The 72,089-nt window shown below is 34.5% G+C and overlaps 3 protein-coding genes and 1 non-coding gene across 20 annotated transcripts; 3 read left to right on the top strand and 1 right to left on the bottom strand.

Annotated features, from left to right (window-relative positions):
• The first annotated feature begins 19,269 nt into the window (after nt 1-19,269).
• On the top strand, nt 19,270-28,497 carry LOC136204124 (thioredoxin domain-containing protein PLP3B-like). The gene is made up of 10 exons (XM_065995329.1): nt 19,270-19,432; nt 19,700-19,793; nt 25,401-25,475; nt 25,568-25,615; nt 25,708-25,850; nt 25,974-26,046; nt 26,168-26,229; nt 26,515-26,612; nt 26,679-26,801; nt 28,098-28,497. The coding sequence occupies exons 2-9, from the start codon at nt 19,710-19,712 to the stop codon at nt 26,783-26,785; spliced, it is 690 nt and encodes a 229-aa protein (XP_065851401.1). The 5' UTR covers nt 19,270-19,432; nt 19,700-19,709; the 3' UTR covers nt 26,786-26,801; nt 28,098-28,497.
• Nucleotides 28,498-37,806: 9,309 nt separating this feature from the next.
• Nucleotides 37,807-41,320, bottom strand: LOC136204066 (uncharacterized). Of its 15 annotated transcripts, none has more exons than XR_010675036.1 (9): nt 41,198-41,320; nt 40,952-41,121; nt 40,148-40,260; nt 39,682-39,741; nt 39,421-39,468; nt 39,098-39,345; nt 38,801-38,887; nt 38,337-38,380; nt 37,807-38,137 (listed from the first exon to the last, which is right to left on the bottom strand). XR_010675036.1 is itself a non-coding variant. In XM_065995253.1 (9 exons), the coding sequence occupies exons 6-9, from the start codon at nt 39,243-39,245 to the stop codon at nt 38,104-38,106; spliced, it is 309 nt and encodes a 102-aa protein (XP_065851325.1). In that variant the 5' UTR covers nt 39,246-39,345; nt 39,421-39,468; nt 39,682-39,741; nt 40,148-40,260; nt 40,952-41,121; nt 41,198-41,320; the 3' UTR covers nt 37,807-38,103. The 15 variants fall into 15 exon arrangements, 5 of the variants coding, with proteins under 5 accessions (XP_065851325.1, XP_065851332.1, XP_065851347.1 ...); XR_010675034.1 differs by lacking the exon at nt 38,337-38,380 and having other exon boundaries at nt 39,098-39,132; nt 39,223-39,345; XM_065995253.1 differs by having other exon boundaries at nt 39,102-39,345.
• Nucleotides 41,321-58,489: 17,169 nt separating this feature from the next.
• On the top strand, nt 58,490-63,511 carry LOC136204045 (phosphatidylinositol/phosphatidylcholine transfer protein SFH12-like). Of its 3 annotated transcripts, XM_065995240.1 has the most exons (15): nt 58,490-58,720; nt 58,799-58,938; nt 59,210-59,462; nt 59,598-59,697; nt 59,849-60,115; nt 60,332-60,409; nt 60,532-60,633; nt 60,715-60,764; nt 60,954-61,053; nt 61,143-61,217; nt 61,332-61,391; nt 62,014-62,107; nt 62,716-63,089; nt 63,186-63,263; nt 63,359-63,511. In XM_065995240.1, the coding sequence occupies exons 2-15, from the start codon at nt 58,902-58,904 to the stop codon at nt 63,368-63,370; spliced, it is 1,680 nt and encodes a 559-aa protein (XP_065851312.1). In that variant the 5' UTR covers nt 58,490-58,720; nt 58,799-58,901; the 3' UTR covers nt 63,371-63,511. The 3 variants fall into 3 exon arrangements, with proteins under 3 accessions (XP_065851312.1, XP_065851310.1, XP_065851315.1); XM_065995238.1 differs by having other exon boundaries at nt 63,186-63,511; XM_065995243.1 differs by lacking the exon at nt 58,490-58,720 and having other exon boundaries at nt 58,803-58,938; nt 59,202-59,462; nt 63,186-63,511.
• Nucleotides 63,512-68,507: 4,996 nt separating this feature from the next.
• Nucleotides 68,508-68,579, top strand: TRNAH-GUG (transfer RNA histidin (anticodon GUG)). The gene has a single exon. It is a non-coding gene; the product is annotated as a tRNA-His (tRNA).
• Nucleotides 68,580-72,089: the final 3,510 nt, after the last annotated feature.

Below are 72,089 nucleotides of genomic sequence, written 5' to 3'. Positions count from 1 at the left end.
TTTATGAATGAATGATGTTATATGTTGTTGTGTTTGATAAAGCTTTCACTCTATTGCTAAATGCATGTATCTTAGTGTTAGATGAATGATAGGACACTGCTTTCATCTTCACCAAACTCTCTATCAAACGTCCAAGACCCGAAATAGGAATATTAGGGGATTGTATCAAGGGTTTTCTAAACAGAAATGCTGTTTCGCTCGTAATGCAAGAAAGAACCAACATTAAGGGCCCTTAATGTTGTAGTACATCTTAGAATCTTAAGAACACACGAGAGTTGACTTAAGTGAGCTTTAAAACAGAGACCTTGACTTCACTTTATGTCATTCATGAGTAAATAGGATGTTTAGAGGCTGAAAGTAACCTGTTCCGCTGAGGCCTAGCCTGTTCTCTCTTTTTATCATAACCAAAACACATTTTCTGAGACTGAATCTTTATCATTAGTATTTCTATTCACCATATCAAATCATTTCTCAACTAAAGAAAATCACACACCACGAACACCCTGTTCTGCAAGGTTTTTCTAGTAAAATTTGGTCATCAATCCCTGAGGAGACGATACTCTACTTATCATTTTATTACTTGTATCTAGTGCACTTGCTAGAGTCTCATTTGAGGACAACAATGTGTTAGAGGAAGAGAAGTTTTGCTAGAGTTGAACAAAAAATCAACACTTATAAGGATGAAATCGAGGAATTTCGTGCTCGTGAGGTTGAATTGCAATTTGAATTGAAAAGGTTAGCATAACAGAATAAGGTGTTAGAGGACCTGAATGTGTGGAAAAGTGAAGAAACTGCATAGCTTGAAGGTATTATGGAGAATTATAAGAAGTTAAAATCCCTTACATCAAAAGCATGTGTAGGAGGAGTTGTACTTATGTCTTTGATAACTTTTTGTTGTTTAGGTTCCTTATTGATATGGATAATGAGCTTGATATAAAACTTAGTTTGCTGCCTTGAATGATGTAGTTTAGGTGCTTGTTTTAATGCCCAAATGAGAAAGATGTTTTGTGCAATTGGATAAAGAAACTACTAATGCATGAATATTGCATATTAAGTGTTTGTGAAAAGGTTTGAATGAAAAAATATTGTTTGAATGAAAGACTGTTGGTTCAAGTAAACTTGCTTTGTGTATACTTTGTGCATAATTGTTGGTTCAATTGGTGTTTGTGCATAATTGAACTTGAATTGTGCATAATTGTTCTTGCTTTGTGTATATCATTAGCTTAAATTGGTGTTTATGCATAATTGTTGTTTCTTTGTGTATAATTGTTGGTTCAATTTGTATGTGTGCATAATTGATCTTTAAATGTGCATAATTGATCTTGGATTATGCATAAATGATCTTGAATTGCACATAAACATAATCTGCTAAATTTGTTGATATTGATGTTTCGTAAAAAGCTATACCAAATAACACAATTTCATTCAAGACCAAACCAATTTACATAACATAAAAACAACCAATTTACATGACACAACAATAACTATATTGTTGTTTAGTGAAAACCTAAAGTTATAACTTGTCTAAAAAGTGGAATACCAAATCTAGATATTGCATCCCAAATTAAGGCCTACATATTCAGTCACAAAAAAATGGCTTACAAGTCTGTACACACCTTTTGCAAACACTTGTCCACTCCCATGACCAAATCTTTTTGCAAGTCCTTCAAGATAGGATATCCTTTTTTGGCGCACAATCCTATTAGGCTCTAACATTTCTCTTGCAACTCTTTTATGGCTTGATGATGCAAAGTGGCCTAAATTATTATGGAGGCATAACTGGATTAACAGTTTGTGGAGGCATAGTTGGACTCCTACCTCTACCTCTACCTCTAACTCTTTCTCCACTCTCAGCCTATGTAAGAATAATCAAAGGTGGTTCAATATGTCAATTAACTCAAATGACTAATACAAGTCTCAAACAACACATACCATTGGTTAACTTTGTACCATTCTTAATCCATATTTTGTATTGGCATTTTAAGTTGGTGTAGGTTGTGAAGTACTCATAAATGGAGGGGCTTGCTGCAAAATGTCCCTATTGCATAAGTATCAATAAATAACCAAATACTCAAATGGTATATAACACACTATGTACTTGGTTACTAGTCCTGGAAGCTCGAGTAGCATTCTTTCTTGGTCTTCCATCCATTTTTAGAATCAACTACACAAATATCACTTAACAAGTTAGTTGACAGTTACAAGTGACTTAAGATGTAAATGATCAAGACAATTGAGTACCTGGGCATTATGACCAATCCTTCTAGCTACAGCTCTGCACATTCTTCTTTGCCATGGGCTTTCTCATGTTATCCCCGCCTTACATACTATAGCTCTGCACATTCTTCCTTTCCATGGGCTTTCTCATGTTATCCTCGTCTTACATACTCTAGCATTATGTCCCATTTCCTTGCATTTTCCACATTTTACATTCACCCTTGCTCTAGAAACCTTATAAGGGTTTCTAGGCTCACCTGGTTGTCTAATCCTTCACTTTTTAGGCATGTTAGATGGCTTTTGCACAATCCATGGGTAAATATCAAGGTAATTAATCATGTCCCCTTCCTCATTAAAGGGCACTGTCTTGAATGGATGACAATATATAAATATGTATAGGGACTTGAGGAAGTACTTGTCCACATACTTCTCTAGTTGCTCCATGTTCATGTAAATGGAAGAAATTTCATGCCTACAAGGTATGCCTAACAAATCCCATATTCCACATGTACATGTAGTAACATTCAAATCTACATCTGTTATTCTACTAAAACATGTGACCTCGTACAATTTATCACCACCAGCACTACAAAAGCAATTCCTACTAGCAACTTTAAGTTTTTTTAACATATCTTTATACTTAGGACATACATCCCCTCTATACTTCTTCATACAAGTCAACTTGATATAATGCCTACTAATGCAAGCCTTCCTAAAAGTCTCTAAACAAGAAACAATAGGCAAACATCTAGCACCTTTGATAAAAGCATTAAAGAACTCACACATGTTGTTCTGAAGTACATATGATTTTGTTCTTGGGTTTAAATGGCACTTAGCCCAAGTCTTGAGATTGTGTCCATCACCCAGTCACAAACATCTTTGTCAAAGGTTTTTAATTTCTCCATATAGTACTCCCAAAGCTTGACTTTGCCAACACTAGGAGCTTCCCACAGTAGTTTCTTGTACTCAAGGCCTTTGAACCTCAACTTCATGTTATCATGCATGTGCTTTATGCAATACTGATGCTCCACCTCAAGCATTAACTCTTTAAATGACTCAATAAGTCCTTACATACAAAAGGTACAAATTATTAATAATAGTACAAACAATTCACATATAGAAAATTACAAAACATAAAACAATATTTAATCTGACCTTTTGTTGATTAGACATAAAGACCCATCTGGTTTCATTAACACTTCCAAAAGCATCATACATCAGTTGTATAAACTAAGACCATGAATCATTGCATTCTGAATCAACAATAGCAATATCAAGAGGGAACATGTTCCCATTCCCATCCTTTGCTATGACATATAAGATATGGCCTCCTATAAAGCTCTTTAAATGGCATCCATCCAAGCATATCAGAGGTCTAAGCCTAACGAAGTATCCAAGTTTCTATGCAGTTAATCTGTAATAAATATACTTGAAAACTACTATTATCCTAGGCTGACTGCTTATATCATTTTCATCATCCACATTCTCACCTCTTCTCTTTTTATATTCATATACTAGAGTCAGCTCAGTCCTTAGGGTCACTCTACTGTTAGGGTTAGTCACTTTGATAGTCTATGCATAATCATATAGTTTGCAATAGTGTTCTTTAACCTCACCCTCTATGATTTCCCTGGCTACATTTTTTTCTTTAAAACACTTGAAAATGGAAACATTAAAACATATCTCTCTCTTGATTTTCCTTTATACTGCACACACTTTCCAGTCCTAATCATCTCTGAATTCTCAAGGTATTTCTCAACAATGAATTGGGTGGTGATTAAGTGATTATCATACTCTCTAGGACATGTGTGACATGGTATGAATGACTTTATCAGAAAAGTAAGGTTGTCTCTCACGTTAGATGATGTAATCTTAAATTCACAGCCCTCAAATTTACAACCAACATCTATCACATCTTCATAGTTTTTCTTATACGCATGAAAATAACCTCTATTTACAGCCTAATATTTTAATGCTTTCCTAAATTGAGTAGTTTAAGTAAATCTCATCCCTAGTGACAACTCATTGGGGTAGCTCTATACTCAACATTTGGCTTAAGCCTCTCATTGTCAGATCCTTATAAGCTACCCAACTTATCATCTAAATTTGGAGCGGGCTCATTAAATTGTATCAAATCCACTTTATTTAGCTTATGTGATTCATTTCTAGCTTCATTTACAGATTCATTTCCTGGTTCAGGTTATGGTTAATTGACGGGCTCATATGGTGGTTGATTTGGTGGTGAAAAAGTGTGTGGTGCAGGCTATGGTTTAATTTGTGGTTGAGTTGGTTGTTCATTTTGTGCTTTATTTGTACTTCATTTTCAAATATATCATCATTAGTTTCATCAAACATGGATAAGTCATCACAATCAAATTCAGCATCCACTGCAATTTCTACTTCATCCCTTTCATCACCTACATAATCTTCACCATCCTTTTCCTAACAATCCTCTTAAATTCCTAAAATATATTCTATATATTCACCCCTTTTGCCACCTACTTCACTATCTAGACATACCTCATCACTTACATTGTCATCTCCATCACTTAGATTGTCATCTCCATCAATTACATGTTCATCTCCATCACCACGTGATCATCATGGCCTAAATTTTCATTCATATGTTCATCTATCTGCATTTTCATGTTGATCTATATTTACATTATGACCTACAATTGTAATGTCATTAGAACTACTACTTTATGCAACTACTTGCTTAACCCACCCACTCTTGTCTACTATCACATGAGGTTTGAGAGCCTCAAAGTAAATCTCTCACTCATCATAATCTTTGTTACGTTCCATCATAAAGCCTATGTTCCTGTCATTCTATATCTCTTTATAAGACACCTCCCTTGTCAATCCCTTCAAATGATACCACATATGATAGCCATCTCGATACCCTAGGTCTCTGTAATAACCTAACGATTGAAAATAAGATAACCAATCTTTATAAACATGCATTGTGGCTACATCCCCCCCCTCCCCAAACATTTCATTAAATCATCATGGGAAGACCACTTTGCCCCAAAATGGAGCACTAAAGTCATGCATTCAGTCATACTCACTGATGTACACCATCCAACATGAAAAACGGAAACTAGTAAGTATACATGTACCAAACCAATTTCAACACAGATATAATATGTTTATGTAGAACAATAACCATATATCTCAAAATCTCAAAAAATTTAATAAATTTAACAAAGAACACCAATAAATATGACAGAGACAACATGATACACTAACATGCAACATCACATGCAATGATAAGATATTGACAAATAATCCTAAATTTGTACTGTCAAATGTACAAAAACTCAGCGAAAACATGCAAGAATAGTAACGAAATAAAATCTCTAACCCTAAATCAAACAATAGAAATGAAAACGATAAACTTTTACAAAGATGATTTTCGTACCTTGAATGACACGCAAACCTAAGCTGATACCCTAAAAATTTGTCAACTTTCTCTCTTTACCAAGCAAAATCGAAGTAGCTTCTACGATTTCAAACTCACAATTCCAGGTTACCAGGTTTATGATGGAACACTTTTGTTCGTTGGTTGTAGTATTAACACGATCAAGGTACAAATTAGGTGTTTGTTAGGGGAATAAATTGTTCAAGGTTGAGTTTTTTGGAGGAAGAAGAAGATCAAGAGACAAAGAGAAGAATAACGTTTTATGGAGATATTTGGGCTTTTATATAATCAATTGTTTTAAAGACTAAATTACCCATGGCGACATAGGCAGATATAACAGAGTTGGCCCATTTTCGCTAACTCATGTGTGGCTCGTGTGTGACTCTTCTTTGGTTGTTTACTTACTCCAATCGATGTCGGCTGATGTTCCATAGATAGTCAAGCAAGATTGGTTACACGTTCTCCAGCTCATTTCTACTATGCAATTTCGGGTTTCACACATCTTTAGGGAGGTTAATCGGGTTGTCAATTTGCTTGCAAAATTTAGCCTTGAGACTGATAACCTTTATTGGTGGCATTCATTCCCTTCTTTTGTGATTCTTTTATTAGTGATGATTGTAATAAGGTTGAGCATTTTCCTTTCCATTAATCGCCTCATACGGAGACGATTTACTTTCATTCTTTTTTTTGTATTTTTTTCATTTATCTTAACAATATTTGGGCCTAGGTCTTAAGTTTTCTTTGAGAGTGCTAACCTGGTTGGGATGCAGGGCCGACCCTGAGTCTTGAATCAAGGGGCACATGCCCATGGCCCCTGATCTTAGGGGGCCCAAAAAATTAATTAGTTTAGTTAGTAAAACCCAGGTCTCACACTGTCATCTCCTTCTTCTCTCTTGCTGCGATTTATCTCCTTTTTTGTTGCATTTCTTTTCTTTCTTTGCTTGCATTCAATCCTTTTCAGCCAGTCTACTGTTTGTATTGGTAATATTAAGTACTTAATTAAATTCTCAAAAGCATCTGCCAAAGATTTTTTTTTCTTACCTTCGGAATAATTGTGCATATTCCCTCAGTTCATAATTTTTTATAGCTCACAAATTTAATTTTGTTACTAAAAAAACAAGAACAGATAAGAGATAGATAGACACGAACTAGCAAATTGGAATACCTTTGATGTAACTATATATATTTTTATTAAATTAAACTAGTATTTTACAAATAAAATGGAAAATAATATTTTGGACCTTATATTTACCTAATTAAAAATCTCTAAAATTTCATAAATGTGACAATTATTGAATTTTTAAATTTTAACTAAAATTAAGGATTGCACACAACTTGCAATTTCAGAGTTGTTAGCCCTTTAATTTGTTGTTTTTAGGCCAAAAAAAAATATAACTAAGCCATTAAACTTTACTTGTTTTAAGGATCAAGCTTATGATCAATTATTTTTCCACATTAAGCCCTTGATCATTTATTCTGTTATGGATTTGACCCTTATTGAATTTTTCCGTCGAGTTTGGCGGCACGCATTGTTAGGACGATTCGGCCTATTGACGTGGATAAATAAAAATAAGAGTTTATTAACTAGGATATATATAGAGTAAAAAGTAAAAAGAAATTACATAAATCAATTTCCAGTATGTGCTTCCAAGCTCGATCTTCTCCTCTCCCACTTCGCGATTTTCATCATTATTAGAATCGTTAAATCGATCTTCTCCTTTCCCAAACTCGATGAAAAAATTAAATAAGGGTAAAATCCATAACAAAATCAATGATTAAGGGTTTAATATGAAAAAAATATTTGATCAGAGGCTTGATTTTTAAACAAGTAAAGTTCAGGAGCCTATGCCTTTTGCCTTGTTTTTATTCAGCCTAATACATCATCAGCTTCCTAAACTTGTCCAAAATAGTAGATTGGCTCCCTGAACTTTGCAAGTATCTCACCAGCTCCCTAAACTTGCTTATTTTGTATCACCAACTCCCTAAACTTGTCCATAAAAATAGATTAGCTCCCTGAACTTTGCAAGTGTCTCACCAACTCCCCAAACTTGCTTATTTTGTAACAACTAAATACAAAAACTTATTAAACCTAAATTCTAAAAATACGTCTTCATCAATTCAAGAGGTAATTTTTTCGCTTCTCTGACCTGTCAACCTATTATAAGAGTTAGTGTTGCAGGTTTGAGAAATTGAATTGATGAGGATCGAGAGTTAGTATTATGATTTTTGTATTTAGTCGTTACAGAATAAGCAAGTTTGGGGAGTTGGTGAGACACTTGCAAAGTTTAGGGAGCTAATCTACTTTTATTGACAAGTTTAGGGAGCTGGTGATACAAAATAAGCAAGTTTAGGGAGCTGGTAAGACACTTATAAAGTTTAGGGAGCCAATCTACTATTTTGGACAAGTTCAGGGAGCTTGTGATGTATTAAGCCTTTTTATTCTTTGTCTTTTAATAAAATTTGGGCTTATGTGTTTTGAGCGGTCATTTAGGGGATCCCAATCTAGTTAGGATGTCCACCTACCTCTTTTTATCTAGCCTTCAATTTATATAAGAAAAAAATAGAATATATATATATATGTGTGAAGGCCCAATTTTATCATCTCGTCCCGGGCCTTTAAAAGGCCAAGAACGGCCCTGTTGGGATGCTTAATATCTCTTTTGCGCTAGTATCCAACCTTTACTCAAAATAATTTGGAGTTTGTGTAGCTTTAATTCTGATGTTGAAAGTATTTGAGAGTGTTTCGCTTAGTACACATTTATACAGTGTTATATTTTAGGAAATAATATTTTATAAATATTGGTTTTGATTTTATGGTTTTTTCTAAATAATCCGCGTGTTTGACATTTTGAGAATAAAAATAATGTTTTCTAGTGTTCAGGTAAATTCTTTTAAGTTTTTCATACTCCAAACAATTAAAAGTTGATTTTGGTATTATGTGAACTTAAAATTACTTCATCTTAAAAACATTAAAGATAAAATTTTAAGATTTTTTATATTAAGATATTTGCACTTCTATGAAAACGTGAGAGGCAATTTGGATGTTATCCCATTGTTTTTATTGAAATGGCAAGGTATTAAATCATAAAATTTAAAAGATTACTAATTTTAAAGAAGTCTGGATAGAGTGCTGGCTTGTCGACCTAACTCAAATCAGAATCAGATATGACGGTGAAACATTACCACCGACGTCTACGAGTTGGAAGCAACATCTCACGATTATATTTTTAAGTAATTTCCAATTTTTTTTGAACTTCAGAAAACATTTTAAAACTTATTTTTATATTTCAACAACTAGTTTTCCATAGAGAAAAATTACTTACAATTACAAATCTATTTTTTTCCTTTGTTTAAAACATAGAAAATATGCCCAAACTCACAAATTAATACCATAATTCAACATTTCAATCCAAAATTTTACATAAGATAACTTTATTAAGTTTTAAGCTTAGCAACTCAAGTGCCTAAATATTCAGTAAACACAAAAATATGCATATATCTATATGTAGAAAATGATATGCAATACTCTAAAAGACGACTTGGACAATCGTGGCTGTATCCAATCCCCACTCTAGTGTCAGATACCTCCCTCAATGCCACGTACTTCCTTGCCTAAAAACATTTGAAAATATGAGACATAAATCTTTGTAAGCAACTATCAACTATAAAAACTAATTTTTACTTAAAATAGATGTATATGTATACATTTATAAAAAATCATTTAATCAAAAGAATACATTAAAATTAATAACTTGAAAATAATATTTTTGTTCCATTAACAAACATACCATATTCATATTCAATATTTTCAAATCAAACTAAATCAAAACATAATGATCTTTATATAAATACTTTACTAAAAATTAAAGTTCAAATTAAATTCAGTATTATATCCATCACCAAGTATCCTCTTGTATATCAATCTATAACACGTAAACATATTCGAGACGTCTCTTTAACGTTGCCTAATCTTGTATGGTCTTATCCAACACTTCACTGTTATACCCGATATGTTTTTAGACTGTGTACACATGTCATGTTTCTCACTGAAAATGGTCTTCAAATACCAAACCACTCGTCCGGACTACTCCTGATGGACACGAAACATTTTTCTATTAAAATACAAACTAGATCAAAATTCACCAAATCCAACCAAATTTCAATTTGTATAAACTTTTCCATCAAAATAACAATTTAACCAAAATTTACTAAAATTCATTAAGAATCAAAATCCAATATCAATTTAATCAAAATAATGTTCAAACCAAAATTTCATTATGAATTTATCAAGAATCCAAATCAAAATATGAACATCAAAATAAAAAAAATTCATTAAAATAACAATTTAACTAAAATTTATTAAATTCGTCAAGAATTCAATTCCAACATCAATTTAACCAAAATAACAATCAAATCAAAATTTCATTATCCATTTATCAAGAATCCAAATCAAAGTATGAACATCAAAATAATAATAAAAAAACTGCCCATAATATACTTATTTCCTTCAGACTTTGAACACAAACTCAAAATCAACAACTAGTTATAGAAAAGTCTCATTTAACTCAAGTCATTTGTAAGAAATCCTTAAGAAGTAAATTTCTGGAATTTTAGAGTTATATATATATATATATATATATATATATATTTATATATATATATATATATATATACACAAGCCACGAGGATAATTGATAGTTACTTACCTTAGCTTAAAATTGAGAAAAAAAACACCACAAAACCTCAAATTTACCTTACAACCTGTCTATACCATATTCTCTATATGCAACTTCAAATAAAAATCCCTTTGGTTAGACATTAGTTCTATGTGTCTAAAATTTCCAGTAAAAATGTGGAGTGATTTGGACGATTAGATCTACGACAACACTAAAACGGTGGAGCTGTCCTGTTTTGGTGGTGGAAGGATGAGGGAGAAAAGAAGAGAGAAGGGGGAAGAAGAATGTAGATGGAGGTGAGGAATGAATCTAAGACATTCTTTGGATGAAGTGTAATTAAAGTAAGATAATGTAAAATGAAGTGAAGTGTATGAAATAACTTATTGTGTTTGGATAGAAGATAAATAATGGTTTAATAATGTAATTGTATATAAAATTATATTTATATCCTTTCATTTTATAAATAAAATAAAAGACATTGTAATTTTAGAAGAAATAAATCTGTACCATGATCCCCTCCAAATTGGGTGTAAGAAAAATTACCAAAAATTCACCATCACCTACCATCGTTTGCTATTCTTTTTAATTAGACTTCAAAACAAACAAGTTATCCCATTACACTTTCACTTACTTTAAAATACATCATCCATACAAATGTCTTATATAGGCCAATTAATAATTTAAAGAATATCCATTTTGGTCCCTTAAAATCTTTTTTTTAAGACTTATCCTAAACTTATAATTATTCTTAAAAAAAATGCAATTCCCTTTTAAACTATATTCGTAACATCCAATTAATCCAATGATTCTAAAACGACTATAATATAACTTAAGGTTTGAAAATAATAATTAAAACTTAAAACACGGACGTGAAAAAAAATTCAAATTTATGTTTCCAACCTTGAAATCTATCTATAAGCACTTGCTCCCTAATTTAGTTAATTTGGTCAAAACTACGTCGTCTAAGTGCCATTAGAAGTAAAACTTATGGTCTTTTGTCGCCCGTCTCTCTCCCCGATTGAGGTTTGTTCATAGTACAATACTTGATATACTCAAAGGAAAAGAGGGCTCACCAGCCGTTTGTCCACTCCAGACTAGATCACCTTATATGAGATTCAGTTAAGTTCATATTCACTTTATAAGGCGCTTCGTGCAACCTACTCACCGTCTATAGTCACTGTTTGTTGGATCGCCAACTCCCGAATTGCATATTCCTGCTTAGCCCTGACAGAGATGGACACAGCCCGACGCCTGGGGCGGCTCCAGCCACCCCGGCGCCGGAGCTGCGTGGGGGTAATTTCTGATTTCCAGAAATTAGCCACGCCTGCTTGTTCATCTCCTTCTTTGTGGAGAAGGAGATAGGTTAATTAAGTCCAGGCCAGCCCATTTGGCTGGGCTGGGCTTTTTTTAATTTGCCCAGATTCAAAACGACGTCGTTTTGGTCAGGGGCAAATCTATATATAATATAAAACAGTAACGATGGAGCTGAGGTGTCACTTCATTATTTTTTACTGATAAAAATATAATCTATATATAATATAATATAAAACAGTAACGATGGAGCTGAGGTGTCACTTCATTTTTTTTTACTAATAAAAAATATAATATATTAATTTTAATTATATTATTATATTTGTCTATAAAAAGATTATTTAAATTAATATATAATATAAAACAGTAACGATGGAGTTGAGGTGTCACTTCCTCATTTTTTACTGATAAAAAATATAATTATAATATAATATATAATATATAATATATTAATTTTAATTATATTATTATATTTATATATAAAAAGATTATTTAAATTAAATATGAAAATAAAATAATAATATTTAATTTATATAGCACCTTTATATCATTAATTGTAATTATTAAATTATATTTTTATTAATATTTATATATTAAGATGACCGTGATTCGCACGGATAAAAAACTAGTTAAAAAATGGTATTGCTATATACCGCAACTTTTTTTTCACCCACCGCACCCTTTTGACATTTATGCCCTTCTCATTATTTTTTTTCAAAAACAAAATTTTTTTTCCTCTCTTTCTCTCCCAAGCCTAAAAACCCGAATTGGACGAAAATGGACCCGAGCATTCCCAAAGACCATGATTTCGAACATGAGGTAATCCTACGATATAATTTTAAATTAAAATTTCGTTTTTTAAATTTTGATTTTTTTAACGGATTTGGCCTAAACGGGCGGCGCATGCCGCTCGTCCGCAGGCCAAACGGATGAACTACCCATTCGGCCTGCGGAACGGGTGGCACGCTGCCCTCGTTCCGCCGCGGGACGGGTAGCGTGACCTGCCCGTCCCAACCTACGGTGGAACGGGCAGACTGCCCGTTTAGGCCTAATGTGGCCTGTTTTTTGCTTTTTAACCAGGCAGCCTGTCCGTTTAGCCTATACGAGGCCCGAACAAGCTCGGAAGTGTAATTTTTAACGTGCAGGCTGCCCGAATAAGCCCTAAATTTATATTTTTTTATTTTTTACGCGTATTCTTACTACCTATTATGCACCCGAATGCCATTTTTTAACATTTTTGCGCGTATTGTTAATACATATTATGCATTTTTTATATATTCAGGAACCGTTAGAAGATTGGCAACCCGACGGCATTGATTACAGTTCCCGTTTTATAACGGACACCGTTTTCCCTTCGTGTGAAGATGCTGTTACTTGGGCAAAACAGGTAGCTATTCGAATTGGGTTTGAGATTATAATATCTTCGCATAAACATGGTGGAAAGCAAAAGCAATTGAGATGTTCACGGGGTGAACGCTACAGAGGGAAAACAGATGACGCATGGTTAATACGAAAAACTAAAACTAAAGCGTGCATGTGTAAATTTGAGATTAAAGCCTATCAACGGTCAGACCTTACTGGTTGGGGAATAAAGGCTAAGGCTGGATTAACTAGTCAGCACAATCATTCGTTACGTATGTATCCAGAGGGAAGTCGGCAGATGAGCGGACTCAGTACCGCATCTAAATTAATCGTTCGTGATATGAGTTCGGCTCAAGCAAAGCCTTGTGCTATTTTAGCAGCCGTTAAAGAAAAGCATCCTGAAGACAACCCAACAATTAAACACGTCTACAACTATAGAGATAAGATGAGGAAGGATGTGTTCGAAGGTAGAGACTTGGCTAGTCAGTTCTATCATATTGCTCTCGAGAACAAGTATGCTCATTATACGCAAACTGAGGGTGATTCTAGCGTGATTACACATGTGTTTATGGCACATCCAGAATCAGTAGATTTATTCAGGACTTATTACTGATACATCGGCATTGATTCAACGTACAAAACCAACAGGTACAAAATGCCATTTGTTGAAATTGTTGGGATGACGCCTTGCAATAACAATTTCAAGATCGCATATGCCATTATTAAAGATGAGATTGAAGGAAGCTACCGTTGGGTCCTGCAGCGGCTGAGGGTTTTGATTGGGTTTGATCTCAACCCGACTGTTATCGTTAGTGATAGGGAGTTGGAGTTGTTGAAACCGATTCTGGAGGTTTTCCCACATACAGCACACTTGCTATGCACCTGGCATATAAACAAGGATGTAGAAGATCGGGCGTACAGAATTATAGGAGACAAATCAATTGCCGGTAAATTCAAGAATGGAAAATGGAGAACATTAATTCAATCTTTATCCATTGCGGAGTACGAGGAAAATCTGGGCAAGATGAAGGATTCGATGAGCAGGTACCAAACTCTTATCTCGTACGTTGAGGAGACGTGGTTAGTGCATAAGGAGAAGTTTGTTGTTGCTTGGACGAAAAATTTCATACATTTTGGCAACACAACCACTTGTCGTATGGAGAGCGAACATGCGAGTCTAAAGCAATGGCTCAATACAGGCACAAGATCGCTGGATACGGTATGGCTGAAGGTTCACAAGCAGATAGAAGCCCATGCAACTAATATCAGGTATTTTCAATATGTTCTACTGGAAGATGTTTGTATTCTTATCATGTATTTGTAATCTCAGTCAACTGATAGTATGTTTATCTTCTTATTAGGTACATGCTTGAGCAGTCCAGGCTTCGTAAAGGAGTCTTTTACTCCAGATTCCCCTTTAACTACCTGGTATTTCAAAGTCTCCCACTACTTCATGCAACTGATCAATGTTGAGTTAGATCGCATCAGAAGTTTGAGCCATGAAGTGAATTGTTAAGCCCAAAATATACCTAAAATATCATTAATATTTACATCAGTTTTACTATGAATTCGTGTTGTTTATATCTATTTAGCGTACTTTTACGTCCAAATATGTTTCTTTCATGCAAGGTACCTAAATATTTGGTAAAATCTAAATAGGAACAAAAACAGGTCAAAAACGAAGGAAAAACCCTACAAAAAGAGTCAAAGACGACGAAAATCAAACGCACCGAAACGAGGACAAGGACGAAGTCAGAAATGGAGAAAAACATCCCGTGTCGCGACCGAGAATCCTCCATTCTCGGTCGCGACACGCGTCACCCAGACACTTCACCCTTTCGTTCGAAGGCTGAAAAACTGTTTCTCTATTCTCGGTCGAGAATTTACATTCTCGGTAAGTTCAGATTTTCAGGCAGCACAACATTCACTTGTTCGTTTTCAAAGATACGCGTCCGTTCGATTGGATAAGAACATCTCTTCACAGCAGACATGTTCCTTAGACTCGACTCTTCAACATCTATAAATAAAGAGTTGATTTCAGAGTTGATATACGATTTTTTTAGAGTTAAGATTTAATACAGAATTAATGCAGAAATCCTGAGTTAAACGATTTAGAGTTAGAAGTTCGATTTTGTAAAAAGCAATCTGATGTACACACATTGTTTATCAAATACTTACAAACACAGTAGCATTTAGATTTAGATTTAGATCAGTTTATATTAGTTTACATTCTGGTAGTAGACGACCCATCTCTATTCTGAAGATTCAGCGAGAAGATTAAGTAGAGGATTCGACCCTGAGCCTGACAAACTCTATCGAGGTTCGAGGAAAAGATTGACGACCCGGAACTTGAAAGTTGACGAAAGCTTCCATGCTTCTTGTTCTCTGTAAACTTATATCAAATTCATACTTCATCTAATAAAGTTCATGCAATTCATTAAATTTTTATGTAGCACTTCTGTAATTGATCCGAAGTGAGTTCTGGTGTTTTCATTAAAACGTAGTTAAATTCAATATCTTTATAAGGAAACTTAGTTGAACACTTAGGCAAATTCATTCTTCGAGAATTAATTTGGTTAAGGTAGCAATCTAACCCGACCGTAGGAGGATTGTCTGCAGTTCAAAGCCCTTTAATTGAAGGAATTTACGTTATTACATTTTTATAATTTATACAAAGTTTAAAGTTGTTTTCTTTGCTTAATGCAAACGAATACATTTATTCTCTTTTTCTAAGCACTAAACGTTTCTGTTTTGTAAATTCATATTCAAAACAGAATTGATTTCTAACATTCTACATATTCTACCCTAATTCTTATTCAATCAATCTCAAAACCAATTTCAAATAAACGATTATCTATTTATATAAACCTTAAATCGTATTTAATCTCACATAAATAAGTTTTTGTTGAAAAACGTTCCCTGTGGGATCGATATCTTTTTATTACTACAAGCGAAATCGTGCACTTGCGGAAATCGCTCAACATGAATGCGCTTTGTGGTTGTGTATTGAGAACCTCTCATCAGATACCATGTGCATGCGAGATCAAACAAGCTTATGAGTCTGGCGATATGATCAGTATTGAGAGGGTTCATGTGTTCTAGAGAACACTTTTGATTAATTATGGTCAGACTCATGAAACTGAAGGGTGTCATGATCAGATAGAGGATCAGAGATATTTTAAATCCTTAGTCGACCAGGTCTCTAAAGGTGACCCAGCCTTACTGCGGAACATTTCAATACTTATACATGATCAACTACACCCTGATCAAACACATTACATCGAACCTGATGTGAAAATTAACGTTCGAGGACGACCGAAGGCGAGTAAATCCACAAAACGTACGCCTAGTGCATGGGAGTACAAAGAAACTCGGTGTGGATGTGCTCGTTCTAGTAGTTCGTCTATGAGCCGTGGTAGAAGTGGTAGGAAAAGCTCTTCATCATCTGTCCATAATTTTGCATCCTCAGGTAATACAGTTTTGCAATATCTAATTCATTTACACTTAACATAAGTTCTGTGCGGTTTACAATATCTTATTTCACTCAATGCAGATGGAAATACGTATGAAGTTAATGATTTCGTACATTCTGACAAAATAATTGGGATCATTAAGCCCTACGTTGAAACATATTGCGATGTAATCGGTGATGGAAATTGTGGCTTCCGTGTTGTTTCTACCTACATTTTTGGCACCGAAGAGAAGTGGCAATCAGTTAGGCATAACCTTAGGAATGAAGTAATTGCTAACCGTTTTCGGTATGAAACTGTGTTAATTGACGGTGTTGATGCAGCAATTAATAGGATAAGTTGGGACGGTGGAGCTTGTTCGCAGGAGCATTGGATGCTCGTTTATGATGACTTGTTTCTGATTGCTACATTGTACAATGCTACTGTAATGTTTTTCGGTTTTATGGGTGGAATTAACTCTAGTTTTTATGGTACTGTGTTACCATTGTATGCCCCTTCCACTGCTACAAGACCAGAACGAGAGATCTGCATAGCTCATTTGGGTATTCACTGTCGCCACTATATTCGTTTAAATTTATCGCCTAATTTTCCAGTCCCCCATATACTGGAATGGTGGAAACAACACCATGAACGTAGCGTTGAAGGGTGGGATTGCATTTATGCAGCTAGGACAGCACAATGGACAAGATTGGTTAAACTTAGATCCAGTTAGCTTTATATATGTTACAGGTTGATTCTGATTGAATTCTGATTGATTATGGATAACAAACATTTACACTTTTGACTCAGTTTTGTTCAGTGGAGTTACAGGTTGTGTCTGTATTGATTCTGTAATATTCTAGATTGATCCAGTTAGCTTTATATATGTTACAGGTTGATTCTGATTGAATTCTGTTTGATTCTGTATAACAAACACTTACACTTTTGACTCAGTTTTGTTCAGTGGAGTTACATGTTGTGTCTGTATTGATTCTGTAATGTTCTGGATTGATCCAGTTAGCATTATATATGTTACAGGTTGATTCTAATTGAATTCTGTTTGATTCTGGATAACAAACAGTTACACTTTTGACTCAATTTTGTTCAGTGGAGTTACAGGTTGTGTCTGTATTGAGTCTATATTGATTCTGTAATGTTCTGGATTGATCCAGTTAGCGTTATATATGTTACAGGTTGATTCTGATTGAATTCTGTTTGATTCTGAAATACTAAAAATACCAAGTACATAATAAACAAGTGGTAATAAACAACGTACTTATAAAATTAAAGTACTAAAATACCAAGTACATAATAAAGATATTATCTGAATGCCAACGTCCATATACTTATAATAAAAAGTACTAAAAACACAACCACAAATCACTTGGCCGAATGCCAAGCATCCAAAATCTGGTCGTACGACTGTCTCCACTCAGCCGCAACATCCTCATTAAGAAGGTTCATCGCATCCAATGCACCTTCTCCCCAGTTAGCGAAACGGCTAACCCATTGGAAAAAGAAATAACCCAAAATGAATAAATATCATTTCATTTAATATAATTTGATAATTGTAAATAAATTGATTAAAACTTAAATTACTTACCACTTTGCTATTCGAGCGAGTATGAATAATCGGTCCGGGTGCAGGCATATCTGGTAGTAGCTGAAGGTGTGAATGCAGGTAGTACCACGGCATGTCCCAGGAAGCTCGGGATCACAAGACCATCAAATGGACCCCCCAGGAACCGGGGTCTTCATGATCCAGTCATCCTCTCCATCACTCCTCGAGCGCTTGCTGCTACCTGAATTTACAGTAAACTCATTTCAGAATATTCGTATATTTTCTAATAATCACGAATAAATCACATAATACTAATTAAATTTAAATTTCTCACCCGAAGACGACCCTGCTGTAGAAGCAAAACGTCCGTCACGACCCCTCGGTATGGTCTTAGCAGGTACTCGCACAGAGGATGAACTCTGAGGAGGCATAGAGTCATCTCCGTCCATCTCCACAGCATCCGCCATCTCCTCAGTCTGTGCCCTCTAGGCATCCCCCATCAATATCCGCTCCGTCCGTTGCCTCCGGGCAGAGGCAGTCACAACACGTGACCTTGTATCTCTCTGTCTAGAACGGGCCTCAGCAATATCAGCCTGTAAAATCAAAAAAAAATTACATATATAAGCAAATAACGCATTTTTTTAAATATACTCAATTTCTCGTTTTTTCGGTTTTTTTAATAATTTGGGCTTGCCAACGGCCGGACCGAATGAATTTATTTTAAAAAAAAAAATTTCGACCCCAATTTGCCTAAACAGAGCGCCGCAACCGTTCGCCCGCTGGGCCGAACGGTTGCGGTGCTCGGGTCGGCCACAGGGCCGACCTGGGCGCCGCGCCCTTTCCACCATAAGGTGGAACGAGCGTGCCACCCTTTCCAGGTGGAAAGGGTGCGCATCTCGTTCCACTATAAGGTGGAACGAGTGCGCCGTGCTTTCCACCTTACGGTGGAAAACACGGCCGATGCCGTTGCCACCACTGGTGGAACGAACAGTTCGTCTGTTCCGCCAGTGGTGGTAACGGCATCGGAATTCCGTTCAGGCCAAAAAAAACGGGTTCCGACTCCGATTTCGTACTAATTTTTTTTTAAAAAAACTTATCGAAACCTTCATGAAGCCTTTACCTTTTCCTTCCTTTGGCGGCATGTCGTTTTAAGTCGGGTTTTTTGAAAATATAAAAAGCTAGAAAGGATTGGAGAGTTTTGAGTTTTTGATTTGAAATTATGAGATCACGAGAGTCTGATAGCTTTTATTTTAAAAAAGGGATTGGATCAGCCTTCTCCTTCCCAGCTCTCTTCTATTTTGGGAGAGCTGTATGCCCACCTCCTCCCCCCATTTCTTTTTAATTTTACTTCTCCCCCTCCTCTCCTCCTTCAATTTCCGGCCGGCCACCATCTCCTCCTTCAATTTCCGCCGCCGGCCACAACCACAACAAGGTAAGTTTTCTTGTTTTTTTTTTTAAATTAAAATTAGGTTTATTTTGTTTAGGGTTTTTAATTTGTGAAATTAATTTAGGGATATGAATTAAACTTGTTCATTTAGGTGAAATTAATTAAAGGTTTTGATTGGGGATTATTCTTATTTATATGCTCCCAGCTTCAAGATTTTATTTCCCCCCATTTCGAAATGAATCTACCTACTTCATTCAAACTAACCCTATGGATGTGATTCTTATTCATCGGTTGGATTCCATTTTTTTGCAGAAACACGACGATGGATCCTGATTCGGTGAAATCAACTTTGTCTAATTTGGCATTCGGCAATGTAATGGCAGCAGCAGCTCGCGATTATCAGAAGGTATGCTTCTCTGAAACTGGGAGACAAAACTAGCTGTTACATATTAAAATGTAGATTTGCTATTTGGTTGCAATTTTTTCTTTCTGGGTATAGTTGCCTAGCTACAAACTACTCAGTATAGTCTGGGCGACTGGAATCTTTACTATTTTTGTGCTTATGAATGATAGCATACATTATCAAATTACTAGTTTCTTTTTACTTGCTTTATTCCTTTTTGCTCCACTGTGAATAAACTTATTGAGGATAACATGTTCGCCATTTGTTCTCTTATATGACACTTTAATGTTTAATTTTGATCAAAGGGATATTATCTGCCCCCCTTTTTTTTTGGGTGTGTGTGGTTCTTGGCATGTAATGAAGAAACCATGCCGTTTTCGTGCTAACGATAACCCCAATTTACAAATCCCTCAAATCACTAAATTGCTAAAATTCCTAATTGCAATGATAACCCCTAAATTAGAAATAGTTTCTAGAAGACCTCTAGCCTTCATCATCATCATTCTAAACAACATTAAAGACAAACTCATCCTCTGCCAATCATGGTACAAATTGCGTCGTCCATCAACGCCTTGCCATGTCATTTTCTCTCTCATGTCCGTTACATTTTCTCAAACCATTTTTGTCTCTTTTCCTTAGCTGGCTATGTAATTTTTTCTATATTAGTGTGTATTTTCCTGCTTTCCCCAATGAGAAATTAAAGAAAAAATTCAATTGATCCTTTCCTCATTCATCTTCTCATGGTATTAGAGCAAATCTAGCTTCGCTGAGCTCAGCTCTTCAAAGGCGAAGCCCTTATCATCTTTCACCAAACGAAACACCAACTTTCTCATTAGTGACTCATGTATATCTTGTTTCCTATTCGGATTGGTATTGTGTTTCGGTTTTCTGTTTGGATTCGACATCGTGGGGACATCGTGGGTTCCAAGTCGGATTAGGTCGTGGGTTCCTAGTCGGATTAGGTTAGATTGAGTATTATAAATACTCCATTATGCAAACCTAATTTGTAATCTGATTTTCGCCTCCTAATAAATACTATTCTCCTTCTGACCATGGACTAGCCAACACAACGTTGGTGAACCACGTAAATCTGTGTTTTCGATTGTTTGTTATTTATCTTTCGTTAATTCCGCACAACATTACAAGTCCTAATTACCGTCAATGATCACCATCAGTCAGAGAAACCTTGATATCGAAGAACAAGTTGTCCTTTGGAAATGAAACGACCACACCTCCAAACCCAGATGAAGCTTTGTATGCAAATTGGCAATGCTGCAACAATATGGTCATGTCCTGGCTCTTTCATGCGGTTTCACAGCATATAGCAGAAAGCGTAATCTGGTTAGATAAAGCTTCAGAGATCTAGAAAGACCTAAAAGATAGGTTTTCACAGGGAGACTCACTTTGAATCTCAGAGCTAAAGCTGAGAGATACATAATTTCAAACAGGGAGAGAACAATGTAACATAATACTACACAAGATTGAACACCTTGTATGATGAACTTCTCAACCTGAGGCCAATGCCAAAATGCAACTGTGACCCAACTTGCAACTCTGGGGCATTCAATACCCTGAGAGAGAGAAACAAAATGCAGATCAAGTTATCACCTTCTTGCAAGGCCGGAATGAAGGATATTCCATTGTTTGCTCGCAGATGCTTATTATGGAGCCACTTGCATCACTAAATAGAGTTTGTGCACCTATTGTTGGGGCGCAGGATACACTGAAGACATATGCTATAAGAAGCATAGATATCCACCCGGTTATGGCAATCGCAACAGGGAAACAACCAATATCGATCTAACTCAAGGGCAACCTATGCAAATCAGAATTTTGATAAGGGTGAAGCAGAATCGGGAGATGAGAATAGCTACAACAATTATGCTACCAATGCAGAGCATTTCACACTTACCAAGGATCAGTATCAGAAGTTGATATCACTGTTGCCAGAGGAATTTGGGTCCAAGGCATCAACATCAGGCAACACTGCAAACACCTTCACCAAGAATGAAACCTCTAGTATAATTTTGAGCTCACTTTTGAATAGAACTCCAAAAGATCAATGGATAATTGATACAGGTGCCACAGACCACATTATCTGTGACAGGAGGTATTATAGTTCTTACAAGGAAATAGAAAACTGTAGTGTCAGTTTACCAAATGGAAATATAGTGCTTGTCCCCTACATTGGTACAATTGTTTTAAGTCCAAAGTTAATATTGCATAAGGTGCTGTGTGTATCTCAATTTGAGTATAACCTGATATCAACAAGCAAACTAATAGCTGCTAGTCAGATATACATAGTTATAACTGGGTCACTCTGCATCCTATAGGATCCTACAAGGTGGGAGCAGATTGACTTGGAGCAGTCTGTGCCAAGTTTTTCTGGTGTTTTGTCAGTTTCAAATAAAATGAATGTATGACATCTTAGATTTGGACACCCTCCAATCAAAAGATTACTGAAGTTAGACTTGTCTTGTAATCACTTGAATGCTATTAATGAAATGCCTGGTATTTGTCTAAGAGCCAAACAAAAGAAACAACCTTTTCCTTTGAGCAGTAGTATAGCTAATCATATTTTTAATTTAGTACATGTTGATATATGGGGGCCTTGTGAAGGAAGCTTTCATAGATACACACTACTTTTGACCATAATGGATGGCCTTAATGCATTCTAAGGTAGATGCTAGGCCTATGCTGTAACAATTTTGCAATTATGTTTCCACACAATTTGACAAGGTGAGAATAATTAGGTCAGATAATGGACCTGAGTTCATTATGAGAGACTTTTATACACAAACAAACACCCCAACAAAATGGGAGGGTGGAAAGAAAACACCAAGATATTATGTGCACATCTAGGGCACTAATGCTACAAAGTTCACTACTACCTAAGGCTCTTTGGTCAGAAGCTATAGTGCATGCAGTCAATCTTCTGAACAGACAGCCATCTATACCTGTCTTAGGATCAAATCCCTCATGAGAGGCTTTATGGTCATCAAGCAGATGTGGAGCACCTGGGAGTCTTTGGGTGTCTGTCGTATGCTTAGCCACAAGGATAGGTTCATAGACTAGGCAATTAAACGTGCATTCCTAGGCAACAGGAATGAGATCAAATGATACAAATTATTGAATCTAACCACAAATGTAGTTCTTTTCGAGGGATGTGAGATTCTTTGAGGAGCACTTCCCATATGCTGTCAAACAGACACCAGAATCACTACAATTTTGTAACAATTATGAGTTAGATGTTGTTCATGATGCACTTCCTCCTAAATTCACGAGATGAAGGAAGAGAGGATGAACATCAATTCCCCATAATCACATCACATCCTGATGTTGATGCTCCTCAAACAGATGATACTTCAGAGGATGACACACTTGTTCTTGGACCCACTCCTACACATCAAATCAATCCAAGAAGGTCCACTAGACCTAAAGAGATTCCTGCATATCTTAAAGGCTACCATGTAACACTCATTCAAGGAACACCTTTACCAAAGTCTACCAATTCTCCACATTCATTAAACAAACATCTCTCATATTCACATCTTACACCAAGCAAACGAGTCTTCTCAATTAACATTACATGCCACTCAGAACCAACAAGTTACTCACAAGCAAAATTAGATCCATATTGTCAATGATTGAAGAACTTTTAGCCTTGGAAACAATTCAAACATGGGAGATAGTGTCATTAAGAAACCAATAGGTTATAGATGGGTGTACAAGTTCAAGCATAAGTCAAATGGGAGCATAGCACGCTTCAAGGCCATACTTGTAGCAAAAGGCTTAGCACAGCAAGAAAGAGTGGATTTTACTGCTACCTTTGCCCCTGTAGCAAAATTCACTATCGTTAGAACATTATTAGCAATTGCCTCTGCAAAGGACTGTAACATAAAGCAACTTGACATCAACAATGTGTACTTACATGGATATTTGGAGGAAGAGGTTTATATGACTTTGCCTCTTGGTGTACAAGACACTGCACCAAGTCAAGCCTGTAGACTTCAAAAATCGCTTTATGGCCTGTGCTAGGCAGGCAGTCGAATATGAACCTTACCAAGGCAATTCAGGTTGCAGGCTTCACACAATCTTCCTCTGACCCCTCATTGTTCACTAAGCAGAATGGTTCCAACTTCACATCATTACTGATTTATGTAGACGATGTCATCGTTGCTGATAATGACATGACCTTTATCAATTCCATCAAACACCACTAGATTTCCTCTTCAGCATCAAGCATTTGGGACCCCTCCATTATTTCCTTGGTTTTGAGTTTATGAGAACCAACCAAGGCCTTCACCAGTCACACCGTAAATATGTCCTTGAACTTCTCAATGATACCCAGATCCTTTTTATTGCAAACCTACCTCAACACAAGCTTTACCCAATTTTAAACCTACATCCACTACAACACCCCTGACAGACGTAACTGTCTACCGCCAATTAATTGGCAAAATGCTATACATCACCCACACTGGCCTGGACTTTCATACATAGTCAATCAACTTCCTCAACACCTCAGCAATGCCACCACTGATGATCTTTTTCGTGCCCATCGTGTTCAGCGATATCTCAAGGGCTCAGTTGGTCTTGGTTTATTCTTCCCAGTTACAAATGCTCTGCAACTCTAGGCCAGAATATCGTCGCTCCTTATCTAGATATGTTGTTTTCTTGGGCACTTCTATTATCTTCTCGCGCTCTAAGAAACAAAATACTGTTTCTCGGTCTTCCTCAGAGGCAGAGTACAAGGCAATGGCCTCCACATCATGTGAACTTTACTGGCTCTCCAATTTACCGCACGATTTGACCGTTCCATCTCGTTCTTCTGTTCTGCTATTTTGCGACAACATTTCAGCCCTGCACATCGCCCAAAATCCGGTCTTCCATGAGAGGACCAAACACATCGACATTGACTGCCATGTGATCTGAGAACGCGTCCAACCAGGCATATTATTCGATTGATGCCCATATCTTCTGCTTTGCAACTGGCTGATTTGCTTACCAAAGCACAACATTCACCTCAACTTCGTTTCCTACTGTCCAAACTTGGCTTGTTCGATCCTTACAAAAGTCAAGTTTGAGGGGGGCTAATGAAGCTGATGAACGAAATGAAGAAACGATGCCATTTCTGTGCTAACAGTAACCCCCAATTTACAAATCCCTCAAATCCCTAAATTGGTAAAATCCCTAATTACAACGGTAACCCCTAAATTAGAAATAGCTTCTAGGAGACCTCTAGCCTTCATCATCATCATCATCCTAGACAACATTAAAGTCAAACTCATCCTCCACCAATCACCGTACAGACTGCATCGTCCATCAACACCTCACCACGTCGTTTTCTCTCTTCTGTTCGTTACATTCTCTCAACCATTTTTTTCTTTTTTCCTTAGCTGGGCTGGCTATGTAATCTTTTCTATATTGTGTTAGAAAGAAAGGCCATACTACAAAATGGATCTTACTAACACTTTTCTAGGAGAATTATAATCAAAAATATATTTTGAGACATAAGTTTTGATTACATGTATTAGATTTTTACTGCTAGGTTGTATAACTTGTACTGTTTTTTATTGCCTCTTATGAATTTACATGCTGATGCTGCAGGAAGTGCTTGCTCAACAAAAGGTACAGGCATCAAGTTCTATGAACGAGGAGGTTGACCTCGATGAGTTGATGGATGTAAGTTTCAACGATGAACATAATCTACATTTTCTTTATGAATTACGGTGCATAAATAATTCTAAGATGCAGTTACTGAATATTATGTCTAGGATCCTGAGCTGGAAAAACTACATGCAGACAGGATAGCAGCTCTCAAGGTAATATGTCCACTATTCATTAATATAATGGATGTACGTTTGGTTTTTGAAGTTGGTGAAGTAAAGTGTAACCTTGGTGTTTGTTTAAACAGAAAGAAGTTGAGAAGCGAGAAGCACTTAAGAATCAAGGACATGGGGAGTATAGGGTGATAAGTGAGGGAGATTTCTTGGGTGAAGTTACTGGCAGTGAGAAAGTTATTTGCCACTTTTACCACAGGGAGTTCTATCGATGCAAGTATAGCTTTTACTTCAAGCTTTCTTTTTCTATCTATATCAGTCACACACTCTCAAAGACACATGTTTGTGCTTTAACCTTTTTTGTGTCTCACAAGTTATATGACAATGTTAAGTTTTCTAGAATAATTGATAAGCATTTGAAGGCCCTTGCACCAAGGCATCTTGATACCAAGTTCATCAAGCTGGATGCAGAGGTGTGTTTTCTATTGTCCATCGTTTAATCTGGAAGCTAAACCAGAGACTTGCTCGCTCTACTTACTGAAAATGTGTGATTGTTTAGTTGAGTTGATCTTGTGAATTACAAATATACTGCAGAATGCACCATTTTTTGTTACCAAGCTTGGGGTCAAAACTTTGCCTTGTGTCATCCTCTTCAGGTTTGGCCATCTTTATTGCTTTGTGTTCTGTAGCTCATTTTAACATTGTAAGACGCATGCCTATGTTCTTCTGTTTGAGTTCCTCAATACAAGAAAAGAATATAATTGGTTTCTCGTACAGTGCTAATTTTGAAGTTTTTTTCTTTGGATTCATGAGTGGAACATAGTAACTTGCTACACCCTTAGATTTTTTTTTTTTTTTTAATTGACATTAAATGCTGCAATGTTGTTTACCAGTACGTTATTGTGAGAATGTTCATATTTTTGTTATTTTGACTACTGAAGGAAAGGGATTGCAGTTGATAGAGTGATCGGTTTTCAAGATTTGGGAGGAAAAGATGATTTCACAACAAAAGCACTAGAGAATCTGCTGATAAAGAAAGGTAAATGTCCAGCTTGTGATGCATTATTGTTGTTGAATGAATAGTCCCTGAACCGGAGTGTTACAGGTATCATAAGTGAGAAGAAAGTGAATGAAAATGATGAGGATGATTATGACGAAAGCACACGTAAGACAGTGAGATCATCTGTGTATCCTGACTCTGATTCCGATTGAAGAAATTGTAGAACAGGTTAGAGAGTTAAATTTTGTGTTTGTGAGTGTATAATTTCTAACTTTGATGTGTCATTTGGTTTAGTTATCATCTTCACAGAATTCAGGTAAAAAAGAAAAAGAAAAAATTAGTCCATTGGGAACATGTTGAAACTGATAAATAGGATACAATTCTTTGTCTTGGATTTGTGATTACTGAAACAATGGTATAGAGAATTCTGTCTGAACTTAATTCTAAAATCATTAAAAAAATGCAAAATCCTCTATGTAACTAGTGCAGAATGAATGAACAAATTATTTGATTTTTTAATGATGTTGGGTAAAATTGCTATTGGCTAGCAACAACAGTAACATTTATGTATTTTATCCATTTTTAAATGTCCCCCAAATACTATCAACTCAAAATTCAATAGTTTTTCTTTTTCTGATGTAATCTCATCGAAATATGTAGGGGAAAATTACAAAACTAGGTCAAATGGGAGGCCCATTTACATATTTAACCCATTTACTCAACCTATTACATATCTAGACTCATTTTGTGTGACTTTCCCGTAATACCCCTACCCTTCCCACTTCCCCTCACTCTATCGGTTTCTCTCCCCTGTTCTCCTTGGTGCGCGAAAACGGTTTGGCTCCTCCATTAATGATTTGAAGACTTTTGATCTTCCTATTTGCCTTTAAATTGCATGAAATCTGCACCATGTTTCCAAATCACAATGAAGTTCTCTTTTCATCTCTTGATTCTGCAACTTCCTCACCCTAGAAAACGAAGCCATGGTTCTTCATCTTCCTGTTCGTTAATTGATTTCTTTCTTCTTGTTACCATTCCAGAAATGGTTATTCTACGTTATTTTCATCGTTCTTCCCAGTTTATTATATTGTTAGGAGCGAAAAATGTAAGTATCTGCTGTTTTTCTTGCGTTTTCCATGAATTCACTTCGCGTAGTCGATGAATTCGCGGAGATCTGCGAAGAGAACGAGCCTGAAACTTGATGATCTACTTCGCGAATCGATGAATTCGCGACGTTCTGCGAAGAGAAAGAGTCTGAAACGTATGGATCTACCTCGCGAATCTATTAGTTCGCGAAGTCTGCGAATAGATCCTTACGTTTCAGACCTCGCAGACTTCGCGAAAGCATCGATATGCGACGTAGATAGTCACATTTCAGACCTCGCAGACTTCGCGAAAGAATCGTTATGCGAAGTAAAATCACCTCTTCCCATGCACATTTACATTCGCATGCTTCGCTAATTTTCATTTCGCGAATCCAAAATCGTCCTTTTTCATAACTAACACGGTTAATTTTTTCTGTAGATGGTTGAATACGTAACATCCCTTTCTGGAAGGCGGCGTACTGGGCTGCAGGGAAGATGATTTTCTTTCCTGTATAGGGATGAACTTCCCCAAGATTGACACATTCACTCCTGAAATGATTCGTTAGGAGAGATTGTGTCAATCTCGGGGTGCACCATGGGACACGTCCATCCTATGGTGCCAATCTTCAAAGTGGACCTAACTTAATCCGGTACCAATTTTAAAGCGGATGAGTAATCTTCGTTTCAAAATTGGTACCGGATTAGTTATTGTGACAATCTTGTTGTAAATTTTGATAATGTTATGATTTGAATGTTGTTATTGTGGCAATCTTTTTGTAAATTTTGATAATGTTATGATTTGAATGTTAGAATCCGTTGTTGTTTGCCCTTTTTTGTTATATACTACTTCGCGAATTAGCTTCAAAACACATCCAGGCTTCGCATATGCGAACTAAATTCATCAAGCAAACCCAAACATTTACTTCGCAGACTTCGCATAGTATGGAATATGCGAAGTCAGACGGGATGGGGCGAGCCGCGCGTAAATATTGGGGGTATTTTTGGAAAGTCATACAAAATGAGTCTAGATATGTAATAGGTTGAGTAAATGGGTTAAATATGTAAATGGGCCTCCCATTTGATCTAGTTTTGTAATTTTCCCAATATGTAGCAATTTCATATTAAGCACTTATTTCTTATTTATTTTAGACACTAAACTACTTTATACATAAAAAAATTAAAGTTAAATTTTTAATAAATAAATCAAATTGTTTATATCCAAGAATCAATCAAATTTCAATATAAAAAATTAAAGTTAAATTTTTAATAAATAAAATAACAATATTAAAAAATAGTTGAGATTTTTAGATGATAAATTGTTTTGGTATAATCAAAGTATCATTTTAAAATATAATCAAATGCCCCTTGGGCTTCCCAATCATATATCTAATATAATCCCTGGCATATCCCCACATGCAAATGCCCATTGGGTATGATGAGGTCGTCAGGATTCGAACCTCGATCGTTTGGTCCTAGTGGCTATGATACCATGTTATGGAACCGATTAAATTAAAAGCTTGAGTTGATAGTTAAGGTCAAATCATAGATCTTATATTAATCTCTGATCACAATTCATGTGGTTTTAAAAAAATTCAAAATGGTATCATGTACTTCAATCCATTAGCAAACATTATTGTCAAAAGGCTTTATTTGTGCTGAGCTGGCAATTTTGGTCAAATAATCAATGGGGGTATTTTGGTCAAATAGTCAGTGGGGGTATTTTGGTCAAATACTCAATTTTTGACCTCTATGGGACCTTGATCTAGAACGTGTCCATGTGAGTGGGATCTTTCATGCCTTCTATGAGGACTTTGATCTCTTTCTCTACCCAAACTTATTTTATCACGATCACAGGACTCTTGCCTCCTCCAATTTCCATCTCTTTTATTGCCTCTATCATAGTCAGAATCAAAGCTATGTCGACCATATTCATAATCCCTCTCACGGCTATTCTCCCTACTCTGAGTAGAAGCACGATTCCTGTAATCATAATCATCATATACATAATCATCACAATCACGTGCTCCAAACCTGGAAGGCCTATCAAATCCATGGTCGCGATAGTTATCCATATTGCGATAGCCATCACGAAACTTATCAACTTCCTCATATGAATTGATTTCATGATCACGAAAAGTATTGATCTCGCCATAGGTATCCATGTATGGTTTCATCACGAAAAGTATCGATTTCATGATCACGAAAAGTATCGATCCAATCCTGGTGGTTTAATCGCAGAGGTCTCGAACAAAGACAAAGGGATTGATCCCGAAATTGATGAAAGAGTTGTTCGTTGGTCGAGAGGATGCATATGTGATTTCGAGAAGGAAGATATGATTTTGAGTTGCAGAGAAGGGAGACATGCGATTTTAAGAAGGAAGACTTATGATTTTGAGAAGAAAGACAATAATGCCTTTTGACTATTTGACCAAAATTACCAGCTCAGCACAAATAACATCGTTTGATAAGAATGTTTATGTTTGCTAGCGGATTGAAGTATATGGTACCATTTTGAAAAAATTTAAACCACGTGGATTGTGATTAAAAACAGGTGTAACCATAAAGTTTATTTTTGTACCTTTTATGGAATTTCAGAATTTCTGGAATTCTAGAATTTCCATAATTTCTGGAATTCCATAAAAATTTCCGAAATTCTATAAATCTTGAATTCTAAATTCTTTTCAGAAATCTCGAATTCCAATATTCTAGAATTTTTGGAACTTTAGAACTTCTGAAATTCTAGAATTTCTAAAATTGCAGATTTTATGGAATTCCAAAATTTTCATAATTTCCGAATTCTAGAAGTTTTCAAAATTTTTGAAATTCCAAAGTTTCTGAAATTCCAAAAATCTGAAATTCTAAATTTTTTTGGAATTTCTGAAATTTTGAAAAATTATAAAATTTTAGAATTTCTAAAATTTAAGAAATCTGGAATTCTAGAAATTTAAAATTCCAGAATTTCTAAAATTTCAGAAAATAAAAAAAGAAAAATATAAGAACAAAATGTGTTTTTTTGGGGTAAGTACAAAAAAAATGCCTATGGTATACCGGTTTTGCGAACTCGAACCTGTGGTTTTTTTTTTTTTTTTGCAAACAGAGGTCTGTGCTAAACGCCGTTAGCAAAGAACGGATTTTTTTGCTTAACATCGTCATTTTTGATGATGTGGCACTTTGACTGAAAAATTGACCAGGGTAAAATAGGTATTAACCACAGGGTAAAATTTCATGTTTCTAAAAATAGTCTCTGCCACATCAGTAATCTAACGATTTCAAGTCATTTTCTTTGATTCTACTAACGGCACAAACCACAGTGTTTGTTTCATGGCAAAAAAAAAACGCAGATAACAATCTATGAAAACATGAAACCACATGATTGTTTTTTTTTTAAAAAAATAACCCTTAATTTTATGGGTCAAATACATGAATATCAGAATTAAGTACAAAATTACAACTATGTCATATCACCAAACTTAATTCTTAATACGTTATTATTCTCTATATATTATAGTTTAAAAATTCTAGACTCAAATTCATAAATCATAAACCCTACAAAATATATTATAAACTTTTAATTTATAAATTTTAATCCTTAAAATATATCAAAAGTACTGATTTTACTAAGTTGACATAATCTCGATTTATGACTTGACATAATCTCGAATTATGACTTGACATAGTTGTAAATAGTTTGTAAAAGATGAATTTCTGTGTAATTTTTCCTAATTTCATAAGTTTTCTTCTAAGGATATATAATTTAATTTTTCATGGAATTAGAAAATATTATTTTTGGTTTTAGATGTTTTATACGAGAAATAAAGATATATATTTATTAATGTAACAGACCATGTAACACACTAGGAATACATGGGATACCATATAGATTAAAGGACTACATTGATATATTTTACTCAAGAACAATACACATATATATACAAGGTTTCCTTCAATCAATGAGACATAGTAAGTCCACAGCAGCCTCTAACAATGTTTTAGTTGACTTAGCCATACTTACATTTATTGCATTGACTTATTCTATAACACTCACCCTCAAGCTGAAGCATGACCGTTAATCATGCTCAGCTTGCTACATATAGAGATAACACCGTCTTATTAAGAAAATACCACTCAAAACAAAATAAAACATAAGAAACTGAAGATACTTCAGGATATAAAACAGAATCCGTGAGATGCAACTCAGAATAACAAATCGAACAGGAGAGACGTCAGAGGAACATCAAACTTCGTAGGAAACAGACAAGCAAAACTCAATCGAAGCAACACGTAAGAGGCTGGCAGCAACGTAATTGCATAAAAGGAGATTCACCGGCAAACTAACCGGACAGACAGGTCGGAAACAGAGAGGCGACAGCAGCAGAAGAGGAACAACGACAATCCGTTGAGGGGAAATCAGACTCTACTCACAAGGCAGACATAAATGCTGAAAGAAACAACCCAAAATTACAAACCCACAAATTCCGCTCACAAGGCAGAAAACAAATTCTGGAATCTTAATCCAGAAACCCAAGAGAGAAGCCGAAACAATGCTCTGATCCCATGTAAGGAGGACTTCTTACAGCGACGACGACACATGATGGCCGGAATGTGAGGAAACGCAAGCGGAGTGGATGAACCAGAGGGGTGGTGAGATAGAATGACGTCCCAACAGTGAGTATTCAAGAGACCCAAGCTCTTGACATAAATGGAATCCTGGGAAATATTACCTAGAAAATATTGAACCCCGAGAAATACTACCCAGAAAATATTGAACCCTTGCAGAAACAGAACTCTCGAAATACTACCCAGAAAAAAGAATTCAGAAACCTTAGACCTTAGGCTCTGATACCATGTAATAGACCATGTAACACACTAGGAATACATGGGATACCATGTAGATTAAGGGACTACATTGATATATTTTACTCAAGAACAATATACATATATATACAAGGTTCTCCTTCAATCAAAGAGACATAGTAAGCCCACATCAGCCTCTAACAATGCTTTAGTTGACTTAGGTATACTTTAGTTGACTTAGCCATGCTTACATTTCTTACATTGACTTATTCTATAACAATTACCTATTAAATAAATGAATGTTTTGACAAAATTATTATTGGATTGTCGCCACATCCTCACATTTCATAAATAAATATATTATTTCAAAGGAAACTATATATATAATGAGTTGAAAAGACTAATAATATGAAAGAATAATTATGAAGAGAATAATTCTAGTATTAGATTACATTTTAGCATAACTGATTAATTCTGGTTTACTAGATGAATAATTTAAATTGCATTCAATATTTCTCAATCAAATCCAACCCAACTCTCCCAACACAATAAATAAATTAGATAATACATTATATGTTGGGTTAGGTTGGGTTGGATTGGTTGATTTGTTATATTTTGTACAGAGCGCATGACCATAATAGTGCTACCATTACTGTGAACGTACATTTATATAGAAGTTATGTGTGTAATACTTCTGGTATAATAAACAGGATTATGGCTCAAAAGCGGCAAGCCGCCATTAATTTCATTTTTCCTTGAAGAATTACACTAAGTGGAGGTCCAAATAGCAAGATATCTATATTTATGCATAATCTGTTGAGATTTGTTTAAACACCAATACGTAAAGTCTAAGTGGAGGATTGTTGGATATTAGTCTTTAATATTGATGTTGTGGGAATTCCACATAGAAATAATAAGAATGAAAATTTTGTAGTTTATATTGTTTGAGACTATTTGTTAGTTTCAGTAATTGCTAATTTTTGGATAAGATTAAACATTTTTTTAACTGTTTTGGCAACCAACATTTTGGTTATAAATATACTTAATAGTTCACATTTCTTTAACTACTATGTTTTAATTATTCAAATACATTCATAGGGAAATTAATGGAATTGCTATCATTAATTTCATGTTAGGAAAATTCTAGAAGAAACTTAGTCACAAACCTAATAGCTATTGATAGTAGAGACTAATATTTCCTTAAATACAGTGATTAATCATGTCCCTATTTTATGTTTGTTATCCCAAATTTTCTAACGATCTTCATCTTCATGGTTATGCCTTAAAACCTCACAACAATTCCTATAATTGGACATTCTTATCCGGCCAGCTTTCCGGACACTGATCTTTTGAATATCAATGCTAACCTAACCTCGCCAATTTTGGATTTGATTGATTGAATCATTGTAGTATTCCTTTGAGATATAAGCAAATAATAGATTCAAACCATTTAGAGGTTTTTGTGAGATATGATCTACAACATTCTTTATAATCTCCTCTCCCCTTTCATTAAAAGAAAAGTTGTTCACTATAGTCTCACTTTTATTTTCAATGGAAACTAAACACCAGAGATCATGATTACAAGAGTTACCAGCGCGGATCACTCACAGAAAAACGGTCGCAAAAACTCCACCTCTACTAAGCAACCCTAGTAGAGGATAATTGAAAAAAATGGAACAATATTAAATTATAATTAATATTATGTATTAATTCTTTAAAAAAAATATAATAGTATTAATTATTAATGAAGTGATATGTTGATCTTAGGCTTCATACTTAAATTTCCTAAACTTGTCCTAAAAGTTTGATTGACATTTTAAACTTACAAAGTCTCTTTAGTTCTCTCAACTTGCTTAAAATAATTTATTTGCCGTCTGGATTTGTTTAAAGTGATCTATTTCTCCCATGAATTTGCTTATGATGATCTATTTGTCCCTAAACTTGTTTAAATTGATATACATTTCAATTTATTTAAACTTATAAAAAAAATTCAAAACTTAAAAAATAACGGCCTAATTCACGATTCTAAATCTTTAAAACAAATTAACTTTCTATTTTTTTTACACATTTATGGCATATTTTATTATTATTTAGATTTAGGAACTTAATCATCAGAGGTGGAGCCAGAAATTTACGTTTGGGGGGCTAATTTTAGCTTTGCGGTTACTGTCAGAGTTAGTTTCAGAAGTTCAACCCGTTAGGGTTGGAAAATTATTTTTTTTGGCATTGAGCACCCTAAAGCTTCATCGTTTTGGTGTATTAAATGTTAAAAGGTTAAAATTGATGAGCTAAAAAGGAGTAAATATTTTTAATGTTTTATAAATCCAACGCTAAATTCTTATAATTTTTTTTAATCATGAATTTCTTATCATTTTCATAAAATAAAAAAATTTAGAAAAAAGAAACTAGTTTAAAAAGGTTAAGAAGTTCAAGAACACATAGAAAATTCAAGGGAAAATTACAAAATTTGGTCAAATGGGGGAGGCTCATTTACATATTTAGACCAATTACCTAAGTCATTACCTATCTAGGCTATTTATTTGTGACTTTTCCAAAATGCCCTTCATATATATATAACAACTTAGAAATTTCTTACTTTTTTCTTCTTTCTCTTTTCGTTTCTCTCTTCGATTCTTTCTTAGTTTACGAACTTGACACTCCATTTTTAATTATCGACTCATATATTCGTAAAATCTTTCTTCTTGCAAACTTGACACTCCATTTTTTATTATTTTGTATGTTTTTGCCAGGATAATACTTTCAGAACATGATTTTAGTTCGTAGTTTTGCAAACTGCGAAGCTTGTGAAGGTAAATACTACTTCACAGAATAAGTATTTCTTCACAGTTTTCGCAAACTGTGAAGCAAAATCATGTACTAAAGTAGTATTTACCTTCCGCAGACTTTGCAGTTTGCGAAAAATGCAAAGTGATTTATAACATTAAAATCATAACATTATCAAAATCATAACAACAAGATTGCAACAATAATTATAACATTAAAATCATAACAACAAGATTGCAACAATAATTATAACAATTAAATCATAACATTATCAAAATTTACAACGAGATTGCAACAATAATTTAAACCCTAAACCCCATCAATGGAGGAAGTGTGCTTTCAGAACAGAATGATTAGCAAAATGTGTGCTTCCAGTATATTTAGGAGAGAGTGTGCTTCTAGAATATTTACTAAGAAGTTCAGAAGCAAAAGGAACTAGAACATTTAGTCTTCACCATCTTCATCAAATCCTAATTACCCCTCACTATGATTGATACCTTTGTATTCAAGATAAACAGATCACTATAATTGATGCCTTTGTATTCAACCTTCATAAAAATTAAGTCATTTTAGGGAAATAATGAAAGAAAAGCTTCGTAGAAAACCAAATTGAAGTCTATGAAGAGAAATACACTTGAAAAATGATGATTTCTCTTCGCAGAAAGCGAATTTGCGAAGTCTGCGAAGAGAAATACAAGCTAAAAAATAATGATTTTGCTTCACAGGCTTCGCAAAATGTGAAGCAAAATCATTATGTGAAGTTATTTTCTGAAGAAAATATTACTTAAGAGGATGATTGTTCTTCGGAAGTTTTGCAAAATGTGAAGAAAACTCGTTCTGTGAAGCCATTTCTAGAAAGAGAGGAAGATGAAACAGGAGAAATACATTAGATAGTTACCTTATTTTCACATTTTGCCATTGAAATCGACAATAAACATATGATAACCGTAGAAGAACGTAGAATAATGATGCTTTCGATTAGCACAAGAAGAAAGAAACAAAGAGATGAAGAAGAAGAAACATGACTTCACAAAAACAGAGAGACAAAGAGAGGAAGAAGAGACAAGATGATGAAAAAATGGAGGTGATTCGCACAATATAAAGGAAAGAGGAAGATGAAACGTTAGACAGGAAGAGGGAGATGAAACGATGAAACCGATAGAAAAGAAGGGGGAAGATGAAAGGTTTGGGGTAATTTGGGAAAGTCATAAATATATAGTCTAGATATGTAATGACTTGGGTAATTGGTCTAAATATGTAAATGAGCCTCTCATTTGACACAGTTTTGTAATTTTTCCCAAATTCAATAAATAAATAAAAGCTTTAAAAGAAAAGTTTAATGATATTTGAATCCATTGATCTCTTGTATTAAAAAGTGTAGCCTAACCATCTCAACTATTTTAGAGTATTGTAATAATACTACAAATACACCAATATGAACGAAAATTAAGAGGGGCTGCAAACTACCGGAACACCACTACTCAAGGGTGGAGCCGACGGTCGGAGCCCCCTAAGCTCTGGGCTGGCTCCGTCCATGTTAATCATGGCAATTTAAGCAAGTTTACAGAGCTAATGAGACGCCATGTAAATTTAGAGAGTCAATCATACTTTTTGTACAAGTTCAAAATACCAATTGATCTTCCTAATACAATAGATTATTAAGTTTTATTGATATAATATATGAATTTAAGGAGACCTCCAATTCATATTTGAACACGTGTATTGTGACCCGGTTTAATAATTAAAATAGTGAGGTCTTTTATAATATGTGTGAGTCCATATTACATATGATAAAAGAATATATGAAAGGTCTTCCATTTGACATGGAAACCCGAATGTTTCTAACAATTTTCTGAATTTAAATTATAATAAACGATATTAATTAAATTTTCTTTATGAAAATATTGTAAAGATATTAACTACTTTTTTTATCTATATGGAAACCCGTGAAATCAAATATATTTTTTTTAATCAATACTAGGATTTAAATTAACGAGACATTAATATCCTCAAGAATAATAATTGATAACCAATCTGGCAAATCAAAGAATGAAAAAAAAATACTAGTGGGAAAGAGTTTTCTGGCTACATAATGATCCACTCTATTCGCTAGTCTAGGAACAAATGATACCGAAATTGTATTACTTTGCATAATTTCTTTGCAATCCTCTATCAAATCTCCAACAAATATTATTTTTTCCTTTCCAATTAAGAATATCTATTCACTACAAAAAAAAAACACTTTTACCGACGGTTTTTTGGTACATTAGCGACGGTTTCAACCGTCGCTATGTATATTAGCGGCGGTTTTAAAAATCGTCGGAAAAGTGTTGTCATTGTGACTGTTGCTACGTTTAGCGACGGTTTTACTACAGCATCGAGGTAAGGTTTTCTATTAGCGACGCCTTCTAATGGCGGTTTAAACCGCCCCTAGAATCGATTTCCATTAAAAAAATTACCGACAGAAAATCGGTTAGTAATCCCTCGCTAACTTTCTGGTGTCCAAATTTGAATTGTACAGACAAAATGGTTTCTGATCAGTAATACCATACATCTGATACAAATTTAAATTTAGTGCCCAATATAAATTGTGCTTCCCATTTATCTGATTCAAAAAATTCTAAGTCTCGTACAAATTCGTGTATAGTACAACAATAATATCAAAATTCGATTAAATACATACCACGGCCTAAAGGATTCCCTAACTCAACAACCTCTCTACATCCCAAAGCAACTACAAAAGCAAAGGTGATTACAACAGGGTTATGAAAGTTAATGTTGAGGTGCAAATGGTAATAGGATAGATCATGCTTGGCTCAGTGAAATCCTACTGATAACTATTTTCCCATTATCTGGAATTTGACTCACTAGTGTGGCGGTGTCTTGAATATGCCTTTAGATCTACAAAACAAAAATCATGTCAAGAAATGCAACGAAATAAGAATAAGAAGTAAGGCTATGGAAGAGCACCATGCAAATTTGAAATGTAAGGCTATTAAAAGTACTTGGCCTAATAAAAAAGCATATAGAATAAATTAAGATTGGCTAAATCAATCATATAAATGCATAAAAAGAAGCAAATTTAGGCATATAGGCAAACCTTGAGGGAAAATAAGGGCCCACAGTCATATATATCTCCAAGCTCTTCTCAATTTATAAACCACAAAGAGAAAAATGCAATAATAGGTCTTAGAAATTTGAAAGAATCCACAACAAACTAACATAAAATCGCATGAAAATGGTCAAATCATTGAATAGAGACCAAAACCTATGAAGCAAGCAAGAAAACTAGATCTGATGCTACATATGCAACTTTCATCTTTCTCAATTTTATTTATGTGTTTTCTACCACTCATCATTCATATTATGTTCAAATGGAGTGTACAAAGTTATATCCCGTCAAGGTTTATTTCAATTAGATAATATTTCATAAAATACTAAGCATTTCAATTAGATAACATTTCATAAAAGAGAGTAATGAAGAACGAAGACACGTTTACAATTCCCGCTCCCTAAAAGCACATAAACAGAACTGGCAGAATGAGATAGAGAGAGAAAGCTTACTAATTGCAAAGCTGTTCTGCTATGCTCTTCAGGCAGCCATGACAGAGATTCAAGTTTCTCCTCCACCTTTGAAAGTTCTCCAGCAAGCTACAGGATGGCAAACACGAAGAAGCAGAATGAGAATCAATTCAAATCACATATTATAAAAATGGAATTGCATAGAAAGTATCTTCATGGATTTTCGTGATCAATTACTTATAATTTGTAGAAGTTTGTAAAAGATACAATTTATAACAGATTAGAAATAAAAGATTAGAGACTCAATCCACCAAATTCGAAAAGATTGGGGCTTTTTACCTACGTAATTATAGCAAGAAGCATTATAGCATTGACTGCTGAGGCAAGCAAATGAAAAGAGATTTAGTAATGTAGAGAGATGAAAGGTAACATACATAGATGAACAATAACCACAAGTAAGAGACCCGTGAATGAGAATTGGCAGCATTCTAGCTCATGGACATAAAACATGCCTTAGTTTGTACTCTATGCCAAACACTGGCATAGAGTACAGTTTCTATCATGCCAAACACTAGCATTACATACATCTGCATTTAAAATATATCAGAAAACAAAACCTCCAATTTTCACATATCATAGAAGGGTATGAAAATGGAAAGTACCTGGTAGCTTCCAATAACATGAACTGGTGAGGCAGAGAGCCACCAACGCTGAGCGAAACAGTGAGATAGAGACTCGTCATTGTACAGTAAAAAATCTAAATAGCTTGAAGCATGATATAAATAATTAATTTCTATCAATAATACATAAAAATAGCCAAATTGATCCAAGCCATTTCTACTGCTTTACTGCTAGCTAACCATAAAGTAAAAAAATTAAAATTTTCATTCGAAACAATGTTTGCATGGCTTTGTTAAACTTACTTGTATTAAGATAGCAGAAACTTGTTCTCAGTGCTCTTCTGGAACCTCTAAAGGTGGCCCCTGAATATGTTTTCAACAGTAAGATAAATGTTGTACAAGACATCGAAGAAGGTAAGCATTAAGAGATATAAGATAGGTTGGCTATATCTTACCAAAAAAAAAAAACAAAAAGATAGGTTGGCTATACATAATTGCTAGAATCAAAGTCTGTCACATAAATACAACTTATGGCAGCTTATGTGTAATTTTAAACAATGAAAGGAAATTCCAAAGTCACATACAAGGCCTTGAAATTCTTGGCAGATATGCACACATAGCAGATTACAGGTGCAGTGAGCAAATTTCTAGACTTTATAGTTGAGAATCAATGAGAGGCACACTGATTTGCAGAACTGCATGTATAAGGATGCCACACCAGCTTGCCTCCAAAACTTGGATTAGGACAGAGCTGTGATAGAAAGGATACCTTCTAAAAGTCTCTGTTATTCAAGGTGCTTCGTTGCTAATTTCTTAGTCAGATGACAACTCATCTTCCTCTTGCACTCCGTCGTTGTACTTGACAGCTAAGTTCAACATCTCCTGCTCATTGCAAACCCTTATCACATTAATTCTAACATATTACTTAGTTTAATACATTGCACAAGAATAATGATGTTATATTAACATAAGTTAATACGTGATTTCGTTAGGCCTATCGCAGGGAGAACCTACAAATTTTTTTTTTGAAAGAGTACAATACTATGGATATACTGTTAGTCCAATTGTAATTTGTATGTATGGGATAGCACCTTAGTGTAATCAAACACATAAATTCAAACTAGAGGCATTAAGACTTCCGAGAGAGTTCAATAAAATCAAATTGAAAGAGTGAGCACATTTTTGTATACATTATCATGAAAATTGATGTTAAGAAATGTTCTCTTTTTAACTCATAGTTAGCATCACTAACAATAATCAAAACAGAACCGACATATTCATACACTAACCTTACTTTCCTTTATGCTACAAACAAACAATTTATGCTCAAAACAAGCAATTGTAAAGGGTCAATGAAAACCAAATTGAACTGTATGTACTTATTTATTTAATGCTTTCTACATAGAGTGAGATCATCTTAAAGCCTTGGATGCTTCATGGGCGTGCATTCTATCAAGAAGCTGAGCTAAAAGAGTTAGAATTCTGTAACATTTTTCAACAGTTCCTGTGGATATACGGTGTATTTTTCTAATCTCTACAGACCCAGCAAAACCAGCCAACAACTAATCTTTACCTAGGATATGCGAAATTGACAGGTAGAGTTTAAGGCCATCGAGAGAGAGAGAGAGAGTATATGGGTTCTGCCTTTGAAGGAGAGAAACCGAGAGAGATCCTAAATCAGAAGGATCACCGTCGTTGTCATTGTTAGATCACCAACACCTTTAAGAGGCGGCGAGAAGTGAACTGAAAAAGAAGCTAGGGTTAGAAGAAGATGTGAGAAATCGACAGACTAAAAGAGAATCGAAGAAGGCAAACTTACCATAGCAATGATGTCGCCCTGAAGCAGAGGCCCCAAACTAAGATAGAACGCCATAGAGAGAGTTACCGGCGTTGAGGTTGAACGATGAGTTCTTTAGGTTTTCAGATTTTTGAGAGCATGAAAATTTTTCTTCGGGCCACGTCAGTATGGGCTTGACTGTTACTAAAGTGAAATAGACTAATATGGGCTGTTCATTAACAAAGCCCATGGACAGTTTAGAAAAGTGCTGCTACAAAAGTGTTGCTAAAGGTCTGTTTTTTTAGTGATTTTGGTATTTTTTTTTAGAACAAAGTAAAAAAAAATTCACCTGGTTTGTATTATTTGGAGGGTTAATTTCAAAAAAGGTTATGTGGTTTTATGTTTTTGCAGATCAGTACTTGTAGTTATTTTTGTTACAAACGGAACTTTGTGATTTACAAAAATTTCATTTTTTTTTGTTGACTTTGCCAAATTTGGCCAATAATGACTTTAAAATGAAATTTTTAAAGAATTAAATATGATACCAAACAACTTCTGTTCTTGAAAATTTTCATTCTGAGGTCGTTATCCGCTAAATTTGGCAAATGGAAATGTTTCAAACCACAGGGTTCGGTTTGTAACAAAAAAAAATCACAAATACCGATCTGCAAAAACATGAAAACCACATGACATTTATTTGAAACTAACTCTATTTGCAAATAGAGATATATGGTTTTAAAATTTGCAAGTGAACGAACGTACTCTATATGTTTTTTTAAAACAAAGTATTTGAAAGGAATAATGACCAAAATTAACCTTAACGTTTCAATAGAAGTGCAGATTTAGCCATAATTAATGAAATAGTACAAATTTAGCCCTAACATTTCAAAACAAGATCAATTTTAGTAATGTGTTACCGAAAATTTGAAAAAAATTGCTTTGACTCTTATTTAACTGTTATATCGGACATTCCAAGCAAGTTTATCGGTAAACTGAAGTAGTTGCGTATATTTTTATTGGTTATAAGACAATAAGTATTTTAGATATTGTCACAAATTTATTTGTAATTAACTTAATTGTTAGCATTTTAACAATTTTTTTGCAATTGCGTTAGTAACATACTAAATATCTTAAGCATAATTAATGTTTGGAATGTCTGAAGTGACAATTAAATAACAGTCAACCCAATTTTTTCTAATTTTCGATAATATAAGACTAAAATTGACCTTATTTGAAAATATTAGGATTGAATTTGCATCATTTAATATGTTATAGTTAAATTTGTGCTTCCCTTTAAAACGTTGATGTTAAATTTGATCTTTATCCACATTTTGAATTATACTTTTTTTTAATTACATTTACATATTTACAAAACAAAGACTCCAATATCGAATTGTAGTTTTGTAAAATGAACTTAACTATCAATTAGTTCATAAACTGTCAAAAAGTAAAAAAACGTAAAATGTCCATTATCTGATTTATGATTTCGATTCAGAGAGTTGTGTTTTATCGATAGGTAAGAAAAATTTGTTTATTAAGATACAAATGTAATTAATTATAACGGTCTAATTTGAAATACTTTATTTTATAAAGGGATAAGCTACCAAAATATGACTATGGTTTTTTGGGAATTATCAATTTAGGCTCAACGTACAAAATAATATCAATATAAACTTAACATTTAAAAAAAGGTACAAATTTAGATCTTGATAACGGAACGAGAGGCGTCATTGATATTACTTCATTAAGTCCTGTCAATTGTATGTGGAAGGAGAAATCAGAACTTAACGGAGTAATAGGAATGACGTGTCCAATCCGTTACTGAGGTCTAAATTGATACTTTTTTTTAACATTAAGCATATATTGGTGCTATTTTGTACGTGAAGCTTAAATCGATACTTTTCCAAGAAAAAAAACGTAAGCATATTTTGGTATCTTATCCCTTTTATAAATAAAATATATAAAGATCTTTTTTTTAAATTAAAGGATGCTTAGATTAATGGTCCGAAGACTGACAAAATTGTAGCATTACATGTGAAAAGAAACTCGGAATACTATTGAAAACAGAAGAACAAGTGGAGAAACGGGATGCCCTAGCCATAGCATGGGCCAAACCATTAGCTTGTCTTCGAATGAACCTGACTGAGTAAGAGTCATTTGTGTGCAGTAAAGCTCGGCATAAGGAGATCAGATCCCCAAACTCCGAGTTATCGGGTAAGTTGGAATTAACAGCTTCAACGACCTGTAACGAATCTGATTCGAAGATCACATTGGCGAGAGCTTGCTCGCATGCCCATTCCAGCGAGTCTAGCAAGGTTGAGGCTTCACTTTCCCTAACCGTAGGACAATATCCAAGCTTAGCAGTGCGACCCCTGATGAAGAGGCCCTAGGAGTTGCGCAGAATGCCCCAATTCCCGCCCCTCCTTCCGAAGCGAAAAATGCAGCATCTAAATAGTAGGATAAAAATACAGATGGCGGAGATGCCACAGTATGCAGTGTGCTTATGTATTGATCTGTGGATCACTAGTTCTGTCCCTAGGTCCTCACAATTTCTGAGCCTGAAGCCAGTCGTATAACACTGATTGTGCGATAAAGTGAATGTTAGAGGGGCTAGCTATTAGCTGGTTCCAAAGACGATCATTACGCGCATGCCAGAGGCTCCAGAGTAGCATCAGAAATTTATCCTTGGTGGTTGTCGAACTAACCAAAATGATTTTGGAGATGAAGTGCGGGAAATTATTAGCCCCCATTGTCGCTTCCTTAACTAAATCACCAAGGTGGGAAATTCGCCAAACTTCTTGAATAAGTGTCGCTCATCTTCCCACGGCCCTTGACACAGAACGCAGTAGCTGTCAATCGGAACGCCTCTATTTAGCAGGGTAACTTTGGCAGGGATGCAGCTTCGGTATAATTTCCAGCCAAAATAACGTACTTTTAGTGGAGTCGACGCCTCCCATAGACATTTCCACTCTCCATCCACATGGTCTCTCTCAGATCCCTCCATTTTCACAGCGAGTTGGTAGGCGCTCTTCACTGAGTAAATGCCTTTCGAGTGAGGGTGCCAAATTACCATATCTGATAGGTTGGTTCGACGGGATGATAACTTCTCCATCTCCCTAATATCGCGGTCTACGAACAGGTCTTCCAGGAGCTCCAAGTCCCACTCCACCTTGTTAGGAATAAATAGATCACAGACTTTGAGGTTTTCGAGCATGTCGATCCTTGGGGTAAGAACCGTGTGGTTCGAATCATCTTAGAGCCATTTATCATTCAAACATTGATAGAGCAGCCATCTCCAAGTTTCCATCTAAATAACAAGTTGAGAGCTTCAAATACTCTGCCATATGTAACTAGGCGAGTGACCCAAAGGGGCACTCAGAAAATCCCATTTGGGATAGTATTTAGCTTTAAAGACCCTGCTGGCGAGAGAAGTGGGATCCTTAAGAAGACGCCACCCTTATTTTCCCAACACTGCCAAGTTGAAGGCAGTAAAATTCCTGAAGTTAAGGCCACCAAACAGTTTCGGTACATATATTATGTCCCACGCCATCCAATTTAACCCGCGTTCACTCGATTTCTTATTTCCCCACCAAAAGGAGTTACTTTTCTGCAATTCATCAGTAGTAGAAGTCGGCATCATGAAAGACACTCATAAAGTATACAGGGATAGCTTGTCCAACAGTCCGAATAAGAGTTGCTTTGCCAGCCTTAGACAAAGGTCTCCCCCCACTGTTGTAGCCGCTGCCAAAGTTGAGCTCTGAGTTGTCCAAATATGGCTTTCTTCTAGCTGCCAACAAGGGATGGAAGCCTAAGATACTTGCTTGTATTGATAGGATTAGAGACTTGAAGGATATAAGAGACACCTTGCATAAGTTAAGAAGGCACATTTCTACTGCACATGATCCCTGATTTTGCTAAATTGACTGCTTGGCCTGAAGCTCTTTCATAAGAGGTCAGAATTTGTTTAATTCTTCGTGCTTCAGAGATGTTAGCCTAAAAAAATAGAAATGCATCATCCTCAAATAAAAGGTGAGTGATGGAGGATGCACCCCTAGAGACCCGACATCCATGGATATGGCCTCGTGATTCTGCATAGGACAGTAGGGTAGATAGGCCCTCCATGCAAAACAGGAAAATATATGGGGGTAATGGATCTCCTTGTCTGAGCCCCCACTTTGGTGAAATTGGTCCAACCAGCTGATTGTTGACTTTAACCATATACTGGACCGACGAGACATACAACATAATCAAACTGACCCATCTCTACGTAAAGCCCAGTTTCAACATGATTTCCCTCAGGTAATTCCAGTCGACCCTATTGTGGGCCTTACTCATATCCAATTTTAGAGCCACGTGACCACTTTTCTTCACAACATTACGGTTAAGGCTATGAATAATTTCAAAGGCAATCAACACATTATCGTGAATTGAACGGTCTTTGATGAATGCAAATTGAGTGTCAGAGATGATGGATGGTAGCACACACATGAGGCGATTTGACATAGCCTTAGATATACTTTTGAACAGCACATTACATAAAGCTATTGGTCTCAAATATTTCATATCCTCGGGGCTCTCATATTTGGGAATTAGAGAGATAATAGTATGATTAAGCCCAGGAGGAAACATACCTTAAATGATCCAGGCGTTGCCAGCCTCAAAAATTTCATCTCCAATCATGTCCCAAAATTGCTGAAAGAAGCCTAGATTGAAACCATCAGGTCCAGGAGCCTTATCTGGATGCATTCCGAATAAATTTTTCTGAAATTCCTCGTTGGTAAAGAGTATTGGGGTTTAATGTCCTATAGACAATTGTTCTAGGATATAAACCAGCTGTAAATGAATTGTTCTTTATGTCATTTGTTTTAATAAGATATGGTTTCATAACTGTATAAAGGCAACCTCTTTTAAAGAGCTAAATAAGTCTAATAAAAGGAAATCCCTAAGTTTATTTAAAGTGATTATAAAGTGTTCATACAAGCATGAAGTGAGACGAAAAATTATAATAAACTAATAAACTTAAAATAAGCCCAAGTCAAGTGATATGTTTTGAATAGGGATTGATATAACACTGTTGAGACTTGCATGTAACAATGTTTTTTGTCGAGACAGAGAGCTGATCTCACAAGCTTCAGATATGCAGATATCTGGACAGTTACATGGATCTAATGAAAGGGGTTCATTAGGATTGGGGACCCGACTTGAGATAACAGGATGGGTAGATTTATCCTTGTCACCTATTCATCTCATTGGTATTAATAGGTATAAGTAATCCTAAGATTCAAAGGAATGTTAATTAGTGATTCTGGATTATGGAAGCTGATGCTTTGATCTTGTTATAACACAATCCATAACAGGTATGACTCTGGGGTGTGTACGGCAGACATTGGGTATCACATGAAGTAATTGCAGGATAGTTATACATTGGATTGAGCATTTGTCACTCCTGATAAATGGGAGATACGTCCAAGGATCGCTTGTGGAAGACTTAACTCTAAATCCTTGCAAGGTGATAGCTTAAGACATGAAATGCAGATTTCACTTAACCTATCTAATTGGAGTTAACTCGGCCTGTACAAGTAAAACGAACGTCTCGCTATATATGACTTGACATTGCCCATAGTCATAAGATTCTGTTCAAGGATGTAGTTGATGAAGGATTGAATTATACTGTAACTAATATGGAAAGGTCAACGACAGAATCAACCTGTCTTCTTATAGCTCTGGGGGAATGTTTCGGATCTGCCAATCACAGTTTGCGTACTTATGCCGTTATACAAAGATTAAATATAATTTTAAGAAATTAATTTAATAGTTGTATACGGCTAGAAGCAATAAGAACCTAATGGGTCACACATAAGACTTGGAACCTAAAAGAGAAACAGATGTTAATTAATTGACAGAAGCCCAACTGAGTCCGCTAAGGCCCAGTAGCAAGGGGGGCGATTTTATGTGCTATGTCACATAAAGGAATTAATTTATTTTTAAACAATTATAATTAGATTATGGTTATGAATTAAATTAATTATAGGATAAATAAGTTAGGAGGTTTAATGAGATTAAATTGCTTCTATTATTATCCTATTAATAAGTTATTATTATCTTTATATTTAGATATAATTACAGATAATAACAATAAGAGTTTTATTCTGAATTAAATTCTTATTCAGTAACCTAATTCTATCTGACTAGGGTTTAGATGGAAGAAACTATATAAACCCCCTTTAGCTGTAAATTTCGGCTACCCTAGTCTCCCCTGCAGACTGAGAATTTCGACCCTACAGTAGAGGACGAAATTCCACCGATTGCTTCTGAATCAATTGATTTCATATCTTTCCTTTTTCTCTTTGATCTTGTGTTGATTAATTAGAGGCAATCTATCTTGATTGATATTACTTGGTTGAGTTCTAATTGTTTACTTATATGTTTTGTTATGTTCATGAATGTAGAAAAGACATACAAAAGGAGAAATTCGTTTTGCTCATCCTACATCAAGTCAGTTCACAATTTCACGGATTACCGGAGATTGAACCGTCGGATCGTCACGATTTCTGGACAGAAGCTTCTAGACATATTCTTCCACGTTTCCACCTTTGGGATTGTCATTCAGAGGTCTGGAAGGTCTGTTCGGGTAGGGACAGATTGGTAGACAGTTTCCATCTCTTTTGAAGTTGTGGGCACTTCGTTTGCAACGGTAGATTGATCATCATAAAGGTATTTATGTTCAATCCCTCCTTATATGAAATAACGATTAACGGATCTTGGAAAAAGGAAATAGATAAAAAATTTATATTTCCACTGCCAAACGTTTGCCTATTTTCCATCAGTGGTATCAGAGTCTGCGTTAAATCCGTTATTTCATATATGAAAATAAAAGGGTTTTTCAATCAGATTGAATAGATTTATTGTTAGGTTAATTAATCAATTAGATTCGGTTAATTAATCTAAATATAAATGGTTAAGATGAGATTAAGATATACGTGTTTTGTGGATTAAGGGTTTAACCGTTTGAATCGTTAAAAGAGTTAATTCGATTAATCTTTGAAAAATTTGATTTTGTTAACGATTTAAAACGAAACGGTTAGAATCGATTAATTAGATATATATTTGGAAAAGGTTATATAAATATAACTGAGTTTTATATATATATATATATATATATATATATATATATATATTCGAAATTAAAATTCAAATTTTTAATTAAAAGAGTTTTGATTTAAACAATTAGTCAAATAAAAGTTTTATTTAACTAAAAGAGTTTAATTTAATTTAAAAGAAAAGGATATTGCTGTACACAGCAATTGCTGTGTACAACAATAATATTGCGCAGCAACATTGCTGCGCAATATTGTTGCGGCAGCATTGCTGCCTCTTTTGGCAGCAATGCTGCCCTCTTGGTCGCGGATGTGATCCGCGACGGGGACGAACCCGATTTTTGTCCCCGTCACGTCTAATCTGAGTTTCTGATTTTTTCAAAAAAAATATTTTGATTTTTCAGAAAATTGAAATTTGATATTATATAGAATTAATTGATCCACATGATTTAATCATTGTCTATTTTAAATTGTATAGATTGAATTCAGTTGTCTAATTAAGATGTTTTGATACGGCTAATTAGATAAACTATTTCATTGATACAAAATTAAAATTTAGGAACAACGAATCAGCCCATATGAATTTATTAATTGTTATAATTAATAAAAGGATATGGTAATGGTATGTGTTTTAATTTGATTTTGCGAACCGTTTTGTGCTTAATAAATATACTTGATATATTAGTTAATCACGTTAAATGGTTTTGGTAAAATGATTAAACACAATGATGAATAATCTCTCGTCTTAAAAGTTTTGTGTTCTGGAATTGATTTTACAAAGTTTAATTATTTGTATGTGATACAGTTCAATTAAACATGTTAAATAATCTTGGTAAAATAATTGAACACAAATAATTAATATTTTGTATAGTTGTATTTTGAAGTGTCTAATTAAGTTTATATTGGATAGTAAAGTTAAAATATAGATGATACAAAATTAATTAAAGGTTAATTAGATAGTAAAGTTAATTAAAGGACTAAATTGAAAATGTAATTAATCTGAAGGTTTAATTTGATTAACTTAAATATTACATAAAAGGTTTATGTAATCAACCAATTAAATTTATTTAATTGAGTCTTTGCATGTTTGGAGTTATGGACATATTTGGACCCTCTATAATAGTTATCTAGTCTTTTGGTATTTTTGGAAAATAGGACCTGTGTGTCCTGCCTTATCTACCCTCTATTATAATTTCTCTTCTCATCTAAGTCCCTTCAAATTAGTTGAAGTATTCTTTAGTAGTATAGAAATTGATGTTGATGTAATTTCAAGGCGCCAAGGAAAAGATGGAGGACTTGGAGGATAAATATGTAATAGTTAGTATTTACCCTAGGGTGACCTTTATTCCGTTTCTGGCTCAACGGAATAATTTAGATGATATGTCCATAACTACCAATGTAAATTGTATTTGTCTGATGTATGCTAAAGCAAATCAAGACTAGGTTAGATTATGAGACTTAAAATAAAAATCTCTCGCTAATTAAAAGTTAAGTAAATAAGCAAGTTATTAAAATTGGTTGCCCCTCCCTAATATTATAATTCAGCCGGCAGTACTGGGGGCTTTTGGATTGTTGAGTAAACTCAAGCTCGGGGTCTTATGGTAACACCTGAATTATCGAAAATCGCTTTTTCATGAATATGGGGTAATACTTAAATTAGATTATGATAATTGGATGGGTAAACTCATGTTGTCATAAACTAATGGGCAATATGGTTGGGATTAATATGAAAAACATATTAGTTACTAATGTGCTTAGTAACCCAATAACCTAGGAATCGCATTGTTGATGTGATTGATTGTATGAATCTACCTAACAAATGAGACTAGCTTGTTGAGTAAACTCAAGGTGAAATTTCAGGAGTTAGGATCCTAGCTCACTAAAAAGGATTTGTGAAATTCTTCGAATTAATATGAAGAGCTATTAATTTGGCAAAATAGTGGGAGCAATTTAAAATGAATTAAAAAATCTATAATTTTAAATTGATATACTTTAAAGCAAATGAATAAACATACGTCACTCTATCTCACTCTCAAGTTAAAGTAAATACTCTGAATCATCATATCTAAAATGGATCTACATAATATTTTAACCGATAACAAATTGAATAGTTCAAAATTCACCGACTAATTTGGCAAACTCAAAATTGTTTTGAAGTTCGAAAAGATTGGGCATGCCGATGCCCTAGTAGATGATGCTCCTGTCAAAAAGATTGATGTTTGCTGGAAGCACCAGTCAGATGACGAACATACAGGATGTATCACACTTGCAGCTATGACACTTTGTGTCAATACGATTGATAACATCACTGAAGCTTTCTAGTATTAGATTTGAATTAAGTGTCGACTTAGTTCTGCGATCCCTCCTGAAGATTTATTCATAAGCTCATCATGAATAAACTCAAAGACCTCTATAGAAGAGCTCTTGAATATGCTCAAGTCAGTTGAGCCCAAATCTTAAGAAAGTGATGTAAGCACTTGGTATTGAGGGATCTCACAAGTGAAAAGGGAAGTTTCCCAATTCTAAAGAACCCAAGTCAATAAATGCAAGTAGGGAATGCCACCAATATGGTAAAGAAAGGAAATGGAAGAAGAACTGTAAGAAGTACTTAGACTCTCTCTAGAAGACGGGTCAGGATGGTGCTTTTACATTTGGAATTAAAAGATAGATAATTCAACCTACTTGTGGGAATGTCACCTAGGCCATATAAACAAAAGACACATGTAAGTCTTGTTTAAAGGCAAATATGACAAATGACACCCTTTAGCAATAAAGGAGAATGTGTATCTGACACTCTAGGACTAGTACATTCAGATGTAGTTAGTCATATATCAACACAAGTAAAGAAAAGGTTCAGTCGCTTCATTAGTTTCATAAGATGATCATATCAGATATTGATACATCTTCTTGATGAAGCATAAGTTAGAAGCTTTTGAGAAAGTTCAAATGATTCAAGAATGAAGTAGTAAATCAAACAAGAAAGACTATTAAAGTACTTCGATTAGATCGAGGCAGAAAATGTTTTTCAAATGATTTCCTGAATTATCTAAATGAATATGGATTCATTCACAATGGACTCCTCCGTATACACCACGATGTATCTGAAAGGAGAAATTGTACCCTATTAGATATAGTATAATCCATGATGAGTGTAACCTCTCTTCCAAAGTTGTTCTAGGGCTACACCTTGGAAATCGCCTTATGTACCTTAAACCGAGTATCCACAAAATCCGCCAGTTCTATTCCATTTGAATTGTTCATGGAAAAGGAAATCCAGTTTCTCTTTTATGAGAGTTTAGGGGTGGTCAGCATATGTTAAACACATAACATCAGATAAATTAGATTCTAAATCTAATAAATACTTCTTCATTGGATATCCGAAAGAAAAGTAGGATATTACTTCTATCATCCAGATGATCAAAAGTAACAGTATCCAAAGACGATATACTTCTAAAGAAAGAGTTTCTTCTAGAAACACAAATAGAAAGCGTAATTGAACTTGATGAAGTTTAAAAGGAAGGATAGGCTGAAATAGCGGAAGCGATGGTGGAGCACGAATCTGTCTCACAAGATGAGACACTGGTGACATTACTAACTCATAGGTCTGGTTAAGTTCATCAAAATCCCAAAGAGATTTGGATTTCTAGTGGGAGCCGATGAAATCCCAAAGAGATTTGGATTTCTAGTGGGAGACAACGAAGAGGTTCAAGTATTAGACGATGAACCTACAACTTATGAGGAGACTCTTGCAAACCTATACATATAAACTAGTGGGAGCTTGTATGAGCCTTTACATGTAAACTAGTGGGATCTTGGTCGTTTACTTAGTATGACATTTTGATGATATTCTACTAATAGGAACAACATAGCTACACTGCAATTGGTGAAAATTTTGGTTATCAGATAAAATTCTCCATAATAGACTTGGGAGAAGCAGCTTACATCTTAAAGATTAAGATCTAAGATTAAGAAGACTGCTTGACCCCTCCCAGTCTAAATGCATTGACAAAGTGCTCAAAGCGTTTCGCACTAGACCTAACATCATTGTTACTTTAAGCATAACAAAGTCGATTATAGGTCAATCCAAGTGATGGTCACTGGATTGTTGTCAAGGACAATCTTAAATACTTAAGATAAACTATGGACATGTTCCAAGTATATGGAGATGATAAATTAAAAGTTGGAGACTTTCAGATATAAGTCATTAAACAGATAAAGATGATTTCACAGAATACATGTTTATTCTGAAAGAGGTACGGTTAGCTGGAATAGTTCCAAGCAGGAAACCGTAGCTGAGCCAAAGGTCAAAATCAGAGTATGTAGCAGCTTTGGAAGCAGCTGATAGGAAGTTTGGAAAGGAAGTTCATTAATGAACTAGGTGTGGTACCTGACATTGTTAATGAGATTAACAATAGAGCTATTGCTCTTGCCAAGGAACCGCAGTCTCATAATACGTCCACACACTACCTCAGTCGTTACTATCTCTACCGAGAGATAACAACAAGAGTAGATGTGAGAATCAAAACGGAGTGCCCATAAAAGGACAATCTTATAGATCCATTTAAAGAATGCATTAACCCCAAAAGGTTCATAATGGTCATGCGAACGCTTTTGGGAATGTTTTTAGAAACAATTGGCTTTAGTCCAAGTGGGAGTATGTTGGGGTTTAGTGTCCTATAGACAATTGTTATAGGATATAAACCAGCTGTAAATGAATTGTTCTTTATGTCATTTGTTTTAATAAGATATGGTTTCATAACTGTATAAAGGCAACCTCTTTTAAAGAACTAAATAAGTCTAATAAAAGGAAATCCCTAAGTTTATTTAAAGTGATTATAAAGTGTTCATACAAGCATGAAGTGAGACGAAACATTATAATAAACTAATAAACTTAAAACCACCCAAGTCAAGTGATATGTTTTGAATAGGGATTAACATAACACTGTTGAGACTTGCATGTAACAATGTTTTCTATCGAGACAGAGAGCTGATCTCACAAGCTTCAGATATGCAGATATCTGGACAGTTACATGGATCCAATGAAAGGGGTTCATTAGGATTGGGGACCCGACTTGAGATAACAGGATGGGTAGGTTTATCATTGTCACCTGTTCATCTCATTGGTATTAATAGGTATAAGTAATCCTAAGACTCAAAGGAATGTTAATTAGTGATTCTGGATTCTGGAATGTGATGCTTTGATCCTGTTGTAACACGATCCATAACAGTGATGACTCTGGGGTGTGTACGGCAGACATTGGGTATCACATGAAGTAATTGCAGGATAGTTATACATTGGATTGAGCATTTGTCACTCCTGATAAATGGGAGATACGTCAAAGGATCGCTTGTGGAAGACTTAACTCTAAATCCTTACAAGGTGATAACTTAAGACTTGAAATGCAGATTTCACGTAACCTATCTAATTGGAGTTAACTCGGCCTGTACAAGTAAAACGAACGTCTCGCTATATATGACTTGACATTGCCCATAGTCATAAGATTCTGTTCAAGGATGTAGTTGATAAAGGATTGAATTATACTGTAACTAATATGGAAATGTCAACGACAGAATCAACATGTCTTCTCATAGCTCTGGGGGAATTTTTCGGATCTGCCAATCACAGTTCGCGTACTCATTCCGTTATACAAAGATTAAATATAATTTTAAGAAATTAATTTAATAGTTGTATACGGCTAGAAGCAATAAGAACCTAATGGGTCACACATAAGACTTGGAACCCAAAAGAGAAACATATGTTAATTAATTGACGGAAGCCCAACTGAGTCCACTAAGGCCCAGTAACAAGGGGGGAGATTTTATGTGCTATGTCACATAAAGGAATTAATTTATTTTTAAACAATTATAATTAGATTATGATTATGAATTAAATTAATTATAGGATAAATAAGTTAGGAGGTTTAATGAGATTAAATTGCTTCTATTATTATCCTATTAATAAGTTATTATTATCTTTATATTTAGATATAATTACAGATAATAACAATAAGAGTTTTATTCCGAATTAAATTCTTATTCAGTAACCTAATTCTATCTGACTAGGGTTTAGATGGAAGAGGCTATATAAACCCCCTTTAGTTGTAAATTTCGGCTACCCTAGTCTCCCCTGCAGACTGAGAATTTTGACCCTACAGTAGAGGACGAAATTCCACCGCTTGCTTCCGAATCAATTGATTTCATCTCTTTCCTTTTTCTCCTTGATCTTGTGTTGATTAATTAGAGGCAATCTATCTTGATTGCTATTACTTGGTTGAGTTCTAATCGTTTACTTATATGTTTTGTTATGTTCATGAATGTAGAAAAGACATACAAAAGGAGAAATTCATTTTGCTCCTCCTACATCAGGTCAGTTCACGATTTCGCGGATTCCCAGAGATTGAACCGTCGGATCGTCACGATTTTTGGACAGGAGCTTCTAGACATATTCTTCCACGTTTCCACCATCGGGATTGTCATTCTGAGGTCTGGAAGGTCTGTTAGGGTAGGGCAGATTGGTAGACAGTTTCCATCTCTTTTGAAGTTGTGGGCACTTCGTTTGCAACGGTAGATTGATCGTCATAAAGGTATTTATGTTCAATCCCTCCTTATATGAAATAACAATTAACGGATCTTTGGAAAAGGAAATAGGTAAAAATTTTATATTTCCGCTGCCAAACGTTTGCCTATTTTCCATCAAAGAGTGCCAGCATCATATCATTGTCACTGGGAGAGACACACGGTGTAACTAGTGAAACCACTTCATACCAATCACCATTGCTACTGGAGAAGACATCAATGAATTATGCTTGAGCAATCTGACCTAAACCCTCCTCATCCGAAATCCGTACTCCATCGGCCCATTGAAGTTTGCTGATATAATTCTGTTTTCGACGTCCATTCGTGAAGGAGTGGAAAAAACGAGTGTTGATGTCTCCTTCTCGAGCCAATTGACTTTGGACCTTAGGCGCCAATGGTCATCCTCCTTTAATAGGAGCTGAACCAGCGATTTTATGACAATTTCATAATTTTCTGCTTCGGTCTAATGGATCCAAGCCTGAGTTGTTCAAGACGAGAACGGTGATATTGGATATCCTGTCGAAATTGGATGTTCCGGTTTTTTCCCCAACTGCTGAGTTTGTTCGCCAGAAATACCAGTTTTGATTCAAACCAAGGCTGACCTGTCTCCGTCCAAGCTGCGTTTACAATATCCCCAAAATCAGTTTCGCGGAACCATTTTTGTTCAAATTTAAAGGTGTGATGAGGCTGGGTGTGCTGACAGTCGTCGGTTTGAAGCAAGATTGGGGAATGATCTGAGGATGGGGCTAGCAAATTGAAGCTCGAGTGGTTCGAAAATCTGCTTGACCAGTCCATCGTGCAGAAACATCTATCCAATCTCTCTTGGACCTCATTGGTCTTCCCTCTATGGCGAATCCATGTATATGGATATCCTAGCAAAGGAATATCATGTAGGCCACAGTCAATCACAGTCTCTCGGAAGCCTCTAAAGCACCCCTCAGGGTGCTCGACTCGGCCCTTCTTATCACTTTGGTAAAGTAAGTCGTTAAAGTCCCACAGAATAGCCCAGGGTAACGGGGAGGCGGCAGCAAGGTTACACAGAAGATTCCACGATACCTTTTGTCTAGCTCTCTCCGGACACCCATAAAAGCCAGTCGGTCTCCAATCTCCATCCACTAAGTCATGGACCCTTAGGTCAATATGATTATTGGAAAAAGAAGTTAAAGAGCACATATTCGTTAATTTCCAGAACACACAAAGATCGCCACTTCTACTAATGCAATCAACAGGAAAATAACCTTCAAAACCAATTTTATTCCGCATGTAATTAATGCGCGTTTTACAGACTAATGTTTCAAAAAGAAAGACAATATTGGGCTTCTGAGCTTGAACGAGCTCACACAAAATAGGAACCGGCCTGGCATTGCCGAAGCCTCGACAATTCCAGCTTAATATTCTCATACAGTCTTGCAGACCTGGTTCCATGGATCCGCATTCATTGGTGCCTCCACATTCGATGTTGACCTAGGTGCTGATATTTTAGGAGCTTCATACTTTGGATTTTGATCAACATCCATAGAGTGAACAACAACTTCCTACACAGTGTCATTCTGTCGATTAAGCGTTGGACCATCTTCCCCTCTCCGACGCTTTCGCTCCTCCACTCCAAACCTACTGATGCCGATGTTTCTGGGAGAGCCTTAGTCCTTGTCTGTCCCGAATAAAAAATAGTGGCGCCGAAGTTACTAGTGAGGTGAATGAGATTCTACTTTGGTCCATTCAGAGGTTGCAGAACTGCTCAAGGCTCTACTGTAGTCGCTGAACTATCGGTCCTCGTCATCGGTTCTGAGTTGTTCTCATCTTTGAGCCAGTGTTCGCTGCCTAGAAGGTTCTGACATTTAGTCGGGGCTCGTAACGAAGCATCACATAGCCGTATGATATCTTCCTCCTTCAATTGGAAATACAAATCACAATGGCGATCCAGATGGCCTATCAATCCGCAAATGAAGCAGAAGGTGGGGAGTTTCTCGTAACAAAAGGAGCATGTCAGCCATTCTCCCCTTGCACGTCAAACTTTTTTCTCACGCCGTAACAGTTTATGGATATCCACACAAACCCTGATGCACAAGTATGATTGGTTATTGATCCACTTGTTTTTGGGGTCGTAGGAGACATAGTCGCCAATGAAATTGCCTAGAGGCACTGCCACTGTTTCTGAGAAGAGCTTTGCGGAAAGACCATATATTTGCACCTAGAAGTTAACATGCACCATCGGAGCCATTGTCGGCGTTTCACCCTCCTGGAGTTCATGCAGAATAAGGAGATGGTTATCAAATGTCCATGGGCTATTGTCCAAAACCCATTTTAGGCCGTGATGATGATAAAATCGGAAGAGGAGTAGCTTGCCTCCCAGTTCAGTGATAGACATGCCTTTCACAGGTCTCCAAAGACAGGCCATACGATGCTTGAAGATAGTAAAATTGAAGTTCTTGTCTGTGACCAATGTCCCCGCAAGGCACAGTTGATAATTCTCTTCACCCTCAACCTCACAGTCTCGTCGAACTCCAAGCCATCGTCTACGATAAACAAATTCTACAATTGTTCTTCCATGTTTGCGAAAACCCTAGCCGCATGCAAAGACGTGTTTCAGAAAAACTCTTATTCAAGAGAGAGCTCTCAAGAGGAACAATTTTGGCTAAATGTATTTTAAAAACTCTTATTAAAGATTTTTTTTATGAAATTTTAAACTAAAGGTCTCTGTTTGCAAATTTTGCAAACATATTATATATATTTTTGGCCTAATGGTCCCCCAACTCCCAAATTTGTTCAAATTTGTCATTTTACCCCCTCAACTCATCGAATGTCCTATTTATCCCCTTAACTCCATAAAAGTACTATTTCTTACTCCCTCAACTTGTCCATTTACCCCCAACTCATAGAATGTCCTATTTACCCCATTAACTCTATAAAAGTGGTATTTCTCACCCCTTACAATCCACTATCGAGATTTAAATTGATACATTTTTTAAACTTTAAACCTATATTGGTACTATTTTGTACATGGAACCTAAATTGATACTTCTCCAAAAACCATAATCCTATTTTGGTATCTTATCCCTACATATAATGTCTTTAATTTGTTTATATTAATGTTCTTGTTATTTCTATCTTTTATTCATTCTTTCTCTTTTCAACTTTTTTGGCTACTTAAATTTTTGATTATCTAATTATTATAATACAATATTATTGTAATACAATATTATTGTAATAAACACATGAAGGATCAATATAATTATCAAATTAAAATAAAATAAAAAGTTGATATTAAAAAAAATATTTTCAAACTCATTTGAATAATAAGTCCTATTAATTTTACACTATAAATGAGTGAGAAATACCATTTTTATGGAGTTAATGGAGTAAATAGGATCATAAGGGCTGAAAAATACCACTTTTATTGAGTTAAAGGGGGTAAATAAGACATTTAATGAGTTTGAGAGGGGTAAAATGATCAATTTGGACAAGTTAAGGTGGGTGAGAAATACCATTTTTATGGAGTTAAGGAGGTAAATAGAACATTCGATGAGTTGGAATGATAAAATGATCAATTTGGACAAGTTAAGGGGCTGGACGAGCATTAGGCCTATATTTTTTTTTTTGTATTGTTAGATAATATTTATTTATTTTATTTTGAATCTTAATTGAACGGATCATCTTCGTTTCTGTCTGTGTGTTGTAACAATATTCCCTCTCTCTGCGAAATCAGACAGCAGCTGATAGCTAAAAAAGAGAAATGGCGATTAAGACTTGGTCAAGAATATCAAATCAGTTCTCCATTCCTTTCGCGTTGTCTTCTCTCTTATTCCCGAAAAAATCTCAAGCATCCACGTTATCACTTGCCTCTCATTGTTTATGCCCTTCCCCATTCTTTCTTTTTTTCCCTTCTTCGGAGGTTCTCTCTCTCTCTGCCTTCCATTCTTGCTTTTCCTCGCTTTTTCTATTTTTATGCATTTCTAATATCTTTTTGCAGGAATTGGGCCAAAGCTCTGACATCTGATATGAGTGCTTGACGCTTCTGCGCTGTGTCACGGCATCTAACCACACAATTTTTTTTTTTTTGAATTCGCCGGTAGATGGCTGCTGAATCCGGCCCTCTATCGTCTGATCCAGGTTTTATTCCTGCCATTTTTGTTCCTGGTTTTAACAATTCAAATTAAATGTAATGCTGAGGCCTTTGACGAATCCGCAACTTGATTTAATAGGATAATGTCATTTTTGCATGATTTGCGTCATGCTTGATTCTTAAATTTTTATTCATTGCAGAACCTGAGAATGTAGTTTCATAGGAATTCCAATGAAGAAGATTAGGATGCTTTCGTTTTTGCCTTGATTGCATTATGGGTACTTTTTTTTTGAGCTTTTGTTTATTTAAGCTTTGCAGTAACCGACGTAGAAGATTTTGGGGATGACAAGAAGACTAAGATTGAGTCCTTGAAACAGAAAGCTCTCAATGCCTCCAATAAATTTAGAAACTCTTTGACAAGAAAGGGTAGGAGAAGTAGTAAAGTAATGTCTATCGAAATTGAGGATGTTCGTGATGCAGAGGAGTCGAAGGCAGTGGAGGCCTTACGCCAAGCACTTATATCGGAGGAACTCCTGCCCTCTGCTCATGATGAGTATCATATGCTGCTCAGGTCTCTTATCGTTTTTCTTGTTCCATATTCTTTTGTGCTTTGCTTAGCTTTGTTCTTCTTATGAACTGCTTGATTTATAGATGTGTGATTCACATGATTATTAAGCCATGAACTTGTTATCCTTCCTTAATACAGGTTCTTGAAGGCTAGGAAATTTGAGCTTGACAAGACAAAACAAATGTGGTCTGATATGCTCCAATGGAGAAAGGAGTTTGGTTCTGACACAATAATGCAGGTACTAATTTCTAAACTAGATTATTCTTACACCACATCTTTGAGTTAATTCATTTGCTGATATAAATTTTTGTTTTCTTATTTGATCCACTTAGAAAATAACATGTATAATCTAATATGTATATATTTATATCCTTTACCTTTTCTTGAAGGATTTTGAATTCAATGAAGTTGATGAAGTCTTGAATTACTATCCCCAAGGGCACCATGGTGTGGATAAAGAAGGAAGACCTATTTACATTGAGAGACTAGGACAAGTAGATCCTACCAAGCTATTGCAAGTCACAACCTTGGACCGTTATGTCAAATATCATGTACAGGAGTTTGAGAGAACTTTTGTTGTCAAGTTTCCAGCTTGTTCAGTTGCTGCACAGAAGCACATTGATCAAAGTACAACCATCTTGGATGTGCAAGGAGTGGTATGTGAGAAATTCCATCAATTCATATCAATAAATTAAATAACATTGAAAATCTTATGGAGGACAACAATTATATTACATATGAGATTGTATACTATAAAAGTAGCTTTTCAGGATGGCCTTGTAAATTATTTATTTATTGTTTTTAAAAAATAAATATTATTTCATATTTCATAGGATGGATGCATTAATAATTTTTCTTAATGAATGATGCAGGGCCTTAAAAACTTTAACAAAGCTGCAAGGGATCTTATCACTCGTCTTCAGAAAATTGACGGTGATAACTATCCTGAGGTATTAACATCTCTATATTGTGTTAAACTGTCAAGCTGGAATCTATTACAGTTTTTTTCTGTCACTTTTATTGTGGTAATGACTTAATTCTGGTGTGATGCCAATTGTTTGCTTCTTTCCAGACCTTGAATCGCATGTTCATCATAAATGCTGGTTCTGGATTTAGAATGTTGTGGAACACCATTAAGTCTTTCCTTGATCCCAAGACAACAGCAAAGATCCACGTAAGTGCAATCATTCTTCAATTAAGTCACTAGAATTTGTATAGGAAAAATAACTAATTGGGTAATTACATTATCCATCAGGTTCTCGGCAATAAATATGACACCAAGTTACTTGAGATAATAGATGCCAGGTAATGCAATTATCTTTGCTGTAATGTTGGCATCTTGGTCTTTTCAAACTTGTAATTCCTTTTTCTTAATCCTAGTTACAAGCCATTTTCTATTGAATGTTCATACGTTTTTGTTTTCTTTAGTCCATTTTCTGGTTAAACTTATTTACGGGACAATTTCTTTTCTATGTTGGCTTGCCTTTGCATTAGTGAATTGCCAGAGTTTTTGGGTGGTAAATGCACTTGTGCTGATCAAGGAGGCTGCATGCGCTCTGATAAGGGCCCTTGGAAAGATCAAGAGATCTTGAAGGTGATTTGATTTTGTTTTCATGCATCTTTTTTACCTTTTCACCATATTTTTCTATCTCATTTTCTAAGATTCTGCTATTTTATTTGAAGATGGTTCAAAATGGTGTTCACAAATTGAGAAGTGAAAGTCTAAAAATTTCTGAAGAAGATACAGTGCCCTCGAAGGTTTGTATACATTTCTCTTCATTCTTCTGTATAGCCAGCCTATCTTATTTCTCTAATATGTTTACCTTCCTTGATGTCTTTTACAACATTTATCTTACTGTTAAACATATTCAGGCGCCAGCTTTAGAGGTTCCAGCAGAGCATCGAGAACAAGTTTCTGCTATCTTAAAACAAGTAAGTTTAACAAAGCCATGCAAATAATGTTTTCAACGAAAATTTAAATTTTTTACTTTATGGTTAGCTAGCAGTAAAGCAGTAAAGCAGCAGAAATGGCCTGGATCAATTTGGCTATTTTTATATATAATTGATGGAAATTAATAATCCCTTTGATGCTTCGAGATATTTAGATTGTTTTTGGTGGATTAATTAACCGTACAAGTTGATAACTAGTGCTGCAAACAAATTCAAAATTGTGATTTCTAATTACTTATGCACTGATTTTTTCTTGCTTTTATCTTGAAGTCTTCTATTAGCTTTGTGCATGAGTTTTGCTGGGATGCAACTTTCTGTCATGAATTTGCATATGACTAGAATGAGAACGATTCATGTCAATCTTTGCACTTGCTGTTTAAAAAAATGTCTGTATTTTCCTTCATTCGTGCTATGATGCATGTGCTAGTTTATTGTTTCTATTTGCTGGTTATAATGGTATTAGTATATAAACATTTCAGATATTTATGTTTGACTTGACAATTCTTGTATTTCTATATAATATATGTTGCTTCTCTGAACCATGGAGTGCTGATTCTTGTAGTTGTATTTATTTATTTATTTTGGAATTTCATTTGTGCTGCAGATTTCTTCAAAGTATGATAATTATGGCCCTATAATTGAGAAGACTGTTGATGTGAACTGGAATAAATTGGTTGAAGAAGAAACTCTGACTAAAGGTACATTTCATATATGGCCCCTATAATTATTTCAGGCTAAATCCGGACATTATTTTCTTAACCAAAAGCCATTACTGTAATACTTTATCCCAACTACTGGATCCCAAAATGAAAAAACCCAGCTATTGCTGAAACACATTATTTTTGTTTTTAGAAAATCATGATACATAGGCTTTGTTGGTTTCAGATGATCAAATCGACAATGTTAAAAAAGATAAGGGGGGTTAAAAAAGATAAGGGGGGTTAAAAAAGAATGCCAGACCTTTTGTTGAATTTATTCTAATTGTATAACTTAGCATTTTGTCAACGATATATATTTCAGGAAACAATGTTAGCTGCAAAATCATTGTGATCTATTGGACAAAATTGCAACTAATTTATGCAATTATGAAATTGCTCAACTTAGAAATTTAGAATTATTGGATAAATTGGTAAATTTGCACATTTTTTTATTATTTTGTTTAAGCCAAAGAGATCTGGTTAAAAGTTTCGAATTAAGTGATCCCCTCCCTCCTCTCCTCATTCAGAATGATATACATAAATGTTATTATTTTTTTATTCACCTTTGAGTTGCACACGTCATATTCTAAAGTATCTGTAACTTGCAGCTGCAAATTGTTTTGCCACTTATAATGATTTCAAGGGAGCTGATGGGCTTGGGGCTCCAGTTTATAGCGGTGTTGTGGCTTTTGTTATGGGCATAGTTGCTATGATAAAGGTGACACGCAACATGCCCCCATCGATGACAAATGGGAACATGTATTCGAAATCTATGTATGATCAGTCAGATGACAAGTCAATGGGTGGTTCAATGGTCTCTGCAGCAGATTACATGGCTGTTGTGAAACGCATGGCTGAGTTGGAAGAGAAAGTGAATGTCCTAAACAACAGACCTGCTATATCACCGGAGAAAGAGGAAATGTTAAATGCTGCTGTAGAGAGAGCTGAAACCTTGGAACAAGAGCTTATAGAAACAAAGAAGGTACTTTTGGTTTGATGAATTTGTTATTGAGTAGTGGTAATAAAATAGAATTGAAATGTACTTAACTAAAGGAGGGATGTGCATGTGCATGCGCAGGCGTTGGAGGAGTCTCTTGCTAAACAAGAGGAGCTGGCAGCATACATAGAAAAGAAGAAGAAGAAAAAGAAGATGATGGTATACTACAAATATGATTGTATTTCACAGAATTTTTGTTCATTAGCAATAAACTATAAGGGACTAATTAACAATATGTTTGGCTGGCGGTGCAGTTCCTCTGGTAAATGAAGAAGAAATTCTGGATGCTTTGAGTTTGTTCGATGAGAAATGTAGTGTGCTGATTGATTGATTTTTTTCTTCTTAGAATTATGCACTCTGGTTTAAGCTTTCTTTTCATGTACAAATTAAATCAGAGGTTTTGTTCACATGTACATTTCATTTCATTTCATTTAAACTTACTTACCTACCTACCGGCAATTGCATGTATAGTTAGTTTAGTTTAAATAAACAAACTAACTGTCAAGTCAATTGCCTCTTTTATCAATATATTTTATATCTAAGTTTTGTCCACATAAACATAATTTGCTTGTTTTATGTAAGTCTCAGTTGTACATGTGGAGCATTCACCTTTGTATTGTGATTTTGATGATTTTATGGTAAAAAAAACACAAGCTTATATACCTATATTCTAAAGGCCTTTCAGTAGGATCACTTCACATTTTCCCTTGTTAATACGCCCCGAAAAAGTATTCTAAAAATAACAAAAATAACTTTCATTTTAAGAATTTTCAGCCCTTCAACCAAAACAATATTTCTGTAATCAAACTAAATTTCATTTTTCAGCGTGCTGCTAAACAATGAAAAATCTTGTTTTTCTTTCTTTTCTTTTTTTGCTTGATGTTTTCTGCAATAATATTTTTATTATTTTAATATTTTTGCGTTTTCTAAACATAATTTTCCATTCTTATTCATTACAAGCTTGGTGTTTGGCATATTTGCTATAGATATTAATGCTGCTGAAAACTGATTGGTAAATATTGAACCGTTCGTTTTCATAGAAAACAATACAATACTACGAACAAAAATTAACATTGTGCCAAGAAAATGTATATATATAATTTATTTAATTGTGCAATTTATTGCATGCATAATGTGAGTGACATAGATATAACTTTAACATATTTGATAGGTTAATTAATTGGACAAAGTATAAAAAAGAAAAATAGTTGGTTTCATTGATTTGCATCCAACGTAATATGATATATATATATATATATATTTTTAAAGCATGTGCATTATATAGTTAGCAATTTTTTTTATTAATGCCTTTTGTGACATCAAGTCAACATGACAAGTAAAAAAAAAGTCAAAATATCACATTGTGACATGTTATTATAGTTAATAAATCAATCATTAAAGTTAATATATCTCATCATTGAATTTCAATTAGCACAGTTAGTTTTTTATTTTTTTTGCAAAAAGAAATAACGATATTTCTGTATTGCATGTTAGTTTTTGTTTTTTCTATAGTTTTCCTATAATTTATTTCCTTAGGATATGATATATATATTTAGGAGATTATGACATTTAATAGGTAAACCTGAAGCAGATTATTTAGAGAGTGTGTAAATATAATGAATGCTGAAATTGCAACACTAATTGTAAGTGTTGAAGAAGGATGCAGAAGACACCGTAACAGGAAAAACTAGAAATTCTTGGAAAGAGAAGTGAGCCAGAGATCTCTCAAGAAATAGGAGCAAAACAATGTAGGTCTCCTCGGCTGTAAATAAGGGACTTGTTCGTAGAAAGAAGACGTGCCTATTCAGAGTTTAGTCAGGTCAGGTGTTTACTCCTAATTGACGTGAGAGCATGCTCTATGAGACATGAGACAGTAAACATGTGTCACTTCACCAATTAGAGGAACATCTGTTCAAAGGAACATCGAAATCGTCTAAATGAGTTTCTACAATATAAAAACATTTGCACTAGTTTTAAATAAATGAACATTTGAGAGTCTGTTTTCATCATCTCTTCATGCTGCCAGGATGTCTTGTCAGTACCTATAAAAACTACAACTTTTATAAAGTCAGATTAAAAAAAGTATTGTTAAACTTAGCTTTCATTTCCCACCTCTATTCCTGTGAAAGGACGAAAATACCCTTTGAGGTTTTGGGCTGGGAAATGGAGGCTATCACACCTCACCGTAGGTGCGGACGTGATTTCCTCACACCCGCGTGGTTGGGATTGGAAAAAAATGTAGAATTTTAAGCTTTTAGAAATAAAAATTACGGAATTTAACTCGGATTACTCTTTTACAAATAAAATTTAACAACATAAATATTAAAATAAATTAATTAACATAAAAGAGTACATATAATCTGAAAAGTGTTAAAATGTAATAAGTTCTAGTAGATAAACTCATACGAACATATTTCAGTTCGTCCGACGCCACGCGTCCATAAACTCATCTATCTCGCTCCTAATAAGTGGAGCCTCCTCATCAGTTCGGCCGGTAGCCGCTCGTTGTGTGATACGCCACAACCAGCTAACCTACTGCAAAATTTTTTTAATAAATATTAAAAAACAAACACATGTAAACTAATGTTAAATAATAATAAACTTACATATTCGCACCACGTAACCACACACCCAAATTCTGATATGCTAATGATCTGTTGTAGCATGTCAGAAACGATCGGAGCTCCCCTCCCAGCATCCGTGAGGCAACATGTCCTAGAAAACTAGGAATCACGGAACCATCAATGGGGCCACCATCCACCGCCCAGAAACAATCCAGCTCTGGTCCTCACTAGCTTGGGACGTTTGCTGGTACCTGAAATTTTAAATAATACTAAAATTTTAAATACTATACTAAAATTATAAATACTATACTAAAATTATACTATACTATACTAAAAATTAAAAATACTAAATTAAAATTAAAAATACTATACTAAAATTTTAAAATTTTAAAATTATAAAATTATAAAATTATATATACTATACTAAAATTATAAAATTATACTATACTATACTATACTAAAATTTAAAATACTATACGCAAATTAAAAATACCTGTACACGTAAAGCGACCACCTCTGCGCTGTCTGCCCTGGGTCGGCTGCTCATCGCCATCCTCACCCTCATCCTCATCATCACCACCAGATACCGACCGTCGCTGTACCTCGGCTAACTCCTGGAAATACTCATCCAGAACATCAACATCAGGATCTCGGTCATCAGAATAATCCGCCGTCGCCTCCACTCCCCGAATCTCGGGCTGATCCAATACAGCCTGCTGAATCGAACCCCTCTGCACCTGCTCCGTCGCAGCCCCTCTCCGTCTACCACCTGATACATTAATACCACACTGTCTCGTATGCCGTGGTGTATCCTCCTCCTCATCCATATCTAGACGGCGAGCAGATAACGAGCTAGATTTCCCTGCGATAGTAGATCGCTCCGTCTACAAAATTACATTAAAAACAAATATGATTTACAACAACTAAATTTACCTATACAATTTACAACAATTAAATTAGAAAAGAATATAATTTACAACATAAACATAAACAAAAACATTTAACAACAATAAACATTTAATATTTACAACAATATAATTTACAACATTTAACATATAAATTATAATCAAACATTTAACAATATAATTAAATGTAATTATATTTATTTAAAAAATAAAAAAACACCAAATACCACTCGGACGTATGAACATTACGCCCGACCTATGGTGCGAGCGTATGAACATTACGTCCGACCTGTGGTTCGGACGTAAGAACATCACGCCCGGCCTATGGTGCGGGCATGAGGCTATCACGCCCGCACCATAGGTCGGGCGTGATGTTCTTACGCCGGAACCACAAGTCGGGCGTAATGTTCATACGCCCGAGTGCGATTTCGACGATTCTTTAAAATGCCACAGATTCAAAAACGAAGCTAAAATCATCAAAATAAGACCGTAAATCGTACCATTTTTTCTTTCCCTTTACCGCCCCTGTCACGATCCATGGTTTCGTTGAGAAATTAGTCCGGATTTGATCCAATAGCGTTTAAGGTGTTTGAGAAGTTTTGTGATTTTTCAAAATTTGTCCAAAGAGTATTTCCGTCTATTCACGGAGCTAGAGGTAGAAAATTCCTTCCTTGAATAAGAGTTTTTAGAGCGCGCAGATATCATCAACGGGTAAAGAAAAATTAGATTCTTGGTTCTTTCTCCTTATTGGAGTTGGTTTACTCTTAATTACAGTGTGCTTCACACCTTTCATCCAACTCCTTTACATAAGAGTATATTTAATGGTAGGAGGGTTTTTAATCCTCCAACCATGCCAACTCATCAATAAATACTTCTAAATTATAAAAACAATTTGATAAAAAATTATCTAGTGGTTGGACAAGTAGATACTATTATAAGGGATCTCATATCTTAAGAAAACTTCGTAAGAATTACCAAGTTATGGAACCCAATTGTGTAGAAGTTGGATTCAGGACATTGTCGTCCAGAATTGGCTAATGAATTTTCTTACATCCGTATTGGTTGGCTATTATTTTTTCTTTCAGAAAAAAATGCAAAACAGTCCATACAAGCAACCACTGGAGATGCCTTTATATGTTTTGATGATCTCTCACTAAGCTTTATTGTTTTATCTAATTAGACCAGAACTGCTTTGAGCACTAGAGTATTCATCGTTAAGAATCCGACCAAGTGTTCTTTTTATTTTGCAAGGTTTAACCTATGGCAAAACCTGAACTTATTTTCCTCGAAAGTAAAATCCGTAATAACTAGATCCTATCTCCGTGACCATTGATCTTCCTACAAGCAAAATTCTGTGCTACTATTAAAAAGTTTGTACTTTTATAATTCTTCATCTTATTTTATTTTGGCTTAATAGGCATCCAGCCCCATAAACTTGTAACTTTTTTTCACCTGACCCCCTCAACTTAGGAGACAACCTCTTAACCCTCTCAACTCTCCAAAAACATCACATACAGCCCCTTACACCCTTATGTTCGGTCAAAATTTTAATAAAAAATGACACGTGACATTAGTGTGGTCAACAGTCAAGCAAGTTTTCTACACGGGTCAATATTTTGACCGAACATAAGGGTGTAAGGGGCTGTATGTGATGTTTTTGGAGAGTTGAGGGGGTTGAGAGGTTGTCCCATAAGTTTAGGGAGCCATGTGAAAAAAAGTTACAAGTTTAAAGGGTTGGGTGCCTATTAAGCCTTTTATTTTTTTACCAAGATTTATTACTAAAATATAAAAACATGAGCTTAATATATATTATGGATAACTTTTGAAAGATAAATGGAAGAAACAATACCACGTGATGGAAAAGTAATGTGGGTGAAAAAACAAAATTATACGTTATGTTTTAAGTATCTACACCTACTGTATATCTCATCTTCGTGGCTGTAGTTTAGTGGTAAGAATTCTACGTTGTGGCCGTAGAGACCTGGGCTCGAATCCCAGCAGCCACAAATCTTCCCTTTTTTTTTTGAGTAACATGTAAAATTTACTTTTCAACATAATTTGTTCTCAAATATGTGACATTTGTGCAATATATGTCAAGCTTAATATAGATGATTCAATTCTTTATTAAAATATTATCTTCTTTTTTTTTTTTTTTTTGGTAGAAAAGGAAAAGAAAAACGAATAACAACAAACTACCCAGGAATTAGCCTAGGGAAGCTAACCCCAATCCTATCTTCTAAGAGAAGATGAGAGATGAAACTAGGGGAAACAGGAAGGGTAGTAACGCCTAACGTCCCTTCATGGCCCGCCGCCGCCAAGCGATCAGCAACACGATTCTGCTCTCTAAAAATGTGTCTGAACTCTACGAACTCAAAGGAGGAGCAAAGCCTTATAATAGCTTTGATGAGGTTGCGACTGTTAAGACCCATAGAATGATTCTCAGAAATCATTTTGATTGCTTCCAAATTATCAGACTCCACAGAGAGCCTCTTAACACCCAGCCTTTTAGCAAGATTGATTCCAGTAAGAATAGCCCAGAGCTCCGCAGAAAAGGAAGAACCCAACCCTAAATTCTGGGAGAACCCAGAAAGCCAGACGCCCCCTACATCTCTAAGCACACCTCCAGCCGCAATCTTACCGTTACTGAGGCTTCTAACACCAATGGTTTCAATTTGAGCATAAAAATATTAAATAAATAAAAAATGCCAAAAAAAAAAATATTAAATAAATGGCAATCTTATCCAAGTGTAATTTGTTATTTAGTTAAAATTTTAATTATCACCGTCAATTATTGTAATTCTTTTTTTATGTATATTATTTAAGGAAAAACTAGTCGAAAACCCGTGCGATGCACGAGGTATGAAACTTTTATATAATTTAGATAAATAAATAAATTGACATATTTACTTTTAAATAGTTTTATATCATGCTATAAAAAAATTTATATTATGTATATTTGAAATTTATATATATTTTTTAATGAAAATTCAAATTAAATTAATTTTAAAAATAATTGACTACTTTTTTTTATAGAATTTTAACTAAAGATAAATGATTTATTTATTTTTACAAAATTCAATGATTTGTACTTTTTAGGAATTTTAATACATTTTCATATTCTAAATATTCTGTGAAACAATAATAATAAAATAGCAGATTAATTAAGAAATATATTAGAATATAATAAAAAACCAAAAATTGAATTAAACTATAATTAAAATTAAATATTATATTTACGATACAAAAGAATTACAATATAGGTTAAACAAAAATTGAATTAAAGTACAATTAAAATTAAATATTATATCTACGATACAAAAGAATTACAATCTATGTTAAAATGGAAGCAACATCAATATATTATTCTATAAACTATTACAATCAATACTTTTCTAATGTTGCATATGAAGAAACTTTATCAATTCAATATGTTACATATAAAAAAATAAAATTCGTAAGAATTAGTCACAAATTCATCTTGATGACAATTATTTTGGTTGGATGGAATTTAATGATCACCAAGTATTCGAATTCAATTATTCATTCTGCTACAATAACCCAATATATCTAATTGAATCAGTTTAAGATGATGATTTCTCCTATTTTCATCTCGAAAATATTTCATCAATACATTCGATCAATTTGTTCTTCATTCTTTCACTATATAGAATATCAGCCATACTCTAGATATCACTTATTTGATTTCATTAATATTTTCTAATAATTATATATTCTTGAATTTTGTAAGTAAGAAAAACAAACAAAAGAATTGAAAAAAAAATGAAGGGACGAAAAAGATAATTAGGAGAGAACCATCTTCCTCTCGGGTTTTTTTTTTTTGAAAATAAGAGAGAATGTCGAGACATAAGCGTATATAGAGGAGAGTGAAAATATTTTTTTCCCATTAATTAAACATTTTATTTTTTCTTAATGAAGTATTAAGTCCATAAATTAATTTTAGTTAAATAGAATTAAATCGCAATTGTAACCACTCAGTACAAAAAAAAAACGTTTTATAATTAATGTGTGAAATTAATTATATTAATTAGAATCATTATGCTCAACATTTGAGAATTTCAAGAGATTCAAATAATAATATTTTCTTAATTAATATTTTTCAATAATTTGTCCTATAATCATATTTCATTTTCACCTGTTAAAAACTCTTGAAATACTAACAATTTTGTACGAACCATAATATAATAGTTAAAAATTATATAAGCCAATGTTGCAAAAGCAATTATCTCAATATCCATAATTAATGTACATTTTTAGGATTTTGAGCATCAAAATTTATTTTTATTTACCTTGATTTTGAATTCGTATCTAGCATAATCCACATTCTTCAAGAATAAACATCTTATCAAGCATATTAGACGCTTACAATCTCATTGTCTAGAAAATTGGGAAAAAAATAACTTCCTGATAATAATAATAATAATAATAATAATAATAATAATATAACATAATTTATATTGAAATAAACTTCATTGTAAGTATAATATTCTAATATCTCTTTAATATTTTATTTAATATGTCTCAAATTTCAATGAACAACTATTGTGTGAAACTTTATATCTATTTATACCAAAATGCATAAAAAAAAAATACAATCCATATCAATTAGCTAAACTCAAACTAAAAAAATGAGTGGATTTCAACATGTTCCGAATTAGAAAAATTAATCTAACTTCAATTAAAACTAAAAATTGAGTTCATAAAAAGCCGAAAATCTAAATTTTAGTTAGAGTTAACAATCAAAACGATAACACCTAGGAACATATACTAAAAAAGAATGCAAATATACAAAATCTTTATTTTAATCATTTTGAAAAATAAATAAATAAAAAAGAAAACATGGATAAGGTAGCGAGAGGTATGGAATCTGGATAACGACAGAAATGGAATTTCATCTCTGAAAGATGAAACTATAACAACAATTGGTTAATAAAAATAAAACAACAGCACAATTGAGAAAGCCAAAAATTGAGTTTATATAAAGCCGAAAATCTAAATTTTAGTTAAGAGTTAGCAATCGAAACGATAACACCTAGCAACATATACTAAAAAAGAATACAAATTTACAAAATCTTTATTTTAGTCATTTTGAAAAAAAAAAGACAAATAAAAAAGAAAACATGGATAAGGTAGCGAGAGGTATGGAACCTGGGTAATGACAAAAATGGAATTTCATCTCTGAAAAATGAAACTATAACAACTATTGTTTAATAAAAAGAAAACAACACAATTGAGAACAAAAATAACTACAACATATGAAAAAAAAATCAAATAATTACCTTGAGAAACATAAGAATTTCTTGTAATTTTTGACACTTTTGTGTTTTCCGGTTTTAGTTGTTCATGCATCTTCTATTTCTGTCGGATTTCTTCAATTGAAGCTATCAGTTTGGAAAAAAAAAACACAAATAAAAAAGAAAACATGGATAAGATAGAGAGAGGTATAGAACCTGGGTAACAACAGAAATGAATCTGAAAGATGAAACTATAACAACTAT

Source organism: Euphorbia lathyris, chromosome 1 (genome assembly GCF_963576675.1).
Source record: "Euphorbia lathyris chromosome 1, ddEupLath1.1, whole genome shotgun sequence".
Lineage (NCBI taxonomy): Eukaryota > Viridiplantae > Streptophyta > Magnoliopsida > Malpighiales > Euphorbiaceae > Euphorbia > Euphorbia lathyris.
This window is presented reverse-complemented; position numbering and strand designations above follow the sequence as displayed.

Excerpts from the sequence above, each read along its gene's own strand:
- LOC136204124 (XM_065995329.1), top strand. The coding sequence starts at position 19,710 with ATGGATCCTGATTCGGTGAAATCAACTTTGTCTAATTTGGCATTCGGC. Across the intron at positions 25,616-25,707 it reads ACAGGATAGCAGCTCTCAAG|AAAGAAGTTGAGAAGCGAGA; the intron begins GTAATATGTCCA and ends TTGTTTAAACAG. Across the intron at positions 26,613-26,678 it reads GAATCTGCTGATAAAGAAAG|GTATCATAAGTGAGAAGAAA; the intron begins GTAAATGTCCAG and ends GGAGTGTTACAG.
- LOC136204066 (XM_065995253.1), bottom strand. The coding sequence starts at position 39,245 with ATGCTGCCAATTCTCATTCACGGGTCTCTTACTTGTGGTTATTGTTCA. Across the intron at positions 38,888-39,101 it reads ATGCTTCTTGCTATAATTAC|CTTGCTGGAGAACTTTCAAA; the intron begins GTAGGTAAAAAG and ends GCCATCCTGTAG. Across the intron at positions 38,138-38,336 it reads GGCCCTTATTTTCCCTCAAG|ATCTAAAGGCATATTCAAGA; the intron begins GTTTGCCTATAT and ends TTTGTTTTGTAG.
- LOC136204045 (XM_065995238.1), top strand. The coding sequence starts at position 58,902 with ATGGCTGCTGAATCCGGCCCTCTATCGTCTGATCCAG. Across the intron at positions 60,765-60,953 it reads CTTGAGATAATAGATGCCAG|TGAATTGCCAGAGTTTTTGG; the intron begins GTAATGCAATTA and ends CCTTTGCATTAG. Across the intron at positions 61,054-61,142 it reads AAGATCAAGAGATCTTGAAG|ATGGTTCAAAATGGTGTTCA; the intron begins GTGATTTGATTT and ends TTTTATTTGAAG.